The 55,600-nt window shown below is 40.6% G+C and overlaps 1 protein-coding gene across 1 annotated transcript; it reads left to right on the plus strand.

Moving 5' to 3' along the window:
* Positions 1–2,184: 2,184 nt before the first annotated feature.
* Positions 2,185–39,489, plus strand: PPA2 (inorganic pyrophosphatase 2). The gene is made up of 12 exons (XM_074147339.1): positions 2,185–2,382; positions 4,188–4,252; positions 5,956–6,000; positions 14,453–14,506; positions 16,937–17,056; positions 18,926–19,012; positions 20,251–20,377; positions 27,959–28,086; positions 29,880–29,965; positions 31,484–31,553; positions 37,926–37,965; positions 39,019–39,489. The coding sequence occupies exons 1-12, from the start codon at positions 2,241–2,243 to the stop codon at positions 39,045–39,047; spliced, it is 993 nt and encodes a 330-aa protein (XP_074003440.1). The 5' UTR covers positions 2,185–2,240; the 3' UTR covers positions 39,048–39,489.
* The last annotated feature ends 16,111 nt before the right edge of the window (positions 39,490–55,600 follow it).

The following is a 55,600-nucleotide window of genomic DNA, read 5'->3' on the forward strand; positions in this document are numbered from 1 at the left end:
GAGAACCCTACGCCCAGACTGTGCATCTTACAGGGACTCCTGGCCACAGCAGTGTTATTTCACTTACCAGCTTGTATAGGGAAATAAATATATATTGGACTCCTTCTAGAATAATCTTACACCCAACTGCCAACTTTGCAAGTGTAAAAATACTGTGTGTGTGATCAGTGATTTTCAAAGGCTCTGATCTTCCATAAATGAAATCCAGATTCCTCAGAACGAAGCACAGGTGGAAGGCTAGGCCTATGGCACATGTTTGTTTTTAACCTTGCCTGTTTCAGCAGCAGGCCAACTCAAAGAAAGCACAGAATAGCTTTTTTTTTTTATAAAAGAAACCAATTATCTACTTTTTTATTATTATTATTATTCCACATGAAAAACAGATGGTTTGCCCCCTTGACAAACTTAAAATGAAGAACTTCAAACAGAGACCATATACATGAAGAATTTCACTTCCACATGTCCAGTTGAGGAGGTTACCCCTGAAAACCTTGCGTTTGGTGAACGTGGTGAAGTAAGACATCAACAACTCTGGTGAAATGCCAACTACTATTCTGCAGCTTCTGTGGAGGTGGACAACGGGTCTGCAAAAATGGCCTCTCTCTCTGTTCTCCTGGAGTTAAGTCTGTTGTAATAAATATAGCAAGCAATGGCACAAATCAGAGGAGTCATGGCTTTTTTTTTTTTTTCCCCAGAGCCTTCATCGTCATGGAGAATCCACACACTAGAATCCAGCTCCCTCCAAGATCCAGAGCAGCAACTAACAACATTTCAGAAGACCACCTGGAGGAACAGTGACTGAGGCCATCACAAAGACCATCACACCATCTCCCACTGGTGTAAAATAATGCTGGATCCTTACTGCACACAGCAAACAGACAACCCTGACGCTTTTGAAGCCTGATCTACCAAAGAGTAGAGGGGAAAAATAAAAGGAAGAAGAAGTCATATGCTGTTTAAACCTGATGGAAGAGATTGACTTAGCCTTTCTGCTGCAAATAAATCATTCCCAGTAACATTTAAAATACTGTATAAAATAATCAGGGTAATATGGAGTTACCCGGCAGAAATCTTTCAGGGTAATTCAGGTCAGAGTTAAAATTCAAAGCTAATATTGACCACCTTTAGAGGTGAATACACAAGACAATTGGCTTGGGATTTAAGAGTGACGACAGCAACAAAAGTTGTTCTGCCTCAGTTTCTCCATCAATGAAATGCAAATAGTGGTATCTGCCCCTTTTCGGGAATTTTTGAAAGATCCACGAATAAGAAACACTACTCCAAGAACTACCACCTGTATCGACAGATGAAATTCATTTGAAATCCTCTTCAAGGATCAATAAAAAGAGAATTCAAGGGAATCGGATCATATGTAGGGGTAATAAACTTTAAAACCAGCACAATGAGAATACAGATGAGAATCCAATTTAAGTATCAGTAGGGTTCAACATAAAAACGCACCTACCATTGGGAATCCGTGCAAATAGCCCACCTGTAAGCAGTGCAGACACAGACTGGCTTGGGTGACATAAAACTGTGCGTGCCAAGAAGAAATGAACGCTTCTCTCCGTAGGGAGCAGCAGGGTAGGGTCTTCACACCCATGTCGGCCTCAGGTAAGAAAACAACCCTGCCGCCATCGCCCCGAATTTTGCCTCCACGCTTTTGGCAGCGCTGACGGCCTGAATGCACCTCAGTGTGGGTATCGCTGGGGTACCACCTGCCCAGCCTCGCCCGGTTCCTGCTGTGGGACACCTGCCACCTCAAGTAGGGTTTATTTCGATTATTTTGAACTCCGTGGAGCCCTCCCTTGAAGCTGGTCTTGTACAGGAACCCTACAGCCTCCATATTCCTCTAAGGTGCTGACCCTGGCTTCAGCAGTGGCATGTAGCCACCTCCCGGGGCCCGCAGGGAAAAGGGGGCAGCACCCAGGCCCAGCAGCAGCCACCCCCTCAGGAAAAACCACCTCCACGCACCCGCGGGCCGACACCGCCATTTTGGGCCTTCAGGGGCTAACGGTCGCGTCCTCCCTCAGGTAGTAGCCGCGGCCGGGAGCGAGGCCGCTGCTCCCCCTCCTGCCTCACCGGCGAAGAGGGGGACAAGGGAGCAGTCCCCGGCGGCCGGCAGCACCTTTCGCCGCCGTGCGAGAGGTTTGCTAGGCGCGGCAGGGGGCTGGCGCGGCGCGGCGCAGGCCCGGCGGCCGCAGGAAGGGGGAGGGAAGGCGGCGGCGGCCGCCGCCATCATGCGTGCGCCAGCGGCGCTGGTGCGGCTGCTGGCGGCGCGGGGAGGGGGGCGGCCGCCGCGCCGCTGCCTCGGCGCAATGGCCCGCTACGGCACGGAGCAGCGGGGGCGGCCCAACTCTCCCGATTACCGCCTCTACTTTAGTAAGTAGCAGCTCCCGGACTCCATAAAAACCTTTCCTCCCCCCGCCTGGCGGGGTGCACGCTGGGCAGAGGCGGCGGCGACTCCCCGCTCCCGCCGAGGCCCCTCGGGCTGGCTGATGTGTCGTCTCTCAGTCTTTCCCCCCGACTCCAACGGGGCAATTTTTTGTGGAGAATGAGGGGATTTTTTGGCAGATAAGGTTGTGGAGGGGATGCTGGGCCTGCTGATTTCTGGGGGCTGGTGTCCCCAGCCCCGCCAAGAGCCTTGGAGGGTGAAGAGGTTGTTGGGGGGGTGGGTGGGGGGGAGTGCAGTAGTGCCGTGGGTGCAGTGTTGTGGCAGCCTGGCTGGTCTGGGACCCTGAAGAAAGCCTTGACCATGGGAGCCTGGCCTCGCCTCTGCAGCATGACAGCCCAGTGGGAGCATGGCCTGTCCCCTGTGGCCAGGCCAGCCCTCCCTTCAGAAACGTCACGGTGAGGGGAAGCTGGCACCCGAAACATGGGGCTCCAGCCCCGACGGGCCTGTGGGGCCAGCAGCAGCAAGTGGCACTAGGAGGGCATGGGCAGTGCTCCAGGAGGCTTCCCAAAACCCAGTGAGAGCTGGGGTTGTGCAGTCTTGAGTATTACGCATTTTAGTAACAATGTTGTCTATTCGTATGCCACTTCTCCAGCAGTGGTTTTGTACGGTTTTGGTTCATTGACTTACAAGCAGTTAATTCTGACGTCCGCTGGTGTGAGAGAAGCGGAGGCGGCGTATACCCCGTCGGCAGTACCCTGCCAAGGCTCCCTTGTGCTCCGTCCCCAGGGGGCTGCCAGCGCAAAGAGCTCATCTAGAGAAAGTCGCTTCAGTCAGTGGGAATGAGCAGCCTACCACTAACCTTTGTTTTATTTGTGAGGAGCATCTGGGAGGCTTCCAGGAGTTGCAAAAAGAACTACCGTTTACTACTCTTTGCTGAAGTGGTCAAAGTACAGACCAAAGCTAAATGAAGTCCCTGGTCTGCTTTTTTCCCTTTACCGTGAATAGGGGTGTTAGCAGAGGAGAAATTCTTTGGGGTTTGTGTTGGCACCTTATACTGTTGTTGATGTTTCTGTTTTAATGCAATACTTGGGCTTTTGGTATGTTGAAAAATTTCTGAGTAGTTTGAAAAGCTTAAGCATCTGCTCCAGTGAATTTTGTCCCTTTCTACAGTGGGAGCAATGGTGAGGTGCAGATTGGGCACCCATTAATTTAATGTCAATTTCTGCTGGTTTCAAGGCATGGTGTTTTGTGTCTAGGGCCAGAGCAATTATCCCATCCCTCACTTATTCTTTTGGTCAGACTTTAGCCTGCTATATTGGGAGATTTTCTGTTCGTGGTCATGAAACTCAGTTTATTAGAAATACAGTGAAATCACAAGGGCAGCATTGCTAGAAACACAGATGAATTCACTGCTCACTCATGGAAGTGAGGTTCCCATGGTATTTTTTTCTCCGTTAATGGTTGTGTATTTCTGGGGAGGAGGAGAAGAAAATAGAATGGAAGGATCTTCTCATCTTTAAATGGCTTGTATTCCCAGGTAGACAGAAGATGTAGAAGAAGTGGTGAATACTAAAGCAATAATTTTGATCCTAATGAATCCTTGTCAAACAATCAAATTCCTTGTCCTGTGTGGAGGTTATTTTTTAGTCCTTGGAATTAAACTTCAGGAAAAGTTTAGCTGATCCGTAGTTGTAGCATATCATACGTTTCTGTAATGCATATTAATTATCAATACCAACATCTTATGGTATATCTTTAGATTTTTAATGCTGCATTTTGTTTTGATTTGCAGAGAATGCAGATGGTAAATATATTTCCCCATTTCATGACATTCCACTGTTTGCTGGATCTAAAGAGGTATGTCTTTATGCCTTGAAACACAATTAATATCAAAATGCTAAGAGTTTTGTTGGTACTCTTTAGGTGAAAGTGCAGCTTTTAAAATAGGGTGGTTTGTTTGTTTGGTTTTTAGCAATTAACAGACATGTATAGCACCAGAAAGGACCGCTTTAACCCAGGCTCATTCCTTATGTAATACAGGTGCAATAACTCCACCAAATTTTCTCTGCTAGAGGTCAGTAGCTTTCAGTGAAACATAATGACTACTGTGTAGACGAGCCTAGGTGTGTCTTTAAGTCTCCAGGTGACTGAGGGTGGGGGGAACCCTCTCTATCTTGTGTTAATTCACTTCTGTGTTTAGCATTTGTGTTTATGTGCTTGAATTAATTGCTCTTTTTAAATTGGTATTTTTCTACATCCGCAATTAAAAGCGTACGTTTCCTTGCAGTAGGAGATGTAAAGCACGCGCTTACATAACTTACGGTGTATTTCTTTAATTCCCAAAGGGAGTATTATAATTGGAAGCAAACAATAATGCCCAAGAGAAAAGTAGTAATCGCACCTTTGGAGAATTACAAGGCGTGAGGTGCAGCTGAGCACTTTCACGTCTTGTTAGCCACACTCCCTGGAGTTTCATTATAGCAATAATGAAACGCCTCTTTTATGTGTCACTGGTGGGAACTGCCAGTCTTTGGTTTAGACTTACGTTTGCTTGTTATGGTATGCTTGTTACACAAACAGGTTGGGAGGGTTTTGGCCGTTTTCTTGATTTGTTGCTGGGTCTCTATGGATTATACAAATGGTGAGAAAGGTCAGCAGTTGTAACGTGTTCAGATTGAGACTTCTGAACTAATGAGCCAATCTCTTTAATTATTTAAATTGGGAGATTAAAAATATGCATGAAGCTTTTTGATCAGCAGACCCTAGGCGTGCTAGTCAATGGAAGAGGTAAGTCTCCTTTAGAGAGTCATTGCTAAGATGCTCTGTTTGGTGGGTGCTATTGCTGGAAAAGCAGTGGGCATTTTCATCACATGTTCCCGGGGGCCCTTGCGGTCCCTGCATCTACAGTTTAGGTTTTGGAGGGGTGGATTATAGTCTGTGATTTTTCTGTAGGTTAAGTTATAGTACAGCGATGTCTGATCAATTTGGAGAGGCTTTCATTTTGGTGGGTGAGCAAGGAAAGAGTCTTCCGTAGGATATAGGGACCTGAGGAGGGAGCAAGAAAGGTTGTCACCGTGAAGGTCTCTGTTAATTTTGCCTTCTTTGCAAGAGGAGGATGTAAGGAGTTGTATGTTATGTTTTTTCCATATCCTGGTCTAAGATTTGTGGACTTTGTTATATGATGGATAACTCCAGCCTTATTTTCCATTCTGGTTTTGTTTATGTATTTTGTTTTTAATCTTTTTAAACTAAACAGAAGGATGGCTGTGTTTTTAATCAGTTGAGGACAGGCCTAAAATTGCTGCTTAAATCTTTTAGTAGCTGAGAGAAAGTGGAAGTGTCCTTGTACGTTTTTATCTTCCTCTGTTAACATCTGGAAGGTTATAATTTCAGAATGAAACAGAACTGAGTTGTTACGTTTAAAAGTTAAGTTTAGGTCTTTATGTTCACAAAGGTATGTTTCAATTGCATTGAAAACTACTGTAGTCTGTATTTATGTGAATACAGTATTGTGCTTTAATGTTCTTTATAGACTTTTTTACTTCACTCTTTCCCTATAGGACAAAGAGATTCCTGCAAAGAGGTCAAAGACTACTGGAACTGAGGTACTGCTAAGCTGCTTTTGTGTTTTGTTTTTTTTTTTTTAACTATTCCTCCTATTTCCTTTCCAACATCACTTCAGTATTCTGCAGTGAACTTGCTCTTACTGCATATAGTTGACATATCTTTAAATGCAAGTCTTTTAGGAGGAGAAGGCTTAAAGGGATTTAATATTCTCTTCTTTGAATGGGCCAGAAATGTCAGCATTCTTTTATTCATCAAGATGTTCTCAAAGGCAAACATTTCTATACCCCTCTGAAAGGTTCGTTATGACTGTTGCAGCATAGATATGTTACCTTTCTTGCTATTGCATTCAGAAACATTTGCAATAAAACCTCCATTAATGAAATATTCATTATGCTCTGACTGTGGGTAATCTTTGGTGTATATACAAAACTTCAGAAATCCTAAGTGCGTTAGGACAGAAATTAGACTTAGCATCTGCTTTTTAGAACTGAGGATCTGTTGTTTTCTATACTCATCTGGGAAGTCCGAAGAGAGAAAAATCACATCTGCTCCTGGTTCGCATTAACCAGCACTGAAGTTAAGCCTAACAGAAGCCCAAAAAAACATGGAAGGTCTGCTCAGGCTTTTTTCTGTGAAATAAGATTTGTTTATGCAGGTGCCTTTTCCAAAATGTAGCATTTTTTGCAGTACTTTCTCTGGCATAGAAGTAACTAAAACTTAGTAGAAGAAAGTGAAAGAAAAAAATGAAATAAACTATGCTTTAAGGCCATGATGTGTTGTTGTGGGAGGTGTGTGTGTCCCCCCCATGTGTCCCCCCAATCTTATTGTATCTGTTTGGCCAGTCATATTGCAAAAGTGTAACTACCCATCCCATGTGAAAGAACCATCCTAACTGTCTGGGTTCTCATAGTTTTGCAACTGGTGGGTGGTGCACTGGTTCTTCTGCTGTGTAACAGTCCCCGCACAATCCTGCACTATATATTTCTTCTCCTTTTGTCCTTTGATTCATTCAAGCTACAATGCCTAGGTAACGCCTTTTAGATCTCCTGTTGCTTGGTGCCCATTTAACTACTATTTAGTAGATGTAGAATCGCGCCTGAGAGACGAATTGTTGAAGAGAAAGGCTACTGGCACATACTCTTTCTCAAGAATCGTTGTCTTGCAACATGGATTCTTAATTACTGTTCTGGCTGGAAGTAAGGTGTTCTGTTTCTTACCCGCTTATGAATATTGTGACAATACCTGCCGGTTGCAAAGATGCAAAGCCTCTTTCATGCAGTGTCTAAAACTGTTCAAAACTGCATTTGTCTGTGTAGTGGGAAGCATGATAGTTTGTTGAAACCCACGTTTCTAGTACCCTTTTTCTGATGTCTGGATCAGCCTATGGAGCAGGGGAAAACAATGCCATTGAGGCTGAGCAGCTCTCGCATCCTGCACCAGCGTAGACTCCAGAGCTGCTTCACGTTAACTCCTGCTACGAGAGAGCTCTGGGCTGCGGTTTAATAGAACTACAGAAAATGAGCAAATGCAAATGCACATTCTAGCTGTTTTGGGCTTGTGGTGCAAGTTAGCAAACAAATGTGCAGGCTGTAGGCTTTCCAGACATGCTTGGTCTTTATTTAGATGGTGAAATGTGAGAATGCAAATCATTTAGAAAACCATTTTTCATCACTATCTTTGGGAGTTGGGGAGAAGAGAGAAAATACAGGGATCTTTGTGTTCGGGAAAGCAGTTTCTTCTTATACTGGACTCTTCAGCAGCTCTCCTTACTTTGGCCTGATGAGAAATGAATCCCTGTGTGCATGTATGCAAGGAGATCATAGCTTAATCAGAGGATAAAGGGAAAATGAGGATTTCAATGCAAAGTACTGATTTCTGAAGACCTTTGAAGCAGTGTACTCCTTACTCTTGTCTAGGGATGCAAAAGCTGCTATTGATACTTGGTGGTCAGTAGGTCCTTGCGCTGAATTTGGCCAGAATTCAAAGCTGATAGTTCCTTTTGCCCTGGAAACACAGTGGCATCTTTTAAAACTTTTGATTTTAGGGTGGCAGTTATTTATTATTCTCGACAAGGGCACGTCCTCTTATGAGTGTGTGTTAAATTATGCTGAACTGGTGTTCATCAGATGGCAGTTTGGCTATGGAAAATGAAGATGATTCTGCATGAGTCTCTTCAGTCTGTCTAATCTACTTTAAATTGTTCTTGGCATTCCTGGTACCAGAAAAGAGGGTCTCAAAATAGAGGAGTTTCACCTTTCAACATTCATGAGATAGGGGAATGCACATCGTACAAGTCTCTGTTAGCTGTTTTGCAGTCTCAGCTTGTAGTTCTAAGGGAAATGCTGTGGCGTTTCCGTATGAACTATTCTCACTAGTGCAGCCGTTTCTTGCAACATTTTAGACCTTCACAAATCTCAATTAACTTTAGCTTTGCAGCCACTGTTGACAACTGATCTTTTTGCTTTCACAGATGTTTTTTGCCTGTTTGAAGTCTAGAGAGAAGTTATTTTGAGGGAGAAACTATGCTGAAAGAAATAATATTCAACTCCAGTCTCAAAATTATTACCAGCTTGCAATCTGAACCTCTGCTTTGTCTTAAGCATTGCAAGCACTCGAAATTCACTCCTGCCCAAGTAAATCCCTACGAAAGGTATCAAAAGTTTCACAGCTCTGTCTGGTAGAGTGGATTTTCCCACTGTGGTTACAGTCAGAACTGTCAGAGGCTGATTGTTGAATTGTCTACCATTGTCTACCATGTCTAGCGGGAAGAAGGTTTGAGGAGGTCATCGCTTTCTTTTCAAGACAAACGTGACATGTTGCTTCCCTGCTATAGTGGAAGGGTTTCTAATCTACTTGTCATTGTATGTCTTTGGTAAAGTATTCACATGTCTCATTCAGAGGACCCAGGGGTTCTGGAATACAGTTTTATTTAAAATGTTTGCCTTGGTAAGGAACCTGTTCAAACATTTGGAGATTATAGTCGTCTGACTTGCAGACACCCACAAGAGCATTTGAAAAAAAAAAAAAACTACAAAGAAACAAGACAGCTCTTGTTTTGTTGCATCCTGCGGGTTGCATAGTGCTGGAATGCCCTTGTGGGCTTCAGTTCAATTGCTTCTGTCAGGCCAAAACTTCCGATAAATTAACTAGTCAGGTGAGATAAGGGGTCATCAGAATGGTCGTGCAGTTTGAATAGGTGATCTGATATAGGGCCTCATGCCTTTTTCTATGCATGTGTCCAATAGCTGCAAGCCTTGTTTTGTGTTCTTGTAGATTAACAAATACTGAGACTAGAAGTGAATTTCAATCAGCAGTCCGGTTAAAATCTATGGGAGTAGAGTTGGTTTACTGAGAAAGTTGCATCAGTGATTTGATCAAGCTTAACTTCAAATAAATGGTTCCTTAAACTTGAGAAAGTTAGTGTTTCATTTTCATTCATGTCATGGTTATACACCGAGTAGTTTTGCAGGTGAATGTGTCCAGTAACTAGTTTATCAGAAAATGTGCCTGATGCCACTTTTGGGATACCTGTGGATAAAAACTTGAATATTTCATGATTCCCTGTTTACTATAACATGAGGGAATTACACTGAAGAGGCTGTATGCACTTTGTGCTTTTGCTGGGCACTGCATTCCTTTTTTGTTATGTGGCATGTTAATTTATATTGGAAAAGTTCCATTGACTTCTCATTTGGATACAGTATATTTGGTCTCCAGATGTTGCTGGCATCTGGTTTGTTGTTTTCATTGGCAAATACCTTGTAGCAAGTGTTACATTGGGAATGCTTCTAACATGGATGTGCAAGCCCCTCTCCATTTTTTCTCTGGGTGTGTTTAATGACAATCCTTATTCTTTTTTCTCCTCTTTTCCTTTTTTTTTCTTTTTTTTTTTCTTTCAAACATCATCCTTTGTTCACACTGCTGCTGGACTGCAGTTCATCTTTTTCATTCTCATTAGTCCTCAGGTGCATGCTGCCATGTTGATGGTTGATGAAAATCCCTGCAAGATTGCAAATGAGCAGACAGAAAAGAAATGGAAATGATAGCTGCTTTTTCTTCTTGCTGTCTTGTGAGCTCAGAGCTTCTCAGCGAGGAAGGGTCAGCAGCCCCCAAATGCCGCCTCTAATGCTTTCAGATTTTTTTTTTTAAGCACTCTACTATAAAAATGACTAACGTAATTGCGAGCTTTAGCATATCTCTTCTCCCTGTCATGCAAGGGTGATGGTGAATGGCAATCGGGCCTCAAAAAGTAGTGATGTTTGTCATTTAATGAAATTATGCTGAGTTTCTGTTCCTCTCTTACCTCTTTTGTCACTTTCCTCACTATGCATAGGTTGCTCCACTTCTGCTTCAAATTAGCTGAACCTTCAGAGTTGAACATTAGATGTTGCAAACCTTGGGCAAAATCATACCTGTTCAAAACCCTCCCCTCAAATGCACGAGCTAAGGAACTTGGGAAAGGAAATACAAAGGGAAAGTTAGGTAAGGAAGAATTGTTTCTGAGAAGGGTGTTTGGGAGTCCAGAAGGGCAGGTTGTAAAAATAGTGTCAGAAATGCACTTCTTTTTTTTTTTCCTGTGATATTCAGGTTTGTAATAACTCATTTTCATCAGGGTTTATTATCTGCTATAAGAATCTGTACAGCCAGAGCTAGCAGTTATTTTTGGCCGTCAGTCTTAGTGGAGAGAATGCTGACTCACAGTTTACCTGGGTAAAAGAGTCTGTATTTTCCTTGCTTTTCTCAACACTTGCTGTATGAATATGTTGAAGTGTATTTGTATATCTTTTTATCTTCCTGTGGTTTTCTTATTCCAAAAAGCCCCAAACCTGTTCCTGTTCTCTGTGTGAAAGAGATGTTTTTGCTTGTCTCGGCAAAAATGATATCATGATACATTAAAAATGATGTTCAACTGAAATGGAATGCAGTATGTTGCCAGGCAGCATTAAAGAAAACACCCCAATAAAGTAAACACTTATTTATGTCCTACGTGAGTTCCCATGTAATGTACTTAGTGTGTAGTTCTTAGGAAATAAAGGATATCATTTAGACATACTGTTTGTTCCTTCTGATGTCATTTTCTGCTGATTTTCATATTCAGTTTTAGGAATTAGAAAATGCACTTTTGACTTCCCTATGTTGAGCAAATGGATTTTTTTTTTTCTCCTCATCACCTCTTCAAGGTATAATAGAGCATAAGTACACGTCTGTCTTGTGTTCACATTAACCCAAAGTCAAACAAGCTACGTAATACTCTGGGTTGAAAGCCCCTTTGGGCTCTGTCAAGTCATTTCCCTTAGCAGATGGGTTTTGTCCCTTTTTTGGAATCTAGAAAGCTATTTCCTCCTCTTTTCTTGCATGCTCCAGGAGACTGTCCTTTTGAAGAAACCATCAGCCAGCAGAGTTGGCATGAGGCTAGCCTGTAGGAACTACTCCATCTGGTCTGCTGTCATGAAGTGGAGTCCCTTCTACATTAGGCACTTGCAAGCTTGGATTAAATCTGGACTGCAGCAAGCGGCGATCTCATAGGCAGAGCAGTTGGCTGCTGTCAGACTAAGGCAGCTAAATGGTAAACTTTCCACAGCAATAGTTTTCGTTTCATGAGAGATCTTTTTTTCTGTCACTGGAAGGTGTGTCAAATGAGCTGTTGAAACAGTCTCATCATTGCTTGAGGGGGTAGAAGTGCTCACTTGGGGGTTTGGTGAGGTGAAATTTTTTGTTTTACTGATCTAAAATAAAGATAAAAATATCAATTACCATGATGCATTCACCGTCCAAAACTAACCACTGAATGGCATATGCAGGTGGTAATCTGTGAAGACAGGTGGTGTCTGACACTTGCATTTCTGTTTGCAGCTGAGGCAGGGACGGTTTTGCAGCAGGGGATGGGAGAGAACTTTTAAGTGGTCAGAAGGAGTAGGTGCTTGATCTGGGAAAATAAGAGTGATGGAAAAATTCCTGGGTGAGATTTAGGCAAGGGGAGAAATGACAGGAAAGAGGGGAAAAAAAACCCTAAAAAACAGAGGAGTATACTTCTCTCTTTTTATCTGTCAAACTATCTAGTATGTGCTCTCCTTTCCACACCAGTGAATCCTGTCTCATCACTGTGAAATGTGATTGCCCTATAAATAAAACTTTTTATTTTTAAATGTAAGCACTGCATGAAGTTATTAATCTCTTGTAAATGCTTGTGGCAGCTTAACATTAGAGAGTGTACTTTCGGGGATTTTTTTGCATACAAATTAATCTGTCAGGCTGTCACATTTAAGACTCTTGACAATTCACATTTGACTGATACCACAAATTCTGAAGGCCTGGTCTTTGAGTTGAATCCAAGTGATTTTTTTGTTTGTTGTTTTTTTATTTTGTTTTTCTTGAGAGCAGCATTGTATGCATTTCAGTCCAGTTTTGTCCAGCCATGACAGTTGTTTTGGTGAAGACCTGGAATAACTCTTGATCAATTAAATATCCAAGCCAAGATTTACAGGCTGCTGAAGCCATTGTATTAGACATGGTCAGGAAAATGTACAGTGGCACCTAAACAACAAAAGTATAGGATTGTGGTGGAGGGGAAGACATTGTGTATAATTCCAGGAGGAGTTTGTAAGTTTTCTGCCTGTAGCTACCAGTCAGAACAATTCTTTGACCTGCTTGGCAGTTCCCTAAGAGTTTCTTGTCAGCACTGGCTTTCATGCTGTACATTTCTTTTTTTTTCCAAGTGTTTCCCAGATGGATGTGCAGACTTTGTTTGGCTCTCTTCCAACCCTTCCCTTACCTGCTGCTGCACGTACCTTGCTTTGTTCTGTCTGCTTCCTTAAGTGTTGACATCTTTGAACTCTTTCAGATTACTTCTCTATTTCAACCATTCTTATATACGTAATGTGTACTTTATGAAACTGATCTGAAGCACCTTTTTTTAAATTTTTTTTTTTCTTGTTTTATTTGGTTATGACCTGATCGGGACAAGTGATTCCAGCTGACATGCCACTGACTGCAGTGTGGGCCCAGTACTTATGGATGGGGAATGTAATTTAAATTTACTGGGAATTTGCTGTCAGGATTGTGCATAGCTTGTGGTCTCATGGGAGAAATGTTGAGTGACAGTTGGGATTTTCCTTTGCTTTCTTGCTTTCTGCATTCCAAGTTTGTTTGGGAGGAGAAGATCACAGAGCCATTGGAATTACTTTAATCAGACTGTGGCATTGACCCTGGTAATGGTATTTATTTGTTGCAGCTGCAGGATACAAGGAGCAAAAATACAAATATTTAAGAGTCTGCCAGAGCCTTAATTGCAGTGTAGTTAAAGAGTCAGGTTGCCCAGAGAAGTTGTGGATACCCCATCCCTGGAAGTGTTTAAGGCCAGTCTGGATGGGGCTTTGAGAAACCTGCTCTAGTGGGAGGTGTCCCTGCCCGTGGCAGGGGGGTTGGAACTCGGTGATCTTCAAGGTCCCTTCCAGTTCTAACCATTCTGTGATTCTATGAAGTCATCAGTTGGTTTAGCTTTTTTTTTTCTATGTGTTTCTGCAAAAACATTTTTTTGTCCTTCCTGAACTGTTGCGATTTTTAATACCAATGCAAGTTTTCTTTGGCTATGAAGAGATGTCCCAGGCAATGTGAAATTTTGGGATTATTTTAGTAACTGGGAGAAAATAGGTAATAGACAATGATAGGTGGTTTAGTCTAGTTACCCATTTTGATTAATACTCTACTCCTTGGTAGTGTAGAAGAAACCTGACAGCAGTTACACAGAGTTTTTCTTTTAGGAAAATGTCACTTTAACCTCCTCAGTAAGAACGGCGTAGATAACTTATTTTTCTTCTAAAAGCATGGAAGTTTACATGTTTTAGGTTTATTCCCCCTCAAAACAACTTTTACTGTTTCCATTACTAAGAAGGCTAGCACAAACATGAGGTGTCTGTGTCCATGTCCTCGCTCGGCGATCACTTTTGGATTCTTTTTGCCTCCCTTCAGCCAGATTTGACTGAGAATCAGAAATGCCTGTAGTTGTTGCATTTGCATTTTTTTTTTTATAAAAATGAATAAGGCAAAAGAGGAGAGCCTGAAGAAATAAATCATCAGGGGAAAATACCAAAATATTGTCCTTTCTGGTGCTTCGGGGGATCTAACTCTATCCTATAGAAACATCCAATCCTCTTTGACTAGTAGACTGAACCACTGCCTTATGGCAAACCATTCCATGGACTTTCTGAACGTTTTGTGAAGAGTAATATTGATACAGGAATAAGAAACACTATGTGAATTTCCACAAGTTAATAGTAGTTCATATTCTCAAAGGGGTGGGGAAAGGATGAACCAAGGAGGTTGAATATCATTGTGTGTAACCAAACAAATTGTACTCAGTGTAAAAGCAGGTGGAACAGAGAGATGTGATGTATGTTGTTGCTGAATACAGAGGAGAGAATTTGTCTTATCATAAAATACTAATTGCCAAGTGGATTTTATTTTTAGTTCTGTCATTGTTTTTTGTTCTAGGTCCTGTTTAATATGATTGTAGAAGTGCCTCGTTGGACAAATGCAAAAATGGAGGTAATTAAGAAAAATACTTGGATTATATAGGTATCTATGATAGTTATGACAGTGCAGTGGCTTCCAATAGTCAGAGTTTAATCAGAGTGTGGATTACTCTTTACACATAAAATGTTCTGTTAAAAAATGAATTTCAAGTTGTGCATACAGACACTTCCGTTGTGATTATAAAGTGATGAGGATCTAGTTTTTTTTTCCCTTCCACAGAGGAATACGGCTTCTTGACAGCCCTCTGACTGCAGAGTGCAGCATACCTGCAACAGAGTCTGGCTTGCAGGGCGTTGTCCAACATTTAGTTTTACTCTTGCTCATACAGCATTCCACTCAGAGAATTTAATTCCTTTCATTTCCACTGCATGGTGTCCTAGGCCAAATGCTGACAAATGGAGTTGCAAATCAAAAAGCATTTCCTTGTGACAAAAAAATACTCGCAGACCTCACTGACTGAAAGTAGCCAGCCCCACAGGATGGTATTTGAAAAGTAGAGCCTAGTAGGTTATTCCCCTGCAGTTACAATATAGAAGCTGAGTAATGCTTCTTCTGCAGTGTTTGTGAAACAACAGATATATTCTATCTTCCTGAACATTTCTATTAATTTTAGGGATGCTTCTTGGCTGTTTTTGTGGAAGTTTGTGCTTGAGCTGTTGACTATTTTTATTAATAAAAATAACACCAAAGAACCTCACCAGCGTGTTATTTCAGAATTCTGTTTTCTCCCTGATGCTGGAAGATCATTTGAGCTGTATTTACCACTGCTTTTGTTACTCTGTAAGCAGGGTTATTTACCTTGGATATTTACCTTGTATTTTAAGATGATGATTTATTGTGGAAGCTGAGTTCTCTTTTGCAGAGTTTCCCTTTGACAATACTATTTGAACTGTTTGCATAAAGGTCCCTCCCCTTCTCTCGGCACGTTATGTCAAGGGTAGAAAGTTTGCTGTCCTGTTAGGCTCAGAAATCAGTGGGTTTAGATTTCTCTGGCTTGATAGAGGAGGCCAGGTGTAGTTCTCTAATCTATAACTTTCAATATACTTGAAATATACTGCATTAATCGTTAAGGCAGTCCTTCAGATTGTGTTAAGGTGCTAAAACCAGGTCTTGTCTGCATCTTTGTGCTGAGATTCCCCCAGCTGAAATGGAGACTGTAGGAAATTAAACCTTGCCTTGGGATGAATGTTTCCCACTGTTACGTCCCCAGATATCCTGCTTGTCAGTTTGTTGCATTTCTGTTGTTCTTCATTTCACTGAAGGTGGTTTTCATGAGATTTTTGTCTGCTGTTGTCAGTTACTCCTCTTTGCCTCAGTTTACATCAAGAGAAAGCATTGCTGAGCTCTGCTTCTGTCAAAGTCCCAGGTGGCATATTTGAGGTCTTCACTCCAAATGAAGTTAAGTTATGACCATAAGCAGGTAGAATCAATGTGAAACCAGAAATCTGTGAACCTTGATCTCAGCTCTTTGGGAGGGTTTGCTTGTGGAATAAGTGCGTACTATTGACAGTTTGGTGTGGTTTAAAAAGGTGGAATTCATTTGGGATGGGTTTGGTGGTCATGCTTTAGGTAAATTACAGTGATATTGTGAAATGAATACGGACTAAGGGCTGTGTGCTTCTGCGTGCAAGCTAGGTGCCACCTGAGCCAGTGTAACCATCTGAGTCTGTAACAAATGTGATGCCATTCAGGTGAGTGTTCGTAAGCAAGAGCCAAGCTAACATGGATTGGATTGTGGTGTGGAGTGTCAAAAGGATGGTTTTACAGTGAATTAGCTGATGTATGGCAGGTAACTCGTGGCACAGAGTTTGAGGTTTTGAGGAGGACGATGATGCTTTAATGAGTTCAGTCCTTTTGTGAGTGTTTCTTTGGGAACAAGAATGCCACCTTCTAATGCTAGCTTAACTTGTTCCAAATCTGCATTAAGTTGGCGTTTGGTGACTATGCAGAACTGGTGCATTTGTATGCTGAGAGGCGATGAAGAGATGGGGTGTATGCAATAGGAAAGCAGAGAACAGAGGGTGAGAAGAAGATGGAACATTTCCCTTGTTGCTGTCAAAGCCCCTGTTGTCAGAAGAACTTGTGCCACCATTTGTGTGTCTGTTGAACCTGTACTATAAAGTGCAAGAGCTTCTAACTTACGTTCCTTTCAGTATTTATGTTTGACCATGATAGTCTCCCTATAAATTTATGGCTTTCTCTTCTAGATTAATTTTTTTCCTTGCATACTTCACAACGTTATTTAAAACCTTAATAAGCTGCTTTTCGAACATGACCCTTGAGATTTAGAGTGAGGCCATCATACTTTTAATACTTCTCAAACCACAAGCACACGCTCCCAGATGGATCTTTCTAACTGGTTGGATACAGAATGAATTGCTTTCCATTTTACCATTCTCTCTTTCTCTTGCTTTCTCTCTCTTTTTTTCATGATCTGCTTAGATTGCCACTGAGGAGCCATTGAATCCCATTAAACAAGATATAAAGAAAGGCAAGCTTCGATATGTGGCAAATATCTTTCCTCACAAGGGTTATATATGGAATTATGGTGCCCTCCCACAGGTAACGTTTTTGTTATAATGGTGAAAGTTTTCTGTCTTCTGTGTAAATTGCCTTGTAAATCTTGGGTACTGCCTGAATGCAAATCAGTTGCAAGAGGGATGCTTCTCTTTGATACATTTGTAATTTAGGATTTTTTTATGTTGAGCTTTATTGTGTCTATAAATTTTGATCAGAATTTGGGTGTGGGTGTAAATATGTGCTGTGTTTCAGGAAGGAGTTAAATGATGAAGAAATCTCGAATCTTTAGTCTGTTTCTCTGTACTGTAGTGACAGAATTAAGCTGTCATCATCTGCCATTCAAGAATACTGTGTCAAGGAGCCCTTTTCTGCTTAAACAAGGCATTTTTTAAAAAACTAATTTAGGATTTTCATTTATTGGAGCATAAATTTTAATTGGCATTTCTTAATATCTTTAACAAAGAGGAACACGGGGGCTGTTCTTTTTTAGATTAAACCTCAACTGCCTCAACTGCCCTTCTCTGAACTATGAGACTTTACTGATCATGACACATTCCAAATTTTGAGCCTTGAAAAAGCCCCACTCATGGTTGAAATTTTGAGCATAATTAAAAGTTTCAACTTTTTTCATTTCTGTGAATAACGCATTGGACTTAAATTAGTACTGAAGAACATGCTGGAGCTAGAAGAGGAATTTATTTTCTTTACACTAAACTGCATAAGCAATGAAAGTTTACTTCTGAAAATCTGCTTATGTATTTGATTCCTGAAGAGGAGATACCAGGCAGATGCTGGAGTATAGCAATGGGGTTCTTATTCAGTCAGCATTCTCAGTAGACAAAGTTTCCGAGTAGATATAGTTGGGAACCAGCTGTTCCATTTAATGTTTTGGAATTCACGTGTGCCTTAGTACGAAGCCAAGATGAAACATTTGAATATTTTCTTGTACAAAGTGCATTATTTTGGACTGATGACACTTTCCCCAGGAGAAATGTTCAGCTCCCCTTGTTACCTTGTGAGTCAGAGAGGGCTGGAGATAATTGTCACTTTTATTTTCTGTAATAACTTTAAAATACCAGTTGGATCATTACACCTTCAATTGTTGGAAGTCTAGATGATACTCCAAATTCCTACTAGGCAGCTGTAGCAAACAAAATCCAATTCAGTGTCTCCCTTATCACAAGAGAGCTTTTCGTCAGGATCAGCAGTTGCCAGAAGCTCAACCCTAGTATATGGCTTAAAGATAGGTACTTGTGGCTGCTGTTTAATGTTGTGAAACAGAGAATTAAAAAAATGATGGTAGGACTATCATTATTGCAGGAGTTGCTGTATTGTCCAGAGAACAATACCATTCCTAGCAATCTTTGCTTCTAATCTACAGATGCAGGGGTGTAGCTGGGCAGGAGAATAGTACTGGTATGATGCAGCCTTAAATAAAAAGCACTTTGAAAGAGTATTGGAAAAATAAGTTTTAAGTTGAAATTCTCTCTTGACTCCAGCAATTTTTTGGTAGTGATTCTGCTACATAAACAACTGAGCATTTGCTTTTCACCGTTTTGCCTTTTAGTATCGGTCAGGTTCTCGAGAACACATTTGAGGTGGAGGTTTGATGCCTTAATCACTGCAGTTTGATAAAGTGCGTCTGTTGAGTCATGGATTTATTCACGGTTAATATTTTTGTTACTGTGTCCTCAGTAATCCTCATGTTACTTGTCCTGAGTATGAGGACGAGTTACTCAACGTCAGTCCACTGGCTGTTTATGTGTTTGTTTTTTCTTTTTACATTGAGCAAGCCTGTTCTCAGAAAGCTGATGTTTTTATTGGTGTGTTTATCAATCTTAGTAATTTAGTTGTTAGATAAATTGTAATTGCAGATCAGCTGGTAACTGATAATTCTCTTTCCTTTGACAGACCTGGGAAGACCCAAACCATAGAGACAACAATACAGGATGTTGTGGGGATAACGATCCTATTGATGTTTGTGAAATAGGTTCAAAGGTTTGTCTTTATCAGGATTAATTGAATTTATCAAGCTTAATTTAATAATTTAGTAACAACTTTTGGGAGAGAAGGGCAGATGGAAAACAAGAAAAGATGGTAATAGTCTCAAGGGATGACAAAAGTATGAATAGAGGATCTGAGAAGGGAATAGGTACGGAAATGGTGGATTTTTAAAAAAGGAGGATTTGGTAAAGTTTGTGTACTGGATAAAAGGGAATATAAGAGAGCACCACCCTGAAGTTCTGTTGCTGGACAGAGAGTTTCTGAGTGAAGGAAGAAGGGGGTTAAGATTTTGGGAGAAGGGAAAGATTTCTTTCATTTTCCCCCGTTAGTAGTACTGGAGCTAGGAATAGGATTCTGAAAGACAAAGTGTGGTGATGTCATGCACATAAAATTACAAGGTCAGACCCACAAAGGAGGTGGGTAGGTTTGTGTTTTCTCATGGGTGCAGACAGAAGTAGATCCCTCTTCTCCACAGGAGAAGAGAGGAGCCTGTTGCAGAGCTAGGAGATACGGAGTGAGCGTATGAAAAAGAGGTGCAGCAAACAGTGTATAGGGGAAAGGCTTAGCTCTGTGGTATCAAAGGTGGGGTTGTGAAAGCGATGAGTTTGGAAAAGGGATCTCTTGGGATATTTTGGGTAAGGGGAAATTTAATTGGTGACCTCAGCAAAGGTGGCTTTATTTGAGGTAAGGAACCTAAAGCTGAATTTCAAGGGATCCAGAAAGTTATAAAGGGAATAATGGCTGTTTGGGAGAAGGTTCCCAATAAAATGCAAAAAAAAGTTGTGCTCATATTTCTGGGGAAAGGATCTGTGTTTATATGTGTGTATTGGAGTCTAGAGGAAGGAACAGAAAGAGATTTAAGTCCAAGAGTAGAGGAAGTAGAGAGCCAAGAGGCAGAAAGGAGTTAAAAAAATGAGCCTGGGATACTCTTGACTTCCAGTTTGGGGTGAAGATCAAGAAGGCGTGAGGGAAGCAGGGTAGAAAAGAAGGAAAAATTTTCTAGCTTGTGTTGTCTACTTAAATAAAGCTGACTGGAGAACTGAGGGTTGAAGAATAGCAATGGTGGGAGAAAGGTTAGTAATCTTAACTACATGTATACTGGGATTACAGATCTATCTTGCAATTCTGTTAGCTGCTGGTCAAAAATATACTATAACTGTTTTGTTTGTAAGGAAAAAGGGAAATTCTATGTAGTGTTTTCCAAACCTTTGTAAGATTATGTTCTGTTTCAGATTCGTTCTTCTGGTGAGATTGTTCAGGTGAAGGTCTTGGGCGTTTTAGCTCTTGTTGATGAAGGAGAGACAGATTGGAAGATAATTGCTATCGGTGTGGATGACCCAGAAGCTCAGAAAATCCATGGCAAGTATTTTTATCTTTCTCAAAGCAAGTTAAGTCAGCAAATGCACGGTAGAATGATACCTGAGTTTAGGCTATCCAGGACAAGAAGAGGCAGATAGCAGAAAGGCAAGACTTTTTTTATTTTGTTTTGTTATGTTTAAATCAGGTGCTTCCTTCTAGGAGGGCATATGTGCTTTCAGACTAATCGCTTGGATTTTCAAGAGGACCTGTCATGCAGACAGTCTTTTGACTTCTGAAACACAACTGCCTTAGAAAGTGACTTCTTAACGTTACAGGCTTATGTCCTGTGTAATAGTTCATATTTACCCACTCAGATTATGTAGCACACTGCTGTTTTCCTTTTTGAAAGTGTTTGTTCCTTTTATGTTTGCAGGCATTGTGTTGCATTCTGAAAAGAACTGTACATTTCCAATGTTTTGTCACTTTTAACTGGGTTACTTCCAGGGTTTGTTGCCAAGTATGAACGACTAGGTTTCACCTTTTAGCTTGAAAATTTGCAAAGTAAACTGCTGCTGCAGCTTACCCTAATATCAGCCTTGATGATGACTAACTGTACAGGGGGAAATATCCTGTCCAGACTTGTCCCTGTGACCGTGCTTCTAGTATCCAGATGGAATTCAAGTACTAAAATGTGTTAGCACAAGTTGTAATTCTGCTTGCAGGCTGTTTGTTAAGAAGATGATACAGGTGTGTTAAAACATCAGCAGGGTTTTTACAGTACAGATAAAGTGCAGCTTTTCTCTGGATAAACGGAGGTTCACTTCCTCAAATGCCACGTCACTGGGAATTGTGAGGACGTTTGTCTAAAAGTCAGTGATTGTTATGAGACCAAAACCCATATATCCCATCGGGTATGTATGATCAGAACCTGCTCTTCATTGGTAGGGAGTACCGAGGCTCAGAGTGGCTTTCATGTAGGAATAGGGCTATCCAGTAGATTTTTAAAGGAATTTTGTTTCTTGGCCATTGAGGCTTTTTCCTGGTTTCTGAATATGAAGTAAGTGTATCACTAGACTGGCCCTTCATTCTTAGTGTTCTTGCAGGTTGCTTTGACATGGAAAATGTTTGGCTTGTGGGGAAAGAAGGGGAGAAGAGGAGATGGGGAAAAGGAGATTCTTGGGTTGATGCTTATTAAAATAATGGGCAGATGAATTACTACATAGTGTTTATGACTCTTTAACTACTTTGACAGAGATTAAGTTCAGTTTAAGGAAATAGTAAGTAATAGTTTGCTGTTAATGTTAGTATCAGTTTAAACCTCTATAATGTGCAGTGGAATGTGATGTAAGTATTAGTTAAAAGACAAGTAATTAGCACTTTATATCTATACAGTGTTCTAACTTTTGCCTTTTATTCGTTAACAAGTTCTGAGAGAGTTTAATCAGAAGAGTGGGTGAGAGAATTTAAAAGAAGCCCACTAAGTAGGGGTAAAACAGGCACAGTTTATGCCATCTGGTTAAGTAGCTCTATTGGAAAGCCCTCTGTTTTGTTTTGTTTTGTTTTTTTCAGGTAATGACTGATTTGTCAGTTGTGTTACAGCTTTAGTTTGTTTGGGAGGGGAGTAAGAGTTTTAGTCTTGTTAATTAAAAATAAAAAAAACCCAAAACGCAACAAAACCAAACCAACGCAAAAAAACCCAACCAAAACCAAAAAAAGCTCCAAAAAACCCTAAAATGGGCAAACCATTGCCTGTAGTTGATTCCTGTGTGCAGGAGAATAGATCAGAGAATAGATGCAAAACTTCAAGAAGAGAACTGTCCTTCCTTCTGAAGTTCAGAGAAGTGCAGAAATACTTATCCAGTTTAATATGATTTCCCTTTGGGATTGGAGTTGCAGTTCAGGATTCACAAAAGGAAAGAAAAAGAAAAAAAAAAAAGCCCCCATCTGCTTTCACAAAACGTGACTAGCTTGCAGTGTTTAACAGCAATCCTTCTTCAGTCTGAAAACAAACAAATCTGTTGGAGTAGGCAGTACAATATGTCCTTTTATACTTGTTTTTTCCCCTTCCCAAAGATGTTAATTATTTCAGTATAAAAGGAGAGCAGCTACAGATAAAACGGGTATCTCCTCAATAATTGACGTGCTGCTGTGTTACGGTGGTGGCCTCCTAGGGAAAGATGAGGCTAAGTGTTGCCTTCGAAGTCTGTCCAGTCACTTTTGCATCATTTGCTAAACATTTCGAATTGGACTGAGAATCATCACATTTGCTTTCAGCTCAGTATGTGCACAGCCCCCAGTGAACATTTGGAAAAGCTAATTCCGAGACACCAGAGCAGTGATTACTTGAAAACCCCATCCTGAGCCCGCGCAGTGTGTTAACTCCTCTTGCTGCTTTAAGCACACCCCAGGTACTCTGTATATTCTCCTTCTGGGATTGTGATCGTTCTCATAAGTGCAATTGATTTTTCTGAGACATCACAGAACTTAAAACTGAGCAGTCCCTACTTCTGAGCAGTCCTCATTGTTTATTCATAGCACTCCACTGTACTGTGTCCTGCAGGCATTTATTGATAAATACTGGTTCAAATTGGAAACCCTGCCTAGAACTCTCACACAGAACAATGAGAAACTCTAGTTTATAGTGACAATACCCAGGAACGATAAGCAGTGCTTAGCACCTATTCAAGTGGGAACCATGTCATCAGTGGGAATCAGGGGCTGTCTTTTTGGACTAATTTTGGAAGGTAATCTGTTTGAAGTTACAGCACTTAACACTAGTGGGTGTGGGGACAATCTCACTCCAAATAAAAGCTGTATGTCAGATGCAGGTGTCTGTATGAGAAAGTTTTTTAGACTAAAACTGGACATCTTCAGATTTATCTGTTTCAATAAGATCTGTCTATGTGGCTACCTGAAAACTACTTTTTGCTCAGGCAGTTGAAAGGCAGATGGGCATTAGCTGACCAGCAAAGCAACTTCAGACCCAAACAGGTCTAGGAAAGGGCCTAAAAGCTCCCTGCACACTGAAACACTAAATCTTGGTGGTGTAATAGACCTGGCTGCATTTGTGTGTGTGTGTGTGTGTGTGTGGTGGTGGTGCATTTTGTTTGTTGTTTGTAAAATACTAGTCAGGAGAAGCAGCAAATTCTTGGAGTGGAAATGCTGCTTATCTGCTTATCTCATAATTTGGATTGAATTTAACATTGGAATTCACATACATATCTGATGTGGTTTACAAGGTTGTGCTCAGAAAGGATGAGTGATATTTTCGTGCTCTAACTTGGTCTAAATGTATGTGGCATCTTCATGTTGGACAAGAGGTTTTGTAAATCACTGGCAGTTGAAGCAGGAAGTGTGTTTGAAGCAGCTTATGAGAAGTCTGACTCTCAAAAGGTAATTTTACTCTCCCTGAGTAAATTGGACAAATCTTTTATGCTGGATGGCATTTTGGAGGTGATTTACCGGCCTGGAATCTTAGCAGCAGTTTTTTGCTATTGCTCTCTGGAAGGATGTCTGGATATATACGACAGCAGTTGGTGATGTCTACTGGCTTTGTTGTGTTACCTTTTGCTGGCACTGGTGTAGTTAACTGTGCCGTGTTGCGATGCTGCTTTTCCAATGTGCAACTCAAGACCGACTTTTTGAGTTAAGTGATCAAACCCTAAATGGCAAAACTAAAACATATTGCCTACTTTGTACCATATATTGTTATAGACCCTTGCGTGTGAGTGTATTTATATGCAGAGCAGCAGCAGAGGCCCTGAAAACCTTTGTTGTGGATTTGTGTAAGCATTCAATATAAAGAAATTAATTATCTGTACTGAGGCTCCCCTCCTACCCCCTCACACCATGCTGCACAAAATACACCAAATGCCTTTATATGGAGTGTAGCTGCTGCTTCCTGTAAATGTTTATAAGATGTTATTAAAAACATATGTCCTCTCTTCCCACAGACCTTGTTTAGAAAGCTTGCTGCAAGCATGTTGTTTTAGCTTTGCTTGCAAGAAGCAGCATCTGTTGTACTAAAAATGGTAGTTTTGTACAAATGCTTTTTGTTGCTCTCTTTTGTAAAGCCAGATAGAATTGGGATCGGCGTTTGCATTGGCTCACTCCCTCGACAGAGAGCTAGCAGCAGTTGTTTGTGCCAGCCTCTGGAGATTTTTCCTTACTGAGACTAAACTGCAGCCCTTAATGTGATTAGCCATCTCTTTTTAACCCTTAGTGCTTACCTTTGGTGCCCAGAAAAATGGGACCTATGATTGTGTGTTGGCAGTATACAGAAATTGCCACCTAGAGCCCAGTGGGAACATGCTGATAATGTACCTGCAGGAGTTTGGCCTTTCTGCTCTGTCACTCTGGGCAGGGCTTGCTTGCAGAGGTGAAACTGCAATAGGCCGGGTATGTACTTGCTACTCCTGTACTTGCTCAGCCCCTTTTGACATCAGTGTGATTATGCTGCTCCAAGGGAAGGTAAGCAGTCAGGGGCAGAAAGAAGTGTCTACCAGTGTCTGTTCCGGAAAAGACATATAACTATATTTTTTGGCTTTAATCATAGTATGTAGCTAGCTTCTATAGCTACTACTGCAGTAACTCATTGTGCTGCTGATGGTGATCTTTTCTTTTACCTTTCTTTGCTTACTCTTTTATGAGTGTATTTTTCTTCTTCTGCCCCTGGTAATCCCAGAGATGCTGTTTGGATTTCAAAGTGGAGGATGAGCTTTCTTTCAAGCTTTTTGATGGCACTTTTTAACTGAAGAGGTAGCTCCTGCTTTCTGTATACTTTGTGCTATGTGCTGACTCCACAGCAACGGGATTGATATTTTTTTTTTCGTTGCACTGTTGCACTTTTTCCTGCTGATTGCCACCAACTCCCATAATAAAGAATAGTGAAGTGAAGCATGAGGATGAAGGAGAATAACTTGCAAGGAACCAAGTAGATAAAAGCAACCACTGTCCCCCCCTTTTTATTCTCAAAACCAGAATATACAAAACTGTAGAGGACATACAATGCTGTAGCTTGATTCTGTGTGGTCATTTTACCCAGACAAGGTATTTTCCAGTAGAGAGAGAGTGTGAAATTCAGAGAGATGATTCTATCCATGAAGATGGTCATGCCTATCTTAAGGAGGTAATGAAAGCCTGCCCCAAAGCCTCTTCTAATACTGGAGTTCTTTAAATAAGTATAAACAAAGCCTATAGGTAAGGAACAACAGATGGGTAAGGGCGCAAGTGTCAGTAGACAATAAAGCACTTTTGATGAACCGTTTTTTATGGGAATAGGAGGCAAATAACCAAGTAGGAGGAATGGAGAAGCAGCATTAGGAGAGACGTTTGCTGGAACAGGAACCAGAAAAAAGGAGCAGCAATCTGAGAAAGTGTCCCTGAATTTAAGTAATGTTTGGAGATGGAGACCTGGAGTTCATCCACTGTTGGGAGTCAAGGAAATTGTTGCAGCAGCCTGATTTGCTTTACAGACTTGAGATAGTGTCTTTTCAACAAGTACTAGAAATTTTGAGTTCAGAACCTCACAGGAGAGGACATGACAAGGACTCAGGATGGGAGGAGGGACGTTCCCTTGCTTGGAGAGAACGGGATGATACACTGGAGCCTTGTAACCGATTTGAATTGGAGCTGCAGTTTTATTAGTGCCCAAATGAAGCATCCTGCCTCCATCCTTTTCTAAATCATTCCTTCTTGGTTGGTCTCACCCACCCCAGTGAAAGGCTTCTGGTACTCCAGCATGTATTACATACAACGTGTATTCCAGCTAGAAGACCTGCCTGTAGCACAGCCTTATGTGCCCTTGTTTTTTTCTGGGATTCTGCCAATGAAACTCCCTAATCTTCTACAGGCAGATGGCCAGCAGCCAAGTTCAAAAATGTGTTGTACTCAGAGTCCATAAACACGTAGCCCTATTAAGTGCATGCGGAAGCAAAAATTTACATGGGTTCTTCAAAGTTTTATGTTTTATTCTTTGGGTACTGTGTGATCCAGTGGAAGTTGGAAGTGGCATCTGTCGGATATCTATGAACACTCAGCATACCTTCTCACGTAGGTTTGGTCTCACAGTTCAGTTCACATCATCTCTCTTGGTGGTCTATTGAGAATTGAGTGGTCTGTAGCACAAGACTTTTTCCCTTCTCTTACTTTTCTCTTTTGAAATACTTGAATGTCTTTGTTCAGGTTCATAGACTAGATTTTGAAGAGACACGTAGGCACTTAGAGATGTCAATCCTGTGGACTAAGAAACTCTGAAAATCAGTTTTGTAGGACTGGATAGACAGAAGAGTATCCATCAGGAATTACTGCTAACCAGGAGGCATCAGTGAGAGAAAAGAATGTGGTAGCCAAGCAATATGGAGAGGGAGCAAGAGAGAGAATGAGATGCCAGGGAATCAGGAAGGGAGAGATGAGCAGAACACTAGAGAAGGAGAATAACACCATGGAAGGTGGCCTGGGCAGAGTGAGGTTATGAAATAGCTGGAAGACTGCATGCACTGCACAGCAATAAAAAGGAATCTCCCATTTCCATCAGAAGTGACTGTAGAAAGAAAATAGATGGAAAGAGAAGGATTACACTAGCTACAAAAGATACTTGGCTTCCAGAAAGGACTACATTCTTTATTGTAGCAAAATTAATTACAATTGTATTGAAGGCTTTTCCATGTAAACATATTGCCAGAGAGTTAATTTGCCAGAGGCTGATAGGACCACCTCATTGCAAGTGATAGGAGTGATGGTAGTCTCACGGGACAACAAAGTAAAATTTGATGTGCACAGCAGAAGTCAATGTTTAAGATCATGAACTGCATCTTTGCTATAGCAGTATAGCCCTCGAGCAGAATTACTGTGTGACTGTTTAATCTCTCTGTACCTACTGGGCAATGTTCATCTCTGCCTCCCAAGGGTGTCCTGCAAATGGCATGCGTTCCTCTTTGTGTCCCGTTCCATTTTTCCACAGTAGGATTACAGAGGTAAAGGTAGAATTAGCTTATCACTGCAAGTATGCAGGTATCACAGGGTTATCAGCAGAGTTAGTGTTTAGTGCTCCTGGCACGTATCTGTCTTGTATCTAATGGGTGGAATTTGGAAATAAGGTGACAGAGGGATGCCTCTAATATAACTTTGAGAAGTCAAGCCTGTACTTTGTTTTCAAGTGCTGGTTTAAAAATCCATGTGTTGAAATTCTTTTTACTACCTATTCTTCCATTATCAAAAAATGCCTGTAGTCCCTGCAGTTGCTGAGGAAAAAAAATTACCTCACAGAATAAGTATTGCAAGAGGTACCTACTGAGATGAAAGCCTGTAAATATGGAATTTTCTTCCTCTCCTGTCACAATTGTGGTCCTTTTATTCATTGTCCCATTGGGTCTTAATTAATGAAGGGCAGGAGGCAACTGGTTTACCTGTTTAGTGTGGTTGTAAAATCATAAGATATCAACTATGGGCAGCTAATGTAATAAAGTGAAGTTCCCCAATGACTTTGCTCAGTGAAGTCAAATTGCTTGCAGATCCTTTATGAGACTTTAAAAAATGAATGTTACAAAAACTGAGTTAAAAAAAAAAAAAAGTAAAAATGACCATTCCTTTTTTTTTTTTAAATCTACAGATTTAAATTTTTTTTTTTTTTTAAATCTACAGATATTGATGATGTCAAGAAGCACAAACCAGGTTACCTTGAGGCTACAGTTGACTGGTTCCGATTATATAAAGTTCCTGATGGAAAACCAGAAAATCAGTTCGCTTTTAATGGAGAATTTAAAGACAAGGTGAAGAAAATCCAAAATTAAAGATGCATCTTTCTGTCATGTGGCCTCTTTAGTACATCCTAGAATTTTTGGAATTATAAAGGAGGAAGTTTAGCAAAAAGAAGCTTTATACAAGGGATCTTTGAATCCAATTTATTAGGCTATAAATAAATAATGTTTGCTGCCTTCAATTGTATTCAGGAAAAATGCATTGGTTATTAAAGGAAGTTGCAAAAATACTCCTGATGAGACTTACACATGCATCTGTATGTTTGTAGATCTTTTTTTCACAGCTTTTTCATTCTCCCTGTCAGGAATGAACAAATTGTCTTTTCAGATAATTTTTCAGTCCTGATTGATAATTTTTCCTGACTTTTTTTTTTAAGGCTGTGCAGTTTGAGACAGACAATAGGTTGCGGACTTTTTTGTATTCAGTATTTGCTCAAGTGTGTAAAAACATTTGAGCTGGTTTTGGCTTGAAAGCTGAAAAAATATTTTTCCCTTTCTTAGAAAAAATGGATGATGTTATAAACTATCTACAGTAAAAATGGCTAGTGTTTAAAAGGAGAGTGGACCTGGGAATTGACCTCGCTGAAGAAAATACCTGGATTTTTTCCAGAGGAAATTGGATGTGATTTGAGTAAAAGTGCTTTGCAAATCATGTCTTGCATAGTCTATAGACTATTTTTGGCAAAGAATCACAGGTTCTTAATGAGTGATATGAGTGATGTCCATGTGTCAGCTAGTTCAGCCTGCAGTGTGCTATCAAAATTATAAAATGCCTTCTAACCAGCACAGCCAACTTTACATGTTTTGTCTGGTTAAAGAGATGCCCTGACTCCCCTCTGCACTAAAACTGTCTTTTAAATCAATCAAATGTAGAGTTCTAATGCTTGATAACCTGATCTCTCCCCTGTTCTCCCAGGAACTGCTCTTAGAGATTTTCCTGTTCTGTAAAGCAGAGTGTTGCTCCATAGCGACAATTTAACGGTATATCCCTGTCAGGCCGTTGGAGTTCAGGCTTGAGGCACTAAATGCCCCGAGATAGCTGGGTTGGGAGCACTTGAATAATTCTCAAGTATTTCTAGAGACCCAGGATGTGGCGAGGCGGTTGTGGCTGTGCTCCAGCAGCTCTGGTGAAGTTCACTGTGTTCCAGTGGCACTTTGCCAAGTCATTCCTTATTAGGAAATGTGAATGTTCTGTTGGCAGCTTTTTGCAAACCAGTCCAGATACCATCATCTGGACACTGAGGGCTTATTTTACGTTATTTTTTTGAAGCTTTTTCATCCGCCCCTCGCCCCCAATACTACTTTTGTTTTAAACAAACAAAAACTGTTAAGCAGCTGACATGTTGCATTGTTGCAAATGCTTAAGTATATGATTGGGCAATTAATGAAGTAAATGCAAATTTTGCCACTAGAGGAGAAACCTTAACTTTGACCCTGATGTGCACGCGTAACAGAGGAGTCATAGCTCACACACTTTATCCCATTTAGGACCTGGTACAGTTTTCTACAGCTGTAGGTGTCTGCTTAGCATCTAGTGCTGATTTCACTTTTTTTGTGCAGCCTTCGTGTTTTCTGGCTGTGGACTGAGGGAAAGTCCTGAATGTGTTGCCAATGGATTTGACAGATAGTGAAGTTTGTTTCTTTTCATAAAAAAGGGTGTTATATTTTCCAGAAATTTAATGAGGCCTCAAAGGAGGCCCCTTAAAAAACACACGAAACAGTATGTTTTAATGAACTAGTTCTGTGGCTTTTTTTCCTGTTTAATAACATTTTAAATCATAAAACTTTTCCTTGATGTAAACTAGGATTTTGCTGTTGAAATTATTAAATCCACCCATGAATACTGGAAAGCTTTGCTTCATAAAAAAGCTGATGGAGGTACTATTAAGTGGTAAGTATCCAGTCATGTATTTTCCTCTTTGTATTGTGGTAGTACTGGTGGTATTCAACATGTGGCAGCTGTGCATGAACTGCTTAGTTTTTTTATTTTGAGATGACAGGAGTACTCATGGTTTTGATTCATAATTAATTGATAGCAGACTATGATTGACTAATTGCACCTTATATGACAATGATTTACTGGTAAGTAGTTCCAAAAATATATTGATTATAGAAAACATAGATTACTTCAACTTTTGAGAAATGGCCTCAGAGTGTTTGTTCGGGATGATTTTGGGAGAATCTCAGTATCCCATGCAAATCCTCTTGTCATTGTTTATTCCATCCTTCCATGCTGCATTGCTGTGATACAGAATTCTTTTGCAGCTTAGCATTCTGGATTTTTTGGCTCTCTGGAATGAGAGAACCAAATTCTCTCAGTAATGTAGGAAATTCTTTATTAGCGTTGGGCCTGATCTAAATTAAAATGGACTTTATTAAGCTCTCTGAACTGATTTGCTTTGGCAGTTCTGGCACCAGAGGCCCTGAAGAGCAGGCAGGTATCTTTCCCTGGTGCTTTCCAAGGGCCGTAGAGTGCCATTACCAGAGGGCAAAGGCTGTGGGGGAAGCTGTGATCAGATACTCACTGTTGTCTTCTACTTTATTGGGAAAACGTGGCTTTCTCTCTCTTTCTTTAAGCTGATTGAACACCTTAGCAGTTGGACAGGTTCTACTTCAGCATGGCAAGAACACTGTACTATAATATTAAAATTTTGGTCTTGATGGTTTTAGAGGCACTTTGAACTTCGTGTTTATGAAATTAAAAAATAATCAAAATTGCAGTCTTGCTTTGGGGAATTGAACTTCTTGCCATTAACTGTGTAGGACCTTAAAAACTCATGACCAAACTCTCTTTGGGTGTGAAAGGATATATATTCGTTGGGAAACATTTCTGCAAAGTATTTGGTCCCAGAGTTAGTCTGGTCTCTGACAGCAGTACAGGTATCCAGAATTTTGACCTGTTTTTTCCTTCTTGTTAGATACTGCAGTCAGGTTACTGCTAACCAAGGGTGTCTTGCCACAGAATCTGGCCAACCTTCAAGGCACAAGAGATGGAGGGGTAGTCACACCATCTGTGCTAGCCCATTTCTTAGGTGTTCTTCAACTCCCTCGGGAAGTGCCAGTTTATCTGTGCTGCCTGTTTTGGGGGGGGTTTAGTTTCTTCACTGTGGTCCTCTGAACTGTACCCAAGTTAGCTGCCAGAAGCACTGAGTGTGAGCACTGCTTGCATTAATATAGAATGTATAGCCCCAACCCCCCCCTCAAACCCAAAGGAACAAAGAACGCCCCTCCACCCCTCCAATCCCTTCCAGCATTACTGGTTACATTTGTGTTTTTGACTTCTTCATTTCTTGCAGATACACATTTCTGAGCTCTGTAAGTGAAGGTGGTTTTTTTCCATAGGTACTTAATTGTGTGTGTCTCTTTTTTCCACTGATTGATAAAACATGTTTTTAACTTTATTTTTCAGCACAAATGTTCTGGTGAGTGGCAGCCCATTTTGTTGCAGTGAGGAGGATGCCCGATCGATTGTACAGTCGGTAAGTTAGATAATATTTACTTTTTTCCGCCACCCTTTTTTTAAAGTGATTAATATGAAAAGAAGATTCAGAGCTCCAAAACTGAAATAAAGTAGCTAGACTGAAGTTGTCCTTAAACAAAAATTTAAGACAAAGTGAAAGGAAGAGCACAAAGGTTGTGGGGGAAATGTAAGCGTTATAATATAAACCTTTCATTGCAGTGGTCCAATTGTGCTTTCTGGCAGCTTCATTAATGTTCTGGTGGGTTTTTTTTTTTTTTTTGCTTAGTTTTTTTTTTGCTCCCTCTGCAGTGCTGTTTCTTCTGATCCTGAATAGCAAGATGGACTGCTATTTGTATCTTGCCTGCTGTCTTCTCTGTCTCCCCTGTTGCCATGAGTTACCACCCAGTGTTAGAACTCATTGACTAGATGACTGTAGTCCCTAATCACTAAAGGGATCCTTTGTTTGTCTCCTTGCATAATTAAATGCATTGCTATAAGAGAGGGGGATGCTTTTCTGAATGTTTCTTAAAGAATGCCTGTCATATTCCTAAAATTAACATAAAATTAAAGCATGCAGGTTTCCTATTCAGGCAAGAAAAATGTCCTGCAGGTCTGACGCTTTCAAGTGTGAATGCTAGTGGAGGAGAATTTCTTCCATTTAAAAATAAGCTAGTTTGGGTGCCAGAAATTAAGCAAAGTTACCAGAAATTATATGGGGAAAAGTACCCTCAAGTATTAGTGGTTTTTTTGTTTTTTTTTTTTAACATATGCCATGATTGAGCCTGTGCTCACGGCCACATGGGCATGGCAGGTATTATGTACGTGTGTGTCACTGCCTGGGCAGCCAGTGTTTTGCCCCAGTAGTCACAGTAGTTACACAAGTTCAGGTGTCAAAGGAGGTGCCATCCACTGTCTGTGCAGTTAACAGTCCAACAGAACTTCTACTCAGAATGTGTTGTCCTGGGTGGTGTTTTGTCACAAGCCAAGAAGACTGTCCATTGCAAAGAAATGTTGGTTTAATTCTGTAAATTTAATTTAAGTGTCAAACCTACCTGGTTTTCCTGTTCAAGTCTCTTGCTTTCAGCATTTCTTTAAGAGTACCTTTATGGTTGCATTTGTGAATGTTGATTAATGAGACTGTAAGTTTTAAATGAAAGAAAAACTCATTTTGGAATTTAAATATATTTTTAGACAAGTCAGTCACAGCTGCAAGCAAATCTTTATCTTCCCTGTACTTTCAAATTTACAGTAACTTTTAGTGAGTGTTTAAATGCAACTAAAATTTCAAGTTCAGCCGTATTCGGATGGTGACAAACCTGCAAATGTTTGAACCTTTTGCGTTCAGTGCTGTTTGCACTTTTTGAAGTGTGTAGAATAAATAATTATCTGTTTAAATCAGCAGTATCCATTATTTTGTCTCTTAATAACAAATCATAATTTTTCTTCTTTTTCGGGGGGAGGTTAATAAAACAGGTTTATAAGACAGGTACCTTGTCTAAAATTCTAATGTCTTTTTTATTATAAGTGCTTGCCACCTTATCAAGTAATATCACTTCCTGGCTTTTTTGTGCCTCACATTTTCTTTAAATGATACTGGTTTTGTCAAGTTGTCATCACATGCTCCTTTCCATCATTCTGTTTCAGTTCAGTCTAAGTATTCTAATTGTGTCTTATGAAGCTACTGTCTCTTGGTACTTTTCCGACAGGGAAGAGATGCAATACTCTTTGCAATACTGTTCACGCTGCGTGCAGTTTCCAATCTACAATAACTAAAAAAGTAAAATGCTCTTGAAATATGAATGGTGGACAATCAAACTCTAAATATAAGCAGGGAGGTTGACTTGCACATTTTAAGCAGGTATCTTTTTGTCTAGTACACTACACTGCCCACTTTGGTTGTCAGGCATTCATCTCTTTCAAACTGAAGTGAAAGTACGTGAGTGTTGGCTGCAGAATTTTAATGGCTGTGATAATTTTAAATGAAAGCTGCCTGTGTCTGTCAGTCTGGGTTTTTTTTTTGTTTGTTTGTGGGTGTTTGTTTTTTTGTTTTGTATTTGTTTTTAAACTAAAAGCAGACACATTTTCTTCACGTTTATGTCCATCTAGTAACTTCTGGATAAAAACAGAAGAATGAAAGCTGAAGTAGAGTTTTTGTATGCAGGTACAGTGAGAAACATATTTCAGCTACTGTAAAATTTCTGAGCTACTAGGGCGGTGAGAGCTGGTTCCCTACAATTCTGTTTATTGGGTCAGACTCCAATTATGGAGTTTTTGAGTGGGTGATAATTGCCTTAAATCAGGTATATTGAGTTTTCAAGAAAAAAACCAAGACAAATCAAAGCAAGCAACCCCCAAACAAACAAAAAAGAATACCCCAAAAGGCAATGTTCAGTATTGTAATGAACAAATTTTTATGGTGAGCGAGAGAACTATAACTAAGAACCAAATGGAAAACAAACAAATCCTTATCAAATGCTTGCCAAATTGTGCACAAATCAGAATTTCCTATAGATTTTGATTGGGTAGTTCCAAATATAACCCTCTTGATTTCAGTAGGATTTATTGTGCTATTATTTGACCTTTCATTATTTTACAGATATGGGACTAGAATGGCTTGTCTGTGTTGGGGAATTTCCACTCCACTGAGTTAGCTTCTAGACAGCGGGCATGTGTACTGTCATCAGTAAAGGTGGCAAAATAGGAATGATTCTACAGTTGGTGAAGTTGCCGTGTCCAGTCAATCCCAAAGAGATAGAAGATAATCTGTGCATGTGGGAATGCATACTGAACATTGGAACCAGCCAAAATTACACCAGCCCCCCTGCAGCTACAAATTCGGTTGAGTTTTAACACTAGATGGTGAAAATTTCTAGTGTTCTCTAGCCTCTGAAAATTGTTTCATCTCTTTCTCAGCTCCAGTGTTAGCCTATGTTGAAAACTAAACACAGGAGGAATACAACTTTGTAGCTGAATATATTAGCGTTAAGAGTTACTGTTTATTTCAGGCTTTTAAGTGTTGCCATCTGTAAAGCTGACCAGGACAGCCAAACCTTTGTTTAACATTAATCCTGAGCACTGCTTGCTCATTTGCTCTGTGAAGAAGCTGCTGAGGACTTTGCAAGTTGGAAAATCTCCAATACAATCTATATTTAGTTAGTAGAGCAGTGTTTCTCAGATTTATCACATAATTCTTCCCTTATAGTACTAGAAAGTGAACTAGGAAAGCTTTGCTAGATGAGGTCTCTTTTGATAAAATGCAGAACAGTATCTTACAGAGGAAAATACGTGTCTTTTCCTGATAATTTTAAAATCTCCAACAAAATTTGAATCTGTATACTTAATAATGTGTTTCACATTAATTCAGATCTAAGCAGGAAAGTCTGTTACCTGCCTTTCTCCCAACATGTTTTCTGTGAGGACATTTCCATTTGGGACTTAGTAGAAGTAGAATTATCTGTTCAGTGGCCAGTTGTGAAACAAAAGATGGGTGGGGTTTTTGCTCTGGGTTTTTTTTCTTTTGTTGTTTTTTTGTTTGTTTGTTTGTTTGGGGTTTGGTTTTTTTGCGGGGATGTGTGTGTGTTGGTTTTTTAAATTATTTTATTTAGTTAGGTTTTTTTAAACAGTGTTCCAAATGAAAGTATTTTGTAGTGAAGAGATTCCTAGTTCAGTGGGATGAGTTTTTGATCTGTTCCTGGTGGGAAGGTGCTGAGTCCTTACCTTTCTGAGGTAATTATCAGACTTCCTGAGCAATTATCCCAGAAGCGGCAGACACCTGTTTATACATGGTCACCACTGGTTCTCCCTGCCTTATGAGATACAGATTTGGTTTTACTGGAAAGAGAGAGCATGGTCTGGTGTTAAGGCCTGGAAGGTGCTTTCCATAGAGTGCAAGAGCTCTCAGTCCCCAGGTGTAAGAAATCGGGAAAGCATGGCAAGAGACTGGCATGGATGAGTCAAGACCTGCTGATCAAACTAAAGGGCAAAAAGGAAATGCATAGGCAGTGGAAGCAGCACAGGTGTCCTGGGAAGAGTGTAGGGGTGGGTTCAGGAAGGCCAAGGCATGGCTGGAGCTGAACCTGGCAAGGACACAAAGAATAATAAGAAGGGCTTTTATAGGTATGTCAGCTGCAAAAGGAAGGTCAAAGATAGTGTACCGCCTCTGATGAACACGACTGGCAAATTGGTAACAACAGACAAGGAGAAGGCTGGAGTACTCAACAACTTTTTTGCCCCAGTCTTCACTGGCAATCTCTCTTCCCACACCACTCAAGTGGATGGACTGCAAGGCAGGGACTGGGGGAGCTAAGTCTTTCACATTGTAAAGGATCAGGTTCATGACTGCCTGAGAAACCTTGACATAAAGAAGTCTGTGGGACCTGACAAGATGCATCCCAGAGTCCTGAGGGAATTGGCTGATGTAACTTCCAAGCCAGACTCCATGATACTTCAAAAGTCCTGGCAGTCAGGTGAAGACCCTGGTGACTGGAAAAAGGGAAACATTGCACCCATTTTTAAAACGGGTAGAAAGGAGGACCCTGGGAACTACTGGCATGTCAGCCTCACCTCTGTGCCTGGGAAGATCATGGAACAGATCCTCCTAGAAGTTACGCTAAGGCACGTGGAGGACAGGGAGGTTATTCGAGGCAGCCAGCATGGTTGCACCAAGGGCAAGTCTTGCCTCATCAACCTAGTGGCCTTCTGTGATGGAGTGACTACATCAGTGGACAAGGGAAGAGCTAGAGTCTATCCGGACTTCTGTAAGGCTTTTCACATGGTCTCTCACAACATCCTTCTCTCTAAATTGAAGAGATAGGGATTTGATGAGTGGACTGTTCAGTGGATGAAGACTTGGTTGGATGCTTGCATCCAGAGGATAGTGGTCAACAGCTCAGTGTCCAAATGGAGATTGGTGACAACTGGTGTCCCTCAGGAGTCTGTATTGGGACCAGTACTGTTTAATATCTTCGTCAATGACATAGACAGTGGCATCAAGTGCACCCTCAGCAGATCTGCAGAGGACACCAAGCTGAGCAGTGCGGTTACACGCCTGAGGGACGGGATGCCATTGAGAGGGACCTGGACAAGCTTGAGAAGTGGGCTCATGTGAACCTCATGAGGTTCAACAAGGCCAAGTGCAGGGTCCTGCACCTGGGTCGGGGCAACCCCTATTATCAATAAAGGCTGGGCAATAAAGGGATTGAGAGCTGCCCTGCTGAGAAGGACTTGGGGGTACTGGTGGATGAGAAGCCGGACATGAGCTGGCAATGTGTGCTCGCAGCCTTGGGCTGCATCAAAAGTGTGGCCAGCAGGTCAAGGGAGGTGATTCTGCCCCTCTACTCTGCTCTAGTGAGACCCTGCCTGGAGTACTGTGCACATTTGTTCTCCTGAAGCTTCAGACAGCTGTAAGCCCTACTTTTGAGGTTGTTTCTTTTTTGCATGGTTCATCTAAGCAATTATTCCTGGGGTTATCTGCTTAGGTAAGTGTAATTAGGGTGGGTTTGTGTCATGGCAAAGGGCAACATCCACATGGTTTTCTGTGTTTGATTTGTGTGTGCGAGTGAGTGTGGTAGGATTCTTTGCCCTGAGATGCTCTCTGCTTCTTTCCCATCAGTTATATCAGTTGGAAAACTTGTCTGTTTATGAGGAGTTGACGGAAGAGCAGTGGAGGATTGTTGCTATGCAAGTAACGAGCATCTTTGTTGTGAGGCAGGTTGCTTCCAGCTGGTGTTAAAATTGGCTATAATTTTTGTCCTTTAATAGGACAAGTTATGCTGTGTAATACTGGAATTGAATTGTGGTGTATTTGGCACGGACCTGGACTTACAGACCTACATTTTAAAATGATTTGTTACTGTCCACAGAACTGAATCCTACGCTGTGAAAATGTGGCTGTAAAAGAGTTTAATTACATATTTTTTAAAATGTTTATTTGTATGTTTGCATATATGTAATGTAAATTGTGTGTATATATATATTCATATGCATACCTTTCTACTGAAACATATATAATAATGTAATTGGAAAGGCATTTTTACTCTTCCGCATGTAAACAGCAAATCCTGTTAACCTCAAAGACAATACAGTAGGAAAATACCCTTTACATTAGGTAAGACGTTAATCTGTCACTCGTTATTAGTGTGTTTGTTTTGTCATTTATGAGCAACCAAGAAATTTGTACAGTAGTTATAGAGGGGGGAAGGAAAAGGTGGGGGGTGGGAAAAAGGGAAAGTCTTTAATGTAGAGCATCGTCCTCTGAGGTCAACAGAAGGTTCTGTTTTTATTAATACCTCTTGACTTCAGCAGTAAAATAGCTTTGAGTTTGGGTGCTACCTGTGAAACTTCAACTAAACACTGATAATGTTGGTTTGGTGCTTGTTTGTTTTCTTTTTAGGCACCAGTGCCTGTGAATGGAGATTCTGTTTCCTCAGAAGGTACATTTTTCCCCAAATGCCACATGATTTCTTTAATCTTTTGCTTTAAAAATTGACATAAAAACTGTCATGTTGAAAAAAGGTGGTTTTGTGCACACGTGAATGATAATAGTTATATTCTGTCAGACTGTAATGCCTGTCCCCTGTTAAATAGAACACAGGCAGAAATTCATGGATGGTTTGTGGGAGGAGATTACTTTTGAATATGAGTGAAAGTGTAGTCCACATAAAAAGATCAGAAGAGTAAGGTTTTCTGTCACCGATCATGGAATACAAATGCATGATATTTATGCTATTTGAAGGAGAAAGTTTGCTTTGCCTTAGTTTTTGTCATTCCTTACAGTAGCTAACTAATCAAATAAACAGCTCCTTTTCCTAAAAGTGACATAAACATACTTAATTTTCAACTAAAGACGAGTTCTAAAGACAAAATTCTCTTTTGCTGTTATGACTGTTTTTCATGTTAACAGAACATGTGTTTTTCATCAAGAAATAAGAATGCATCATACCTTTCTGTTTTTGTTAACTACTTTAAAAAAAAAAATAGATTTTTCTACTGTCAGGGACTATAGAGAAGATATACGTGCTTTCTGAGATGCAGGGAGTTACAGAAGCTCAAAGACAAACTTAGTCATGAGTCGAGTTCCAGATTGTTTGTAACATCTGTGTAGCCCATGTCATGGGAAAGCAAGCTGAATTCCATTTGCCCTTATATGGCGTGCCAATAAATAGCATTTATTTACTGAAGTATTGCATCTCAGACCTCTGACAGACAACTGAACATAGTCTGCCTGATCTTTGATGTTTTCCAGGGATGGTCATGTCAATGTTGTAACCTGTTGCAGGATTTTTTTAGCCAAGCTGTTAAAGTGAACAGATGCTATTTTGAGGCTGTGCTTTGAGGCTGGGGATAGAGCTCACTCAGAAGTATTGTTATGGGAGGGGAGATAGCTGAAAGGGCAGAGTGGTGTTTTTTTCAAGTGTTTGTGCCTGGCTTGTTGTATAGAACTAATGTCATTCTTGATGTGTGTTTGTTTTTTTTTTTTTTTTTAGTTGATTCCTGGCACTTTTTTCCCAAGTGATCGTCAAAGTGTTGCGAAGCTGCATCATCAAATCTTAAAGTCATCCCTTTTTTGAAGTCAGGCAAAAGCAGTAATTGTTGGGTTCCTGTTGAAACAACTTTTCAACTTGTGTAAACTTTCTCTCATGTAAATAAACACTGACATTATTAAATTAATGTTTCCTTTCTATATCTGTCTTTGTGCAGGGTGGAGCAAAGGGAAGAAGACTTGCGTGCTTGTTTGTTTCTGAATGTCAGAACTCCAGAATTGCGCTCTCTACTCATGAAGTGTAGTATCAAATGAGATGGGAGATAAGGTGTCTTCAACCCTATTCACCATATTTTGGAATAATCCAGCCATCAGGTGCATAGAAGACTGTGTTAATATGTATCTTAGGGCTTTTCTGGCCACCCTGACTGTAATCCTTTTCAAGTAGACAATTATCTACTGTAATAGGCTTAGCAGTTTACCGTGTTCTTTAATATGTGACTGCACACTTTCCTGACTTGTATGCACTTTTGTGCCTGGTTGTCTTTGCACGCTTCATAGAGTTATGAGCAGAGCTACTTGCTCTAAAAAAACAAATACAACTTCACTCCAAAGAGTAATTCAACTAGGAAGGGCTAATTCCATAACAATTGAAGTAAGGATGCATGTGTGCTCTCTGTACTACATCCTGTTTTGATAACTTGTGTGTTTCATCACACAGGAAGGACTTTCCTTATGGAAAACTTCCATTTTTAGAATTGTATATGACTGAAGGTTTTTGATAGTTCCTCATTCAGTAAGACAAGATTAATAGAATGTAAAGAACTGAGCTTTGTGCTTTCACGGTAAAAAATATGCCACTTTTTCTACTGCAGGTTTGTATCTGACCTGTCTGTACCTAGAGTGTTCATTTAAAACAAAACAAAAAAAGCCAGCTGTTAGGTACAGAGATAATGATAATATAGATGGCTTTATCCAGCTTGAGACAAAAGGTGAGTTGTTTTCTTCATATGATGACTGAAAAAAAAGGTTAATATTGCTGACACATGATGGAAATGGAAGATAACTGAAAAAGTTAAGCGGTGACTTGCTATAGAGGACTAACTTTTCCTTACAAAGAATAAGTTATTAGTACGAAATTCTTCACCTTTGGGAATGTCTCTTGGATTTTAGGAGATGATTTTCCTGGTTTAGAGACTTTTCTCTGGAATATTGCCTAGTTTATAAGCACCAGTCACTTGGGAAATCTCAGTTTGGGCCTCAGCACTTCTGAGTAAATGGAGTTCTCCTGTCTGCATAGTTTTGCATTGTTTTATACACAGAGTTCAGGTGTGGTATGAAAAATGCCACATAAACCTCAGATATTAAGGAGTACGTTTTTTTTTTTTTAAACTCAAGAGATAACGTTATTTCCAACATACATTTACAGTACTGATTTTCCATACTTTATTTTACACTTTAGAATTCTAAGTACATGCAGCATTATACCTACAGAGATAATAGCCTTATTTTTTTTCTAACAGAGTAAATGTTTCCCTGGTGTCTTGAGTACATGTGCAGCTCCTCGCTGTGGGGTTACTCTGGTTTGAGGTGAGCTCTTTTAGAGTGCAGAACAGCTGCTTTATTTGCCTGTGTGGTGGTATATCTAGGAGGCTTACTGTTTTGTATAGTGCTTAGGGGCAGCTGGACAATGAAGTGCACTGTGTAAAAATCAAATTATCTTCTGTATACAGGGGTCACTGCTGTCTTTTTTTGTTTGTTTGCTTGAGACATAGACTGACAAGTTGGGCACATATCAAAAACAAGTATTGATTATAAACATACCCATGCTGAACTATCAAGAGCAGGTCAGAATTTGCTTCATTTTTAATTCAAATAATTTTAGTAGTGTTTTTTAATTTATAACTATTGAAAGCATGTGGTTAGGACTTCAGAAGGAGAAATGAATTTCTAGATCAGATTAGACTTTTTGCAAGAAAGTAACAAATAGTAATTGGGAAATCTGAAAATTGAAGCAATTGGAAATGCCCAATACCATCATAAATTTGAAAATGTTAAAATATTTCTTACATGTAGAGTGTGTAAATAGATGTTCCTCTTGTCTTCACACTACTTTCAACATGTATGTATGTACATTTTTGAAGGTTTTTCCCAAGTGGGACACTTTACCTTTGCTGCTAAAATGTACTGAATGCTACTGATGTGGATTTCAGGAATGAAGTGTAATGAAATAGCTTTGGAGAGAATGGCTGCTAGTAAGAGGATTAGGGGGATAGGACAGAGAAACCAGAATATATTTTTTCAGATCTCCTCAGGAAAAAACAAGTCTGTGCAATAAACACATTCTTTTATTTTATTTTGGCTTTTTTTGCAGGCTGGGTCATCTGTTAGTCTGTATTTATATGCCTGTATTTTTATATTTAAAATTGGTTTTATTGTAGGTTGAAGCTCAGTGTAGCAGTGTTGGATTCTTGATAGTTTTATGGAAAGAACTTTTTCATATCTGATACTAATATCTCCTGGAAAGATGTCTTGAAAAGACATAAATATTTCTTTTTTCCCCAGGAAGTAAATACATTTTAACTGTATTTTCTGTGTTGAATATATAATACACATACGTATGTATTTCTTCCAAGGATAACTTTGCATCTCCATTTCCTCTTTTTGTCTGTTTTGGAGAGAAAGGAGAGGTTACTCTATTTTTTTATTATTTTTTTTTTCCCCTTGCTATGTGGTGGTGAAGGTTCTTTTTATGCATGTAAACCAGTAGCAGCTGCTTAAAATAGTACTTTTTAATGACATGAAGTCTACACTTCAGTCCCCCCAGTCAAAAATGGGGTTAGGATTTTACTTATGTGGAAGTAATGTTCATTATTCTTTAAAGTGTGAAAATAGAAGGATTGTGAAAATAGTATGCTATTGTCACTGTTAGAATGTTATTTTCATGCTGTTAGTAACAACAGACATCCCCTAACAATTTCTAAAAGAATAGAAGGTAATTCTGAAGTGTGTTTGGGAGAACTGTTCATGGATGTCATGCAAGGAGAGTTACTGTAACTTGCCTGTGGTTGTCACTTGTATTAACATGAGAGCTGTGGCATGAAGCAGTCCTAAACTGATTGAAGTACTATTTCATGCTTCTCTTTGCTTTTACTGGGATTGAATCTTTTTAACGGGTTGTAGTTCAATTTTTGTCCAGTTAAAAGGCAAAGACGATGTTAAGTCAGTTGAGTGCAAAATAAATTTTTTTTCTACCCTTGCTGTAAAGTTTAAGGTGGTTTCTTACCAGGTTTGATACCCTAGCTTCCACCTGCTGAGGACAAGAGATCTGGGATTTAGAGGTGACAAGTTAGGAAGAGAACAGAAGGAATGGAATACGCATCTAAGAGGTTCAGGCAAATAAAAGTAATGATGAGAACATTAATTAGGAGTGACAGAAATGCTTTAAAACAGTTTCGCCTAAATACTGAAACAATGCATGACAATGCTGATTTCATGTGACTAAAGAGGTCAGTAGGATGCATTTGCCTAGGAAGAAGATTTACCTGCCACACAGAAGTTGGAATTGCATCCCGTAAGTGGCAGGAAGTAGTACTTTAACCTTTGGTCTCCTCGCTGGGGAAAACAATGGAAAGCAACAATTGTATTTATTGTTGAGTTGGCTTTCCGGGAGTCTTCTGAGCTGTGCAGAGATGACCAGGGTGCTCAGTAGTGTTGGCTGACTGATCCACACACAGCCTGTGATTTCTCACAGCTTACCGCTCTGTGCAGCAGGATGCTGGATGTATGCAGTGTTTCTTCCTGAATCTACAGATGGGGTCTAGAGAGTAGACCAAAAAAATCCAGGCTCACTGCAGTAGATTGTCACTTTGTGATTATTTGTTGGCTTTGGCTAATTAGTTCATTGCTAATTCTTGTGGCAGAAACTTAAGTGTTGTGGAGCTATGGGCAGAATTTGGGTACTACTGCATGCTTTTTTCTTGTTCTTAATCTGGTAAGTTACAGCTGAATCATTCTTATCAGTGATTCAGTATGCTAAGTCGGAAGTAAGATTTTGATCATTTGATCTACTGTAAGGAACAAAAAAGGTTTTTCCCTTTTCAAGGGAAAATGCAGAAGCCACGAAGAATTGCACTACTGTGTGCATGAAGAATATGTCTTACATGCCAGAATACTGCTGGCCACTAGCTTTTTCCTTTAGAAGATCCTCATAAAGTGTTTAAGAGTCTTCACAGGCATCACCAAGTTTAACACTAACTTTTTTGTAGTTTACCTTTGGGAGAATAATACTTTAATTACCCAGGTATTAGAGCACATATGCAAATTTTATGTGATCTGTTGCCCTCCTTGTGGTTTGCTTCTGTATATGCATTAATGCTTGCCTGGAAATTAAGGTGGGGTTTTTTTTTTTTCAGATCTGAAGATCTGGTTTTGTGTGTAGTGTTCAGTGCTGGTCCTGTGAGCTTCTCTTTCAGGATGAAGAGAGTAAGTGTAGTCACTGAAATGGCTGCGCTTTGTAGCTGTTATTAGCTTTATGCTCCTTTATTGGTGCATATATCAGGACAGGGATATTGGAATGTTATGAAACGGGTTTGTCCACTCTGTGTATCTGCTGTCTGCTGCTATTATACCAACTACAGGTTTGGGTTTTTATTAAGCAGCGTATTTAAAATGTGGAATACAAAATGAAGAGTAAACATCTACCTGGTGTCAAAAGTCCTGGGCTGGAATTTGAAAAGTTAAATTTTAATTTAATTCCATTTAAATTTTAATTTAATTCTGTCAAATTCCGTTTTTCCGTAGTGTACCTTGTGGATTTAGGCAGACCATGCAATCTTTATGCTGCCTGTAAAATAGGTAGAAAAGTGCCTTCTGTGGGTGGTCTGATTTCTACCAAACAGACCTGACCTGATTTCTCCCAAACAGACCTGACGCATCCCCAACATTGAGAGGGGAACTCCTTCCAGTGTCTAGGAAAACATAGGATCCATTCAGCTTTGTTTACAGTTAGCTATACTGACAGGCTTTCTGAAGGACTTGACTGAAGATGCAGGCTTTGCTAGTCAGACTGATCTGCCTGAGGGTTGTCTGATGGTGTAATTATCTTAAGAGTGAAAAGAGCGTCAATGGTGGTGAAAGTTCAAGGTGTAAATTGGCGTCTTAGTCCTTATGAGTTCTGCAGGAGACTAGACTCAATTCTTAAGCAGGTCTTTAAGTCCCCTAATGGCCTATGCGTGGGTGTTTCTGGAGTGCAGAAAAGCTAATTTCAAAGAGTAACTCGTGACCACCTGGGAGTTCTGAGCATTTTAACTCTAAATCATAGGAGGCCTGGGAACAAAGCTGGTTAAAGAGTCAAACTGAAAATATCCTGATGGTTACTGCTATTTAGAAGACCTACTATGTGGTAAAAAAATGACGTCTAGTTGAGCAGCATTTGGCAGCCTGCTCTCCCTGGAGAGCTGGGATGAGAGGGAAGGCGCAGTCAGGTGAGGACAAAATTCCACTGACAGAGCTGTTCACTGAAAATGTACTTCTTGCCTCATATTGCCTTGCTTTACCTAGATTATTTATTCCTTGCATGTGATAATTTGGGAATCAAGAATTTAGGAATTCCTAGGCCTCTAGTTGGGCAGTTTTCTGACTTGGGCAAACCACATAAATTTTTCTCTTTGTGTGACTATAAATAGGGACAGTATCTGTTTATGTTACAATAATGTTGTGGGCATTAGTTGCTTAAAAACTTTAAACATCAAGAAAGCCTTATTACTAACAGATGTCTCTCTGACCCTATAGGTTGACAGCACAAAGCTTCTAAGTGTTCAGACAAGAGGAGTTTTTGGAATCCTGTCACAGAAAGTTACTATAGCTGTGTGAAAGGGAAATCCTGCAAGAGAAAAAGGAGTCAGGGTAAGAGCAGGGCAGCTGAGCAAGGGTGGTTGTAAAGTACAACCAAGTACAACAAAAAGAAAGTTGTAGCTTGTCATGCAGTTAACTGGCAGAACAAGAAGAGAAGGAGGGGACCCAAATGAGGGAAAGGGAAATGGCATTTCCTATCCAAATACGAGAAGAGGTTTGAGATTCGTGTTCTTGTGGACCTAAGTGTCATCAGAACATGTGTGTTATCTACAAATCATGTAGAGGTGTTGCTCCCTGATTGTGATAATCTGCTTTGTAAAAGTAGCTCTCTGAGTCATTTAGCTCTCTGTCTTGAGCTGGAATGGTATGTGGGACCTCCAACGGAAATGCAAATTAGCCTTAGATGTCTCTCATGCTTCTTGGAAGAAGTGACACAATTCTTGAAAATATCATAATGATGTTTCTGTGACGTGCAGGCCCTTTATTATATACATATTATAGCTAATCTGAATCATACCAATATGCTTATGGTCTGTCTGAAAGTGTAATGTATTCAAGTCGTACAGCATGTGATATTTTTCACTGAATGTGTGATCTGCTGATCTCATGTAAAAACAAAAGTTATTTTTTCAGAGAAGGGAGAAAAATGGGGAGGGCCGGAGGGAGTGCCCTTTACTAGGAAGGGACCAAGCAAACTGTAGTATTTAATGAACATACGCACACCAGCTCCTAAAACTTCTGGATTTTTTTCCCTTTTCATTTAAAAGCCTGATCCCTTTCTAAATATACATTTATTAAACTAAGTGTAGCAAAAACTGTTTCTTTATGATGATTAGGTGCATAGTGAATAGAGGTAGCTGACTCATTTCAGTTATCTTCTGTAATAATCAGTTTTTGCTTTCTGAATATTCAAATTGTAAATTTTTTTATTTATAAATGCCTACTGTTTAATTCTTCACTTTGAAACAACGTTGCACTGAAGTCTTCTGACCCATCAAATGACACAGAGTATCCATAAAAATGAAGTGCCTGTTCTATGTAACAGCTAGGAGGCTATTTTTTCTGATTTTAAAGATGCTATTTTCCAGAGTATGAATAATGAAAAAAAACCTCATTTTGCAGCCGTAACTATTTTATTCATCTATTAGAATTTGTTGTAATCATGATCAGAGAGCGTTGTGGTAGGTATGTTGAAATACATATAGCAGCTCACAGAGCTAACAGTCTATGTAGAAAAAAACAGATAAGCGATGGGAGAAGAATTGAATGCTATTCCTGTTCTGCTATTGAGAGACCTTGAGGAGCAGTGAACATTAGTGGGTTACTCAGGGGCAGCGGCTGATATGTGAAGGAGGTGAGCTCTACGTAGACTTATCCTGGCCCTTCAACCTCTATACTGTAATATCATGGTGTTACTGTTTGACAGTTATATGGAGTGACAGTGGCTGTTTGTAAGACTAAACAGTCATGTAAACAGGACTGAAGTTTAAGTGAAAAATTTAGCATACCCTAAATAGTATAAATGTAGGATATTGGGACCTTAGATCCATGCTGCTGATGTCTCAGTGGTCTGTGTACTGCATGTTGCTGACGCCTGGAAAAGAAAGCTTTGTATTCACAAAGGAGATAAAAGTAAACAAAGTGTGACTCACCTTAAGGAAGTACTTTTGCCTGGACTAAAACTGATCTGTTGTGTCCTTTTGCCAGCTGAATCCTAAAGCTTCCATGAATGACACCAGCTAACATGTATGTGCAACCAGACTGTGAAAAGTTACTGCCTTCCAGGAGTTAAGCTAGCATCACTTGGAATTGTTTTCACAAACCCGTTGAGCTGGCATTTGGAGAATATTAACCTGCACTATGTTACTGTAAAACACTTTTACAACGTTGACAGAGAACTGTCAACTCACAGCTGGTGCCAGGGATAGAAGATTAAAATCCTTTATTACATGAAGAAACTTCTGCATCTAATACAGACCTGCTGAGGTCTTATCTTTCTGCTTACTTCCAAAGCTGTCATGTTGATGAAACTGTAAACTAGAAGCAATTCCTTTGGCAGGGTGACTGAAAGTATTTGTGTGATGGGACTGTAGCCATTTAAATCATAGAATCATAGGTTGGAAGGGACCTCAAGGATCATCTGGTTCAACCTTTCTTGGCAAGAGCACTGTCTAGACAAGATGGCCCAGCATCTTGTCCAGCTGAATCTTAAGAGTGTCCAATGATGGGGAATCCACCACTTCCTTGGGGAGATTATTCCAGTGGCTGACTGTTCTCATTGTGAAAAACTTCACTCTTGTGTCCAGTCATAATCTCCCCAGGAGTACTTGTATCCATTACCTCTGATCTTTTCCCTGTGAATCCTTGTAAAAAGAGTCTCCATTTTCTTTGTAGCTGAACAGTTCTCCCGGCATTTCCTCTTACGGCAGGCTTTCCAGTCCTTTGATTGTCTCTGTGGCCCTTCTCTGGACCCTCTTCAGCCTGTCCACATCTTTTTTTGTATTGTAGGGACCAAAACTGAACACAGTATTCCAGATGTGGCCTGGCAAGCACTGAGTAGAGTGGGATAATGACTTCTTTGTCTCTGCTTGGTGATGCCCTTGTTGATGCAACCCGTTGGCTTTCTTTGCCGCAGCAGCACACTGTTCACTCATACTGAGCTTGTTGTCCACTAGGACCCCCAGGTCCCTTTCCACAGAGCTGCTCCCCAGCTGGGTAGATCCCAGCCTGTGCTACACTCCTGGAGTATGTTTTCCCAGGTGCAAGACCTTATGCTTGTCCTTGCTGAACTTTGTAAGGTTATTATTAGCCCACTCTTCCAGCCTATCCTTGTCTTCCTGCAGGGCGGCTCTCCCTTCCAAAGTGTCCACTTCCCCACTCAGTTTGGTATTATCAGCAAGCTTCAGCAGGGTACACTTGATCCCATCACCCAGATCACTTAAACACATTAAACGGTGTTGGGCCCAGTATCGATCCCTGGGGAATCGATACTGGGCCCATCAATTTAAGTTGAACTATCCATACAGTCCAAATTAAATATGTTAGTAGTTTTCCATCAATAAGAAATTCTGGTGTAGGAGTCTGTGTTTGGCTTTTTATGCAAGCTGATGGTGTTTGTTTTAGTAAAAGTGTGGTGTTTTGACCATATGCTCAAATGTTAACATGTTTAATGCCAGCAGCAGAATATTTACATTAAAGGATGTGGAGCCAAGCTAAACTCAGTTGCAACTTTATTAACTGGATTACAGTATTATCAGCAAAAACCAGCTGTGATAATCAATTGAGTGATCTCTTGGTTTTTTTCCTCTTTAATTTTCTGAACAGGCTCAGGCAGATCTGCCCTTGTTGAAAGTTGTGCTCTAATTACTGTCTTAAGCACTAGTGCAGCAGGGTAGAGGGGGTTCCAAGAGGTATTCCACTTGGACCTGAAACCCTTGAGAGGGAAGGATAGGAAGGTAGGAATATCCAGGATTTTATTCCATACTCCCTCCCTCTTGTCAGGGGACTAGAAAACATTATGTGCTTTCTCTTAACAGTGCGCAATTTAGCTATGTTAAATGAAGCAGTAGTTCTGGAAGAGAGATTTTACAGGTAAGACTGAGGCAGTTGTGTAGATTGTCCCCAAAAGGCTGTGGATGCACAGTATCTACTGTAGAAAATGCCTCATAAAGTTTCCACCTCTCAGATCAGGCTTGCAAAGATTTCCAGTTTTGATTGTGTAACTGAACCAAGGGCTTTTTGATAGAAATGGCTAACAGAGGGCTAAACTAAACAAGTCAGCAGATAGGAGGAAGTGGTAACTCTGAGCAAGGCATGTCGTGAACGGTAAGTGATGGACTTCTCTTCTGCTCTGTTGCAGCCGGGCAAAATGGTCTGTTCATAGATTGTGTCAGAATTGGGACTGCGATGCAGGAATAAAATCTCTGCGTTGTTTTGAAGAGTAATGAACAGGCTGTTGCCTAGTGGAGTCACAGCTAGTGGTAGGATGATGTGACCATGAAGCTCAGAATTTGAAAAAGCAGTCAGCCTTCAAAAAAAAACCTAAAACACCAACCTCCTAACAACAACCTCAACCCCTGGATGTTCATCCTGCCAGTTTGGAAAGAGGATGAGAAAAGTCTTTCTTTTTACAGTTCCCCTTTCCATCTGAAAAAGAGAACCATCTGAGGAGCACGGAAAGGAGAAGTTAAACGACAATTTTATGGTCTGTTTGTTGGCAAACACTAGGCCTTTTTTTTTTTTTTTTTTTCTTTCTTTTTTCCCCCTTCCCTTTCTCCTTCCAAAGTTGTTAATTCTAGTTAGGCCCATTCCAGATGATCTCAGAGAGGGCTAACAGGGAGTTATCTTCATAGTATGATCCTGCCACAGGTTATTTCTGCAGAAGATGGACCTTTGGCATCCCATGTGTATTTTGTATGGAATATGGCTGCCTTCAGAGGAGTTCTGCCTTTTTGTTGAGACAAGAGGGCAGCAGAAGGGACACACAGTGAAGAATGAAAAGCTGAGGAACTTACACACAGGAAAAATTGATTTGCCACATGAGATAAGGCAGTGACAGAGCTGTAGACAGTTCCTCCTTGCTGAGGTGATGTTTCTGAGGCTGGGGAAGGTGGGTGTTCAGGCAAGGCAAGGGCTTGTGCACTCATTTTTTGGAAAGCACAGATTTGCAGGAGAGAGTGTTGGAACTGGAATTGTCTGGGTGCTCAAGGTGACAGAAGGCGATATGCACTATGGAGGTGGTATATATGAAAATGAGAGAGAGATTAGGGTTCTAAGACGACTGTGGAGAAAAAAGAAAGAATTGGATTTTTTTGAGGGATCTTTTTTCCCACCTTGTGTGTTACTGCTCCAGTTTTGTACTCATGAGTGGGAGCAAATGACAGAGACCCTTTTTTTCCCTTGTTTTTTTCTCAGTGCCCATCAGCTTTTCTGTATCACTCAGCAAAACCCTGTGACCCACAGTTTGATCACAGCAGCTTGTTTCTCATTTTGAGAATATGGTCAGACTGTGGTGATGCTTAGAAAGGGGTTATACAGATGGTAGCCTCAACTTCCCCAGTTATTTTAGGCCCCAACCACTTCTGAAAGGAAGATGAGCTTAGGGGGAACAGTTGATTCATTCACTTCTTAAAGCCATCAGGCTGTCTTGTGTTATTTTCCTTGTTCCAGTGTCCTCTCAAGAAAAGATCCTGTATGATGCAGGCACTGACCCAAGAAGGAAAACAGGAGTTGGAAACGTCAGGAGGAACGGAAGGAGAACTTCCATGTTGGCAGAAACTTATAACATTTGGTCATCCATTTACCATGGTTTTCCAGAATTTTTTTAATGGTGTTTTTTTTGCCCCTGTATTCAGCAACTTTGTCCAATTCCTTGTAACGAGTTAAAACAGACAATGTTTTTTTCATTAAGGTGATCACATGTGGAAGTTGGTTCAGTGGTGCAGACAAATGAAAAGAAGCTCAAACCTTAAGAAAATATGTTTGGAAGGAGGGAGATGCATAAAGATTAAGTTAATATGAAAATGTTATCCAAAAGAAACAATGGGCTTAAGTCTGAGTTAATTTTTCCTCATGAAGTAGTTGGAAAATCATCTCTTGCATTCCAGATCTCAAATTTAAAGTGCAGTCATGCTTTGTGAAACTGAAGACATATTACAGATGTTGATTTCTATACATGATTTAGGGGTTATGGCAAGTGGCAGATTTACAGCATCAGGACTTTCAAGTTTTGTTGCAGACTGAGTCATTTAGTGACCTTTGGGTGACTTGGTTAAACACCTACCCACGGAGCTTGATCTTCAGCAGTGAGGAATGGGTGCAGCTTCCCTGGGCTCCCCTTCAGCTTGGCCAAGACCAGTGCAGAGGGGCAGGGATGGCCACCGCTGCATGCTGTCCCATAACGCCCAGTGCCCCGCACTGCTGCCAGCCATCAGCAGGGGTAGCTAAGCTGCTGCCTTCTCCAGCAGTCCTCTTCCTTCCTTGTCCTCGCTCTTCCTTGCCTGGCAGAAGGGGCCGAGAGACTAACCACAGAGCTTCTCCCCCTCTGCTGCCTGCACTGGGACAGGAACAGGAAAGGGGAAGTGGTGCAGTGTGTCAGCTCAGAGGGCTGCTTTCCTGGAAGCATGCTGCTTCCTATGGAGGTGTGCGTGGAGATGGGAGTTACTGTCATTGCTTTTTCTTTCCCCCTCCCTGATGCAAGACTTCTGGTTGAATGTCCTGAAGTTTGCTTTCTTGGTGTTGAAATGAGTTTGTGACCAATGTTTCAATACCCTGAGTGGAAAAATGCCATTTGAATCTCTAGGAGGCTTAGGATCTCTAGGAGATGAGGGAAGAGAGAAGGTAAGATGCTTCATACAGATTAGCTTCCGAGTTAATGCCACATGGCAGTCAGATGACAGAGCACAGCTGCATGGCTGTGTGGCCACGTTATCCACATCCTTACTGAGTAGTTTGTTGGTTACTTCAGAGAGACAAAATAGGGAAGGGGAAGGCAGGGAAGGCAGAGAGACTGCTGGGACCCACTGTGGTGTGGCACAGGAAGATCTCTGGTGCTGTGCTTCATGCTGGGACACATGAAAATAGTGAACAGTGAAATACCTTTGTGCACAGAGCCTGATTCTATGAAAGCATAGGCTTAGAGGGCAAAGTGGTGCAAAGAATTTTTGTGCAGATGAGTAAATGCTCAAAGATTGCCAATTTCCACCTTCAGCGTTGACTTTTTTTCATACAAAGTGGTGGCAGGTCTGGCGCTGCTGGCAGGCACAGGAAGAAGCATTCAGCTGCATGGGCAGTATTTACTCTCTCCATTTCCTCCAGAAGAACAATTGTGGGCTGGGCTGGTTTTAGCTCGTATCTCTTCAGACTAGCTTTTGCACATCATGCATGGTGTGCATACCACAGTTTGGGAAGTCCTGACCTAGATGAAGGGAAGCCAGTGAATTACTGCTCTCAGCCTTTTTGAAACGACAGTGCCAAAAGTGAATGCTGGTTATAAAAGGAGTTGTTACCAGTAAGGTGCAGCAAGCCAGTGCTGGTGTTACTTATTTTTGATTATTAGCTGAACTGCTGAACCAGACCCATTATTTGCATTCTCTAAACTTAGTCCAACACTAAACAGAAAAATCAGGTAGAGAAGGGAAAGGCAGAGAGGGAGGTGGCCAATTTAGTTCTGTTGCTGTAATCCTTTGGCATCATGGAACACATCAGAAAAGGATGGGAGAGGCACTCGTGGCTGGATGTGGTGATGGAGCAACTCCTGGAGAAAGTGTGTGAATCTGAACACCGCAGAGTCGTTGAGACATTAGCTTCGCTTCCTGCAATTACAAGGAGAGAGAGAGAGAGAGAGGAGACTGGAATAAGGAGTGAGACCCTGGCTAAAGGCGAGTCCGTCTTCCACGAGGCAAAGAGTATCCTAACGGGATGATGAGACTGGGCAGGATGCTGCCCTACCACGTCAGGGGTGGTCACAACCACTTTGGTGGTAGGGCAGAAGTCAGAAGCTCTTCACTACTGGCTACATAATATTTCTTTGCTATTCTGGAAATACTCTGACTTCAGTACCTTATGCTGAATGTATTTAAACCAGCCTTGGTTATTTCATAAGGCTGTTATGACATGCCTACTCTGCTATTTTTCATGAAAGACTGCTATGTTTTGGTAAAAGAGGAGTGAGATTATATGACTTCGAGAGATCTTGAACAAATGGGTTCTGAGCTCTGTGTTTTTTCCTTCTTTCTTGAAAAAAAACCCCACCAAACAAGCCCGAGAAACACAAAAACCCCTGAAAACAAAGGTTATTTTTTTTTTCATTGGGGAATTTTGAACTGTTCAAAATAAGCAGCTGTTTTTTCAGCTGTTGCAGGTATTAAACAACAGCAAGAAAATCCTCCGCTATGACCTGTCACAGGAAATAATCCTTTCTGGATCATGGTGAACAGCTGCGTTCATTGCTTCTCCTGCAATAGCAATCCTCAACTTCTCGACTTGTTACCTGCACAATGGCTCGTCAAAATTTTAAGCTAACAGTATAAAAAAATGAAATAATGAAATTGCAGATGTTTAAGTGCATCCTTGGGATTCATAAATTACGGGAGCTACAGTGAATTGCTGTTAGGAATGAATTAGGTGTTTGGAAGTGACCTGCTTTGAAGATATTTTTCCTTTTCAAAAAATGCTAAATGCTTTTGACCTTTCTCCTCATTCCAATGCAAGTGACCACTTAATAACACCACTTGAATTTTGTTGCTTTTTTGTGATAATAAATAACATTTGCTTTTCAATGGTGATACTTGAATTATGCAAATCAAATTCTCACTTACGGCTTTTTTCAGACCCCATAAATCTGCAGCGTAATTTGTTCTTTAGTAAAATAGGGGAAATGCAGCAATGACAAGGGTGGGCAGATGCATTTTGGATCCTCTGTTTAACTACATGTATGCTGTGTAATCACTTAAAACAAACACCAAAAAAACCCCCAAAATTGGTGGTCTGTATAAATGTTAAGAAATGGAAATCATGTTTGGAATTGCCGTGTTTTGTGTTGTTATTGTCAATAAAGGGGCTGTTGCCAATTTATTTTACTTAGCAAATATCAGTGGAACAAGTCCTGAAAAAATTTTGCTCTGAGAATATCCTGTAGGTTTCCTTTACTTGGAAACCAACATGTTTATTTCTGGCTTGAATCTGTTTAGATTAACGTCTGCTTTGCATGGTCAACATAGTTGAAAGTGAGCAGATTGCCTTCTGACATTATCAACACAAGAATAATTGCAATCACAAATAAAAAGGCAGGAAATAACATGCATTACTTAAAAAAGAACACGCAGCTTTCATGTTCACAGATTTTTTTTTAAGGTAAAGAGTTACTTTCCCTTCTCTTTCTCCTGCTTGCAAATCAAAACAGAACCCTACCCCTGAAAAGCACCAGAAAAACTTGGGAACAAGCGAACTCCCCCAGAAGCTGAGAAGCATGCAGCTGGGATCTGTAATTGATGGGACAAATACAAGTGGACTTCTGCTGTGCCATTTCTAGAATAGTATTTGAGATTGGTGCTGTGATTGAATTGTTAATTCAAAGCACATTGTTAATAAAAGGACAGGGACATACTGAGGCAGAGTTGCCAGAACCAGCCAGACCAGAAACCCAGTGCACTGCAGATATGTTTCAATTCGGTATGTAGCAATACAAAGTAGTTTCTGGATGATGTCTGTACTCTCACATGTACACCAGCCAAGGCAACAGCCTTTCAGCTGCTGATTGCGCAGGATGGGAGTCTACAAGATAATATGAGAAGTGAAGACAGCAGAGTTATGAGGAGGGGACTTGGAAGGAGAGTAGTGCTTTGCACCATCCTGTACGCATTGAGAGTAGCGTGATATCCATAGCAAAAAAGGTGCATTTTAACAGAGAAGATTAGATGTTCTCCGTGCCATGCTTGTCCCTTCTCTTTACTATCATTTTGACATTGTAAGCTTTTATAAAGAAAATTTGGGTGTAAGAGCATTAGACACCTTTAAGAATCAGTAGGTGAATACCAGTTCTTTGAAGATAAGCACAGTCTATCTCAGAGGACTTGTTGATCATCCAGCAGCAATTTGGTCTCGTGCTTTGTTGGTTCAGTGATTTGACACACTGTGTTGGCATTGTTATTTAGGGTGTTTTATGTAAACCAGTATGAGCTGGTTTATCCTGTTTAGGGTGTAAGCTAGTTCTCCCATTCCCGCAACTGAATCGAACAATTTCATTACAGTAAATGCTTTCCTTATTTGGCTCTGAACTTTAACTGTGATCATGAACAAAACAGCCATGACCTCTGTCTTTGATGTGAGGTTTTCAGACTTTTCTTAATGTAAGACAGGTGCTGCTGCCTTGCCTTGCTTTGGATACTTGTTCCCTATTATCTTTGGAAATTAAACCTTTTCTAAAAAAAGGATGGTGGTATCTGAAGAACCACCCTTACATTAGTGTTTCTCGGGCTATGATCCTGGGTTGATAGTCAGCCATAAAACATGGAATGTTATCCCGGAGAGGATGGAAAGTAAAACGCCCAAACTGTACCTTGTGTGGGCTCTCACATATGTCGTGTGGGCTTTCACATATGTCACCAAATCAACGAAGTGGGAGGAAATGGGCAAATAAAAATAGCAGACGTACAGAGTTTTAGCCTAATTTTTTGTTGGGAAGTTTTAATAAGTAACAGGGCAACAAGCATGGCCTTGAACATTGTTTGTTTAATTTCGTGAAGGGACAGGTAGTCCTTTGGTTTCTTTATTTCTCAGTTGTTGAGAACCGTTGCGCTTGGGCTCTGTTTTGGTGAGTCTGATTGTCATAGATAAGAGATACCGTCTCTCCTGCCTCTGATCTGGAGCATTGGTGTCACAGGCATTGCTCTGCAGGAAGAACTAGTACACCTCCATCACAGCCAGCTTGTGATCAGTTAAACTTGGAAACTATTTGATCCTAGTTTTTCACACTTAAATCCTCAGACATGGACAGTCCTGCTGTCGCTGTTCTCAGAAGCACCTTCCTTTTCTTCAGGGCTGGGTGATGTGGCACATCGGTCTCACCTGAACCATAGACGGGCTGCTCTCCCTGCAGCGCTCAATCCAGGCGGGTGTCAGAGCAGCCTTCTTACATGGTGGCTCAGAGGTTAGAGTGTTCAGGTCTCCAATTTCTGATAAAGTTCAGCCCTTGTGAAAGTGAACAGATGGATCTGAGTCCCAGCAAGTAG

This window comes from Numenius arquata, chromosome 5, assembly GCF_964106895.1.
Source record: "Numenius arquata chromosome 5, bNumArq3.hap1.1, whole genome shotgun sequence".
Taxonomy (NCBI): domain Eukaryota; kingdom Metazoa; phylum Chordata; class Aves; order Charadriiformes; family Scolopacidae; genus Numenius; species Numenius arquata.

What these genes read in the sequence shown, in the direction of transcription:
- PPA2 (XM_074147339.1), top strand. Translation starts at nt 2,241, where the DNA reads ATGCGTGCGCCAGCGGCGCTGGTGCGGCTGCTGGCGGCGCGGGGAGGG. An exon ending in AGAAGCTCAGAAAATCCATG is followed by an intron (nt 20,378 to 27,958) that starts GCAAGTATTTTT and finishes TTAAATCTACAG; the next exon opens with ATATTGATGATGTCAAGAAG. An exon ending in CCCGATCGATTGTACAGTCG is followed by an intron (nt 31,554 to 37,925) that starts GTAAGTTAGATA and finishes TTTTCTTTTTAG; the next exon opens with GCACCAGTGCCTGTGAATGG.